Source organism: Cibotium barometz, chromosome 24 (genome assembly GCF_041138505.1).
Source record: "Cibotium barometz isolate CiBa-2024 chromosome 24, ASM4113850v1, whole genome shotgun sequence".
Classification (NCBI taxonomy): Eukaryota; Viridiplantae; Streptophyta; class Polypodiopsida; order Cyatheales; family Cibotiaceae; genus Cibotium; species Cibotium barometz.
In genome coordinates, this window is record NC_141069.1 from 28,612,619 (window position 1) to 28,664,997 (window position 52,379).

Sequence of the window (52,379 nt, forward strand, 5' to 3'; positions counted from 1 at the left end):
ACGTATGTGACTGCTGATAATTAGAATCCATTAGGGCATCCATTCAAGCCATAAGATTATATCTCACATATTGATTCTCATGCAATGCTGCAACCTGATGGGACAACCAATTAATAGCTATCTCAATGTTAGGGCAAGAACCGTCCTCTTGAACTAGTTGATTCAAATCAACCAATAACGATTCTAGGTTCCGCAACTTCTCCCTAAAATATGATGCATTATGAATCCCATACTAGCAAGCAAGCTTTTGAATATTGATCATACAACTCTCCCAAGCTGACACCCCAACAGAGATTACATGGCCTTGAAAGTTTTGTAACACCTGCAACATAAACTAATGGAAAGCAGTATGCTCCAAGAAAGCCTGGTTAACCTTAAGAATAGCCTTTCCCAATAATGGCCTATAAGCATCCACCCACAGAATGGCTATACATCTCCAATACCAAAGGAAAATGATCTGACAAAATATGATTATATTCCACCTGCATGGACAATTTCTCTAGAGCAGAAACAAATCATGTTGGTAAATATACATTCGGTCCAGAGACGAGCTCTTGTACCCATGTACTGTTGAGAGGCATATGTAAATCCTCTCTCATACGGGTGTAGCCATGACCACATATCTTGATTCAAAACTTGATTAGCAAACACATTCCAGCTAGCCTCTCTGGCCCATCCATAATAGAGTGGGGCGTAGAAGCATGCTCTGGTGATTCACATACATTAAAATCGCCCACCACAAAGCCAGGCTTAGCGTTGCATAAAAACAATAAATTGTGCCATAACTAACGAGTTGTGCAACACCATTAGGCACCTACAGTCCCACAAGCCATAATATTTCATCCATAAACTCCATTTCCACAACAATGAACCGCCCTCGGACATCCTGCAAGCATAACCAATGATGGCTTAAATTGAGATTTCATTGCAATCATGACCCCTGATTGTGTAGTAGGGTGCCCACTATAAAACACACGAAATTCCTTGTAATCATATACTTGTCCAGCCATGGAATGTTGTTTATGCTCCACAGCACAAAACATATCCCATTGACCTTGAAACACAGCACGCCACATGCGATAATTCTTGGATTGTGAACACACACCTTTTCCATTCCAAAGAGCAATCTTTATAAACCATCAAAACAGAAAGCCAATCAATGAGAGGTACCACCATTGGCCTCTCTTTCCTTAAAATATTGCAAAGGATCTTCAATGTCTTCTCTCTCCAGCTGTTCCCATACTCTTCGTCGCCCCAGCAAAACATCCACGCGTTCCTTCTCACCTAAAGTACGAGCATCACTAGTTGATGTATTATGTCTCCACTTGACATCTCGATACTTCTTGTCCCAGGCCGAGACGATAGCCCCTTTTTTATCAAATAGGAGAGGAAGATTTACTGATTTTCTTTCGTAGCTCGAGGTCTTAGATTATACTGAGAGTATGATACCCTACCTTGGTTATCTTTCTCTCGAGTCCATCTTGTGGCACCAAGACGAAATGATGAAGTGGCACCATGACCAACACCCACATTTTGATTACCACTAGAAGTAGTTGCCTGGCGTGCGCCTCTCTTCCGCACTACAAGCCAAGGTCTATCTTCTGTATTTGCCAAAACTTGTTTACCTTTATCTACAACTTGATCACTTTGTTTTGGTACTTGTTTTCCCTTCTCTATATTCAAACTAGATGGCAAAACAAGAGCTAATGTATCCTTATGAGTTGGACCCTGGGACACATTCGGTTGTGGCTGAGCATTCACCTCCTCTGGACACTCTGAAATGAAGTGACCCATATCCCCACAATGAAAGCAATGGCCTGCAAACGATCACCACTTTAATTCGAAATACAAAGGGTAAAATCCATCAACACATAACCTCAATTGTCGAGGTTGGGGCTTCCCAGTATCCCACAACATGAAAACCTTGTTTTTATTCTTGGATGACATACTAGGCTCCACCAGCACCTCCCCAATAGTACACATGGCCAACGGTAACAATTCCCACATAGTTGATGGAAATTCTACAACCTCCATCCAAATAGGGCATGCTTGGTGCAACATATCTCTATACTCTGCCCCAGGGCGCCAAGGTACAACATGCACCAACTATCCATCTAGAAATAACGAGACTTTCTGTTTAACCAAAATCTCGAACTTCTTTGGATGAGAATAAGACCTCATAGGATCCTTTGGATGAGAATAAGACCTCATAGGATCCTTTGGGACCGTCAAAGATCTACTCCACAAAATTTCCATCTAATAAATCATGTAACCAATTTGTAATCCTGTTGAAGAATGGAATTCATCCAGTAAAAAAGAAAATTGCATCCTTGTTATGAAAGGATTCCACTTGTGCCACAAACCGCCATGTTTCCACTTAGGCATCTACCACTTCCTCTATTGAAACTTTGGTAGCCCTAACATGATTGGCCATCACATATGGTTGCAAAATCTGATTAGTTTGTGCAACTCGAAAGTTAAAACCCACATCATGGTTCTCTTACTAAGGTGCATCAAGAAGCAAGGTATCCTGAAGCATCCGACCAGCCTTCTCTTACTAAGGTGCATCAAGAAGCAAGGTATCCTGAAGCATCCGACCAGCCTTCTTCCCTCCATATTCACCTTCAATCAATCTCCGCCTTTTAGCCTAATCTTTAGACTTTGGCTCTGGCCCTCTACCCTCAAACTTCTATGCATCTTCTATTGAGACATGTGCCTCTATAAAATCCATATCTGTGATTCCCTAACTCATTTCCACTGCTCAACACCGAAAATTAATGCTTCCACCAGAAGAAGGAGAAGAGTTATGTTTCAGCCTTGCAAACAAAGAGGAGGAGATCTACTGCTTGGATGGAAAAATTTTCTGGTACGAATGGCTCTGAAAGGGGGGTTCTGAAAGGGGGGTAAAACCACAGCACAGCTACTGGAACCACTTCAGGCTCACCCACAGAGAAATTGGGGCAAACACAAACACCGTGCAGGTTGAAAATTTGCACGCGGTCGCAATCATGAATTTTCCACAACCCAGATGGAAAATCTATCTGCACAAATAGCTCCGAAAGGGGGGTAAAACCTTAGCACAGCCAACGCGGCTAGTGGAACCTGTTCAAGCTCACCCACAGAGAAATTCTCTCTCTCTCTCTCTCTCTCTCTCTCTCTCTCTCTCTCTCTCTTACATGGGCACTATCACACATATAAAAACATACATACCCTTTAACCTTAGTAGTATCTTACATACCCTCTCATCCATAAATCTCCACCTCACTTTGGGTTGCATCATCAAACGACACGATGTTACGAGAATATATTATAAGCCCTCTTTAAAATATTATTCTACCCTTTTAGACAATTTGAGGACATTTGGATTGTCTTTGCATCATGTCGAATTATGTTAATATTGTGGGTGATGCCATTACACATATTAATACATTTAGTATACATTAACGTATGTTTAGGACCTCCAATGTTTGTTTGGCAAGGTGATTCATGGGGACATATATGTGATGATGGTTTGTATGCCTATGAAATATATGTTAGATTTACCAAATCATTTATTGGATATTTTAGTAAGGAGGACTTGGAAGATTGAGGTGGATACACATAAATTATTTTTTTTGAAAGGTATTCACAATTTTGAACAAGCTTTGTAAATATGTGCAAGCTTGTGCACACCTCTTTATTTATTTTTATAGACTTTGGGATAGATATTTTGTAAAGCATTTTTCAAGAAGTTAAGAGATTATCTTAGCCTTGCCAAAGAGTGTTTCGTTGGGTCTTACCTTAGAGTAGAAAACTACAACTTCCCTACGTGGGTACGTTAGCTCATTGGTTGCATCCTCACTCTGTTGTCACACATGCTATTGTTATTGGTGCCAAGAGTGATCATTGTGTTAAATCATGAGCTAGTGTATTATTGGTGTATGTGTTCATGCTTATTTTATACATGAACACCATTTACAGTGTCAAACAGAAGATTTTTTTTAAGTGTTGTTTTAATTGGTTTAGTTTATGCCGTATTTTAGATTTAGCCAGGTATTGTAATTGTATGAATGATGCATATCACCATGTGTATATTGGCTTGTATTTATTTACAAGTTCTCAACAAGTTTATATTTTTAAAACAAAGACCCAATTTTGGATGTTCAAGCCTATTATATTGGCTCCAAGGTTCAAATTTGTAAATATAATATTTAAATACCCACGTGAGGGAGATGGAGCCACTCACTTAGGAGGGTGGGGGGAGGGGCAACCAATACTATTGTCTTGTTCTTTACTTTGAGTAAATATTTTATTTATAATTTGGATTTGTGTTTTTATCCATAATTATTATTTTATCTAACTCCAATGATTGTTACTTTTTTATGCATAACTATTATTTATTCCAACCCCACTTTTTTATGCATAGCTGTTATTCCTTCCAACCCCAATGATGTTTCATTAATGTTATTCTCTTTACCACAATTATCCATTTATGGAAAGTTGGGTAATGCCTTATTTGAACTAACATTTTTAACAAGATGACTTGACTCCCTTGCATCCTTTTTGCATTTTGTTTTCCCACAGTGAGATGTGATTTCTCTAGTCATTAATTTTGCATGTGCAAAGAAAATAGTGAAAAATAAGTGCAAGAACAATGTCATTTTGTTTGTATATCAATATGATCTCCATTTGTTTTTATTTCTCCAAAAGCCTCTAAATTGCAAAGAATTATTTTAAAGACCTAATTGTGAAGTTTGGATCTAATTTTCATAATCCCAATTACCTAATGCATTTGGACCATGTCCATGTGTAATCATACTTATAAGTGATAAAGGTATGGAATATGCTCGAGCAACAACCTTTGGCTTGCTTATCTTATTTTGATCCATCTTGTCATGAATAGTACAACTTATCATCATGAATAATACAAAGATATTCATCTAGTCTTAAACATGACAATAACCTATTGCTATAGTATACACTTTGACAAGCATGTTGGATTTTGCATGATTCTTTTCCTCTTTCAAATATTTGAGTCTTTCTAAAAGAACTTTTATAGAATGCATTTTTTCTTGAATGGATGTGCATATGCCACATCTTAAGAAGCCATTTTTTGTAATTTGAATGCATTCCATATAAGATCTACATTTGCCACCATATCATTCTCACCTACATTTTATCCCTTGAATGCATTACATCTAAAATGTGATTTTGCCATATCATTTTCAAGTGCATTTGATCGTGCATTCTAATCAAAACCTAGCCTTGTTGGAAAACTTTCTTCTTGTATTAGTCAAAATCCAATTTGTACATTCACTATGGCCCATTGATAGAAATGGTTTTATTCTAGTTTCATGCACCATTTAGGGAATTTTCCAATGGGTCTAAGCATGCTACGATGTATATACTATATCAACAAAGAGTATTGTTATATTTCCCCACATATACACCAAAACATCTGAACAAATGGGTCTTTTTTTAGTTTATGAAATATCTCACATTTAGTTTATGCTAACTATTACTGCCAATGTCATTAATGATAACATTCACTGGTTGAGAATATTTGAGTTTCTAAATCTCATGTAATGGATTTGCAAGACCAATGATTGACACAACCCTTTTTAAATTGAAATGGTTTTGTAAGACCAATGATTGCCACAACCTTTTTCAAATTGCAATGGATTTGTAAGACCAATGATTGCCACAACCCTTTTCAAATCGCAATAGACTTGTAAGACAAATGATTACCGTAACCCTTTCTAAATTGAGTGTTTATCCTCCCCAACTTCCTATTGCATCCCCTTTTATAAAATCCTCTTCCTTTCATTCCTCCTTTTCCTCAAATCCTCTTCCTTTCATTCCTCCTTTTTTCCTCAAGTCCTGTTCCTTTAATTTCTCTATTATTTCTACCATTGATATTAGAGTTTTGCCTCTTATATGAAAGAATAGGTTCTTATCTTATTGTGGATTTTTTATGTGGTTCATATTAAAGTTAAAATATTATTTCATTTTTTAAGGGCATATTTTTAATCCTTTATATGAAGAAGACTAACATGCTACAAGATGGCCTTGCTTTATTCTATCATTTCTTTTGTCTAATGATTTGTTATTTTTCATTCAAAGAAGTTTGTATTATTCAACTTGTTCTTAGTTTTATTTACCTTGTTCTTAGTTTCATCTTATTTTCTTAACCTACATTACTTTTAATAGTACTATTATTTATAATACTATTGGCAATATTATTTATAGTACTCTTAATAGTATTATTTATAGTCTTATTGATGTAACTATTAATAGCATTAATAATATAACTACTGATAGTATTGTGTTTATGTTAATGTTCAATTAATTATATATAATATGGCATAGTAAAGTACATAGGCATCTGAGTTACAAAATTGATCTAATAAAATGAAATTTACAAGTTTAGGGTACCATGGCATAGTAGAGTACATAGGCATCTAATTTACAGAACTAGCCTACCCTTCCTCTAGGAAAATAGGATTTTAAAGTATTTCATGAGTGCAAAACCATAAAAGATGCCTAGCTTAACATAGCGGATGATTACTACGTGGGGACAAGTGAGAAGAAGCACAATAGAAGGGGCTACCACTTTGCAACTTTGAAGATGGAGTGGAGGCACAAGTTATATATTGTCCACACTTTTGAAGTTGGATCTATGGGTTGCACCATACAAGCATGACATGTTCCGTGGATTGTAAAACAACGTCATACTTAGCATAGGGATAGTCAAACCCATATCCATGAACAATTTCAAGATATAAAAAATGACTTTTATGTAGCTATAGGCTTTGAACCACGATGAATATGATTCGAATTACATATATTTACTCTTTATTGACGTGGTTCTATAAGCATGAGAAAGAAACCATGTGTTTCTCATGTTAAAAATAAGGAAACTTGCTATGCTACGTTGCAGGTGATTTGTTGGAATGATTGAAAAAAAGGATTCAACCGGAGATTTTGACGATTATGATCAGTGACACAGTGGTTTTATTAAAAGATTATTTTTAGAAGATGCTGATTCTGTGAAAAAGGCAATTTCATATTGGTTCGATTTAAATGGTGAGCTTTCGCGGTACGGTGGATGAGGGACCAAGGAAGCGGCCTATGAGTGAAGCGCTAGGTCACCTGCGAAGGATCCTAGAGGGTGCTGACCATACGATGCTCGGCAGGCTCTGGGTCACCGACGATACCCACACGTGCATCGTGAAAGATATTGGAACAAGGAGTAAGAGTTGTTTTCTGAATTCGGGCATGGATCTGGTTGATTGACCTTGCTGGTCCTCAACGGATGAGTCCATGGCTCTTTTATATGGATCCGTTTCGGTTGATCTTGCTGATCTTCAACGGAGATTCCATTTTGATATGTGTATATATTGCCGGTTACTATGAGCTAGGAACTATCGAAAAGGCCCTTGAGTGGACAGGTGGTGAGCATTCTGGTTGCCAATGACTCCATAGGTATACCAATGAAGGAATGATTGAAAAAAAGGATTCAACCGGAGATTTTGACGATTATGATCAGTGACACAGTGGTTTCATTAAAAGATTATTTTTAGAAGATGCTGATTCTGTGAAAAAGGCAATTTCATATCGGTTTGATTTAAATGGTGAGCTTCCGGTACGGTGGATGAGGGACCAAGGAAGCGGCCTATGAGTGAAGCGCTAGGTAACCTGCGAAGGATCCTAGAGGGTGCTGACCATACGATGCTTGGGCTCTGGGTCGCCGACAATACCCACACGTGCATCGTGAAAGATATTGGAACAAGGAGTAAGAGTTGTTTTCTGAATTCGGGCATGGATTTGGTTGATTGACCTTGCTGGTCCTCAACGGATGAGTCCATGGCTCTTTTATATGGATCCGTTTTGGTTGATCTTGCTGATCTTCAACGAAGATTTCATTTTGATATGTGAATATATTGCCGGTTACTATGAGCTAGGAACTATGGAAAAGGCCCTTGAGTGGACAGGTGGTGAGCATTCTGGTTGCCAATGATTCCATAGGTATACCAATGAAGGAATGATTGAAAAAAAGGCATTGAGTGGATAGTTTGACATGAGACTTGGGTGAATTAAGATATTTTCTTGGGATTGAAGTGATCAAAGACCATGCAGGTACATGGTTAGTGCAACGCCAATATGCATTGGATATGTTGGCAAAATATGGGATGACAAGGTGTAAGCCAATGAGTACTCCTTTGGAGTAGAATGTGAAGTTGCGGGCTGATTTTGGTGAAGAGTTGGATGATCCATCTATGTATAGAAAGATGGTTGGAAGCCTTATTACATGACTATCACACGCCCGGATCTCAGTTATGTTGTGGGGCTAGTAAGCCAATTTGTGCAGAGCCCCAAAAAACCTCATTTGGATGCAATGAGACGCATTATGCGATATGTAAAGACCACTACACATTATGGTCTTCTTTATGAGCATGGTAAAGGCTTGGATATACATGGCTACACAGATACAGATTGGGCAGGTGGCTCGTATGACAGGAGGTCTACTAGTGGTTATGCCTTTACATTTGGAAGTGCAGTGGTGAGTTGGAGTAGCAAGAAGCAACTTACTGTTGCTTTATCTAGTACTACAGAGGCTGAATACATGGGTGCAGCCCCATTGCTACATGTGAAGGAGTATGGTTAAAGAGTCTCTTGGCTGATTTGGGTGAGCCTATTGTTGATGGCAAGGTTGTCATTCATTGTGACAACATGAGCAGCATACAGTTGGCCAAGAATCTAGTTTTTCATGGGCAAACCAAACACATAGAGGTCCACTATCATTTTGTGAGAGAGAAAGTGCTGGATGGTACAATGGATTTACAGTATGTGAAGACTGAAGAGCAAGTGGCCGACATCTTTACAAAGCCACTTAGCAGGGAGAAGTTTGAGTACTTTCGTACTATGTTGGGAGTACGTGGGATGAGCTTGAGGGGGAGTGTTGAGAGCTTTGATAGCAGCCCAAGCTCATCTACATCTTCATCTATGGCAGTACATCATGAGCTTGAGAGGGGCTGTTGAGATTCAAGCTCGATGTCAGCTTGTGCCAGCTGCACCATGTGCTGGCATGTTAGGTAGGAACATGTGTGAGACATAAATGACCGCGTCTAGCTGGTCATAGTGTGTGGACATTAGCTAGGGTTAGTAGTGTGTGGACACAACACATAGTGTGAGTTGTGTATTATGGATTATGGCTTTATGCATTGTGTGAGAAGGGAGATTGCTTTCCTCTATGGTTAGGGTTTGCAATATACATTAGGGTTTGCTCCTGTGCGTGTGTCTCCTCTCCCTCTACCTATTTTTCATCAATAAGATGAAAATAGGATATGATAAGATGTGATGTAATGAGAATAGATGTGGATGTATATGTGGAAGAATGGATGTGGATGTGTATGTGGAAGAATGGATATGGATGTGTATGTGGAAGTACGAATATGGATGTGTATGTGGAAGAATGGATGTGGATGTGGATATGTATATATAGATGTGGATGTGTATGTGTATGTGGATATGTATATATAGATGTGGATGTGGATGTGTATGTGGAAGAATGGATGTGGATGTGTATGTGGAAGAATGGATATGGATGTGTATGTGGAAGTATGAATGTGGATGTGGAAGAATGGATGTGGAAGAATGGATGTGGATGAATGGATGTGGATGTGTATGTGGAAGAATGGATATGGATGTGTATGTGGAAGTATGAATGTGGATGTGGAAGAATGGATGTGGATGTGTATGTATGGATGTGGATGTGTATGTGGAAGAATGGATATGGATGTGTATGTGGAAGTATGAATGTGGATGTGTATGTGGAAGAATGGATGTGGATGTGTACGTGGAAGAATGGATGTGTATGTGGAAGTATGAATGTGGATGTGTATGTGGAAGAATGGATGTGGATGTGTATGTATGGATGTGGATGTGTATGTGGAAGAATGGATATGGATGTGTATGTGGAAGTATGAATGTGGATGTGTATGTGGATGTGTATGTATGGATATGGATATGGATGTGTATGTGGATGTGTATGTATGGATATGGATGTGTATGTGAGAGAATGGATGTGTATGTGAGAGAATGGATGTGGATGTGTATGTGAAAGGAGGTGATGTCGATGTGAGTGAATGGATGAGATGTAATGTGATGTAAATCTGGATGTGAGTGAATGAGATGTGATGTCATATGGATCAGATGTAAATAAATGATATGGGATGTGAATGGATGAGACGTGATGTGATGTGAATCGGGATAAGAATGAATGAGATGAGATGTGAAATGAATGTGACGAGGTGTGATGTAAAATGAAATAGATGTGAATGAATGAGGTGTGATGGGATGGGAATATGGGTTAATGCGAGTGGATGAGATGTGATGAGGGTAAATGAGAAAAGATGTGATGAGATAAAAAATGATGTGATTGGATGAGAATAGGAATACATATGAATTGGATATGGATTAAGTAATGTGGACAGATGTGAAATAATGTGAAAGACGAGAGTTCATTATAGAAACTCTATTTATGACCTGTTTTTAAATGATTGTTTTATGTCAATAATGCTGGGGAAGCATTTTGACCGTCTTGAGAATGAGGTTGTGGAGACCTAACTGATAAAGTTGCAACAGCTAACGGAGAGTCATCGGAGGACGTCTCGCGTAGCAAGGTTGGCCGAGGTCTTGACGATTTAAATGGTGAGATTCCGGTATGGTGAATGAGGGACCAAGGAAGCGGCCTATAAGTGAATCGCTAGGTCACCTGCGAAGGATCCTAGAGGGTGCTGTGACCATACGGTGCTCGGGCTCTGGGTCGCCAAAGATACCCACACGTGCGTCGGGAAAGATATTGGATCAAGGAGTAAGAGTTGTTTTCTGAATTTGGGCATGGATCTGGTTGATTGACCTTGCTAGTCTTCAACGGATGAGTCTAGCTCTTTTATATGGATCCATTGGTTGATCTTGCTGATCTTCAATGGAGATTCCATTTTTGATATATGAATATATTGTCGGTTACTATGAGCTAGGAACTATCGAAAAGGCCCTTGAGTGGACAGGTGGTGAGCATTCTGGTTGCCAATGATGCCATAGATACACCAATGAAGGAATGATTAGAAATAAGGATTCAACTGGAGATTTTGAGGATTATGATCAATGACACTATGGTTTCATTAAATGATTGTTTTAAAGATAGCTAAATTTGTGAAAAAGACAATTTCATATTGGGTGTGTAAGTGGTGTGATTGGCATTAAATTTGCATGAATATCCGGCTAGGGGGCCTGGGAACTCTTTTCCCTGGTACCCGGGACAAAACCTAACCAAATTCGTAATTCGATCCCATCACTACAGTGGTTGGGCAGTTGGCTAACCCATGGGACTAGATGGGGTTAGGCTGGACTGATGGATCCGTAAAATGAGATTCAATTCTGTTAGTACGATAGATGAAGTAAATCCCGGATAGTAATTGTTCTATGGAAAAAGAATCAACGGCTGTGCCTCTCAATGGGAAAAAAAGCGTTGGTTTCTATGATCTAAGTGCAAGTTTCTTCCTTGATCTGACCAAGTGACTCACAGTTTCAGTCGGATCAGTTTGGTCAGTAATGACAATGACTACGTTAGAGTACAAATATCCTGGAGGAATCACCCGTACTTTCCGGTTGTAGGGGAAAGTTTTTCCGGGTTTGGTTTTTGAAGAACCAAAGGATTAGTCTCTTGTCTGGATATCCGTGGGTGAGGCCCCGAGTGAGGGATCCTGCCCCGTGCAAGAAGTGCTACTTCCACTGCTAGCATCCCCGAACCTGTTGCGCGGAGGGGGCAGGGATCTTTCAACATCTGTAACCTTGTCAATGGATTGTTTATAAGTTAAAGTTTAAAGAGGAGTGTGTGCGTATCTATATTCGAAAAGCAAAAGTTAAGAAAGGCATTCAATTATGGGTGGGTGAGTAATTGTATGGTTCTACCAATTCCAGTGCTTGGGTGGTGGCTAACCCAATAGGCTGGAATCAGTAGAGTTTTAATAATGTAATTGAATAATAGGAATATGCTTAGAACTCGAGTAGTTAAAAAAATAAGCTTGAAGACTTCTCAAATGAATAGATCAACAGCTATGCCTGATTCTAGTAGGAAAAAAGCGTTGATTACTTCAAGTTAAGTCTATAATAGTTTTGCTTCTATGTGGTTTAATCAGGTAAAGGTTAGGTTAGTCTCTTGACCCCATTAGAAAATTTGTTATTGAAAGGAGCCAAGATGCTTTATGTATATATCAAAAACTTTTGATAATAAATGACGTTTTGCAAAAGATTCTAAATTGTTTTTATGGTTGTGAATATTGGTTAAAAAGTTTATCAGAGTGAATCTTGTTTTTAAGAATTATGATGGAATAATTATTGTTTAAGAAATAAATCTCAAAAATTAAATAATCATAAGTCTGATGACGAAATTAAGTTGACAAAAATCTCATTTTATCAGAATCATGAGGCACACGGCCCGTGCTAGGCAGCTGGATCCTCTTACCAATGATGAAGAGTTAGATCCAGACGTTCGTAAAGCCCTGCACCAATCCCAACCTGGTCTTTTTAAGGGTAAAGGGGAACAATTAGGAGAAACAGTGGAAAAATGGATCGAGGCAATGGAAGAGTACTTTGATGTAACTGGTTACAATGAGAGGAGCAATGGAAGAGTACTTTGATGTAACTGGTTACAATGAGAGAAGCAAGATGGCTCTCGCTAGATTAAAAATTGTGGAAACGGCCAGGGTCACATGGAGGAACCATTGTGAGACAAACCGTCTCGACCGAAATACCCAGACCTGGTCAGATCTTAAAGCTTACCTCAGAAAGAGGTTCTGTCCTGTGGGCTTCCTGGAAACCAAAATGAATGAGTTCTTGGAATTGAAGCAGGATAGCTGAACAATTGAAGAATACCATCAGGCATTTGCCCTTCTCCTCAAATATTCTCCACTTTTGGATGAAGAACAGCTGATTTCCAGATTCATTCGAGGAATGAACGAGCCATTAGACACTTAAGTGAAAAATGCCAAACGAGTTTGAATGGAGGAAGCTGTCAGAATGGCAAAGGACTTTACCAAGGCATTTGTTGTCAAGGTCCCGCCAAAGCCCACCCTCAAACTTTAAAACGTTCCAAACCCCGAGAAGTGCTTCAAACTTTCCACCTGCAAAGAGACAGCAAGGCCCAAGGCAAAATTAAGATGCTGATAGATTCGAAAGTGAAGGAAGACCCTTCCCTCAGAACACTTTCTCAGGAGCCCCACCTTTTTCAAGGACTTAGAGGGAGGAGCTTAGAAGTGAGAACAGATGTTTTGGATGTCAGGGTTTCGGTCACCATCTTAAAGACTGCCCGACTCCTGCCATGTGAAGAAGGCAGGGAAGTCAAGGACCTAGAATGCAGAGACCAGCCCCTTCATATCAGTCAAAATAGGGTCCATCTCGTCAAAATTAGGGCCCGTCTTGTCAAAATTGTTGAAATATGCAAGTGAATAGGGTGTGTGTGGGAACAAGCCTTTGGTTAGAGGCTGTAAAAGAGAATGTGTAAATGTGAGAGAACCTGTGAAAAGGTCAAAAAAATCTACTGGGAGAGAATAAAGGGTAGCATGAGAAGATTTAGGAAGTGTGGAGATATTATGGGAAAAGTGAAGAGGTGGAGAGAATCAAGCAAGAGAGGTGGAGTGAATCAAGGAGAAATCAGTGGGATTTGATGCTTGGATGTAAACTCTATAAATTGAGGCATTAGCCTAATGAGCATTTGCTTGTTTTTGATTATCCATGCCTACATTAAGCTATTTATTAATTGCTCACTAATTACATCTTAATTATTTGCTAATCACATTAAGATATTTATTAATTGCTCACTAATTACATCTTAATTATTTGCTAATCACATTGTTAATGATGTTGATTCTAGTATTTGATCCACCATAGCTCATCACATTGCTCTAATTTCAACATGGTATCAGAGCCATGCCTAGAATCCATCAATTTGTGAGCCATTATCTTGCTAATTATTTTGCTAATTAGGATTAGTAAAAAATTATAAATTTTCCCTCTTTTTCAAGTCTCTGACATTGATTGGTATTGATATTAATACATCGTCCTCCAAAGAACCACATATACCGACGTCGCTCTACAAGATCCAGAAAGTAAAGACCCTCAAAATGACGTGCGAGTCTCACTCTGCTTACTCGGGTCGTAGAGCGGAGTTGATGAGATGCTCGAATGCAAAGGCTAACATATCTTGACTCTGGGAGAGTCCAAGAATGCCAGACAGATTTGGGGTATCCATCTAAAAATTCAATTCAATTTATGAGTTTTTAATTTATGAATTCATTTCAAACAAGTGAAAACATTTTTTTAGCGGATTTATTTTAGAAATTTAGGCAGTTTCTGCTGCTGTTTCGTAAATTTACAACAACGCTCTGATACCAACTATGAGATCCCTCTGCGCACTGGATTCCTGGATGGTAGCAGCGGAAGTAGCTTCCTCTTGTGTGGGGTAGGGTTTCTCACTCGGGGCCTCGCCCCAAATGTCCGGTCAACACGAGACTGAGCTGGTGGTTATTCCGAAAACCGAAACTAAGAAAATTTTCCATGCCCGAAAAATAGGGAAAATTCCACTATTTTTATTTTCTTAGCAAATTTTTTTCTAACGAGGTCAAGATACTGAACTAACCTTCATCTGATTAAACCAGATAGAAGGGAAACTATTACAGACTTAACTTGAAGGAATCAACACTTTTTTCTTAATTGAATCAGGCACAGCCGTTGAATCAACACTTTTTTCTTAATTGAATCAGGCACAGCCGTTGATCTATTCATTAGAGAAGTCTTAAGGCTTTTAATTAACTACTCGAGTTCTAAGCGTATTCCTATTGATCAATTTTATTATTAAAACTCTACTGATTCTAGCCTAACCCCATCCGGCCCATGGGTTAGCCACCGCCCAACCACTTGAATTGGTAGAACCAGACAAGTACTCACCCACCCATAATTGAATGCCTTTCTTAACTTTTGCTTTAGAATAAAGATATGCACACACTCCTCTTTAAACTTTAACTTATAAAACAATCCATTGACAAACAATTATTGGTTACAGATGTCATAGCTCAAAATTTCCATCTAATCCTTGTTTCTCACAAAAAACAGTATCACTATGGACTCTCCGTTGAGACCAAATGAAATTTCTCCAGATTCTGCAAAAGTCCAAGCAGTCATAGATTAGCCTGAACCAAAGACAGTGAAAGAAGTCAGAGGATTCTTGGGATTAACTGGTTGGTATAGAATTTTTATACCTAAGTATGCTCTCATAGCTTCCCCCCTGACTAATATTCTTAAAAAGAATACCCCGTTTCAATGGTCTTCCACCACAGGTGTCAGAGCGCTATTGATAAGCTGAAGACTGCCTTGGTAACCAATCCCATTCTGAAGTTACCAAATTTCTCTCTACCCTTTCAGGTAACTGATGCCAGTGGTTTTGCCCTGGGAGGTGCGCTCATACAAGAAGGTCATGCAGTGGCCTATGAATACTGAAAACTCAGAACGCATGAGAGAAATTATACTGTTCACGATCTGGAGCTACTTTCAGTAGTCTATGCCCTAAAGTTGTGGAGACATTACCTCTACTGGTCAGCAACAATGAGATCCAGTTAACAGATTACAATAAACATTGGTCCTTCATACAATATCTTCCACGACATACGCATGGGTGTCCTAAGCACCGCGAGCCCGTGCAACCCTCTAGGATTCTCCTGAGGTGTCCTGACACTTCACTCTCTCAGGACCGCTTCGTCAGTCCTCGCCCATCGTATCGGAAGCACACCATTTTTTACCATACCGAGGCTGGTCCAAGACTTGGGTAGGTTTTTGCCACGTGAGCTGTCCTTTGAACACTCCCTGCTAACTGTTGCAACCGAACTTCCCTTAGAAAAACACATATACCAAATGCTCCCTCCAGCATTCTGGCGTAAGACAGTCCTTTAAGAAAACAGGGTTTCTATGCAAGTTTTCAGTTTTGATTTTCGTTTGAATACAATGAGTATATCTTAAATCCAAGACTTTCCGATCGCATGTCTGAACTCCAAACAGAATTCCTCGAATTCTGTAACCTTGATCCTCAGATCAAAATCAAAGGGTCTCAACTTAGTTTCAGATTCGGTGTGGGTGATTTAAGTATATTTTCCTGAACCGATCGCATCGTCTTTCCTTGAAACTGACGAAGAGTTTGGTCTTGGTCAAAGTCTGATTCTGGGTTTGAATCTGGTAAGCTTCTTCCTGAACTACCTTTCTGGAAAAAGGAGTGATATTTCAATTACTAATTTTTCAAAATTTCATTCATTGAATATTCACTTAACTGATTTTTAAAAACTAATCACGAATTCCTATGAGGAATAAATTAATCAATTTATCTAAATTTCTGACTTCGATAGGTTTTTTGAATTTTCTCATTACCATCCGAGTGAATATGAAACGATAAAATTTTTCCTCAGAGAGTATTTACTATTCATTTATCAATTATTCATAGAAATTAAACATAGAATTAAAGAGAACCCTAATTTTGATATAAAAATCATTTATGCATCAATTTATGCATAAAATCAATTTTGATGAAAGTAACACTTTTATAATTTAAAAAAATCTTTTATTCATCACTTTATATGCATAAAAATCAATATTGATGAAAGTAACACTTTTATGATAAAAAAAATTCTTTATGCATCACTTTATGCATAAAAATCAATTTTGATGAAAGTAACACTTTTATAATAAAAATATTTCCAAATATGCATCTTTCTATATGCATAGAATTTAAATCTAATGAAAATCACACTTTTATAATAAAAAAATATCCAATATGCATCTTTCTGTGCATAGAATTCAAATCTAATGAAAATCACACTTTTATAATTAAAAAATATCCAATATGCATCTTTGTACGCATAGAATTCAAATCTAATGAAGAAAATCACACTTCTATAGTAAAAAAATATTCAATATGCATCTTTCTATGCATAGAATTTAAATCTAAATTGATTTTCATGAGTTTCTTTGCTTTGCCAAACTCTCAAATTTTTTTTTCGTGAGTGGTTTGCTTTGCCTAACTCTCACAATCGATTTTTGTGAGTCGTTTGCTACAAAGCTATGCCCAGCTTTGATATACCAATGAAAGGAAGGGACATCTAGGTTAGCCTAATTAGCCTTGGATTAGGGAAAGCTTGAGAGATTAGCACTAAGAATGTGGAAAGTAAAGTGTAATGAGTATCAAAAGGTCAATATGCCACAAAAGGTACAATACTCTTAGAGCACATGCCTTTATAAGTCCCCAAGACCCAAGTGCCCTAATCCCACATGTAAATGACCCTAAGCCCATGTGCCTAGGCCCATCCCATGTGCATGTGTATCCTAAGAATACTTTGTTATGGTTTTAAAACATTGTCATATGTGAAAAATAGAAAATAATCACATATGGTAAAGTAAAAACACCACATGTAAAAGTTTTTAAGTTAAATAATAGCATGTGGAAAAAAATAAACTTTCACTTACACATGGAAAAAGTTACACGTAGAAATAAATATTCCCTTAAAGAAAAGCACAAGTGTTAAAGTGGATGCCACACGAATATCTTCTCTTTCTCCTTTATTTTTTTATTGTGTTATATCATATAGGTTATTGAAGGATCAAATTCTACCAGAAGACAATGAGATTCCATCGGACCGTTCACAAGAAAAATCAATGTTACGCTCCATAGGGATGGACTACAACACACACCATGCTTGTCCAAAGAATTGTATTCTCTTTTGGCCTCAGAGAACAATGGATATGGCATTTTGAGAGAAGATTAATAAAATTTGCATCCTGAACTCACGTGCTATGGAAAAATGGATTGAGAGGTAAAATTTTGCATCCTGAACTCACGTGCTATGGAGAAATGGATCAAGAGGTATAATCTAACCAAAGAGCTAAAGAGACCAAGATTTTTTGAATTTTAGAAAGAGTCAAAACAACCCAAGCATTGCCATACCCAGATTCACTCACTCAACTTCTAGAATTTCCTTATAGTAGATGGCCTCAGCAAACCATATGACAAGCAAAACATAATGGCGAGGTTATAAGAGCGAGAGACGAGAAGGAGGAGCTTGCATATGGTTGTGATTACCATGTAAGTGAGTTTGTATGAGGTTTTTATATGGTTGTGATTACAATGTAAGTGAGTTTATATGAGGTTTTTATATGTACACAAGAAATCATAAGACATAGTCTTGTATAAGTTTTCGTATTTCATGATCTTCTTTTGCTTTAAGTACCACAACTTTGGTGCACTTTGGTCATGCATTCGTCACTTTTGAGTGGAGAAAATAGATAAGAAGAGAAAAACATTTAATTGTAGTGTCGAGGCCAATTTCATGCAAGAATGTTGTTCAAGTGCAAGTGACCTTAATATACAAGACATTATGAAGGTTAGGTTTATAATATTTTTTATGTTCATTTTTTATGTAAAGTTATTCAAGGTAGTGACTCAAGGACCATAAGCAACCATGCACAGAGATAAGAGAAGATTTGTTCAAGTAGACTCCACAAAGATATGGACAGACCAAAGGGACACATTTGTGCTACAAGAGCATTGTGAGCAGGTCATCTTCAAGGTAGACCCAAGAGATCATAGGTGGTTGTTTGTAATCCAAATTGATCCACGTAGTAAACAAATATTTGAAGATATAAAATATCAAATGATGTAGAGGTTAAGGAACCCACTCAAGAAAAACGAGAAGCAAATGTTGATCTAGTTGAACAACTAGAAGAAGGATCAAATGAAGATCAACTAGAACTTGAACTAGAATCAAACACAATGCCTAATCCGGAATTTGAAGAAGAAATAGAAGAATAACTTTTAACACAACCACCTCTAATGTTAGAAATAGAAGAGGACAATGAACTACCTTCTACTCGTATAGCAAATGAGGCTCTCCCCATTGACGAAGATGTAGATGGAGAGGTCTTTCTAGAAATAGATGTATTTGGAGCCATGGATCTAGCTAAGGATGAGAGAATTGATGATGAGCTATAACTTGGTACCTTTAATGGAAGCTTTAGCATACACGCCATAATTTCTTATAAATAGTGCTACATATATTCTTGTATTTGGGATCATTAGTGCAAGCTTTGGTAGACAAATATTGTCATATTAGTTTCTTATAAATATTACTACATACCTTTGTATTTGTTTGAAAGGTAACTAAAAATTTTGTTGATAAGGAATATGGGAACTAAAAACACTTGAAATTTTCTCAAAAAGCACACCAAGCGAAAAAAAAATCAATGCATTTTCTCGACACCAGTAAACGACGTTATCCCATACGCACATTTTGATATTTTTTCTGACTAAAACATAGACTGTTATTTTGACGATGATTTCAACACTTATTTCGATGATGCAAGTACCGTCGAAGGCTAAAGATCTTGTAGTAGTGGTTTATCGAGTTACAAACTTTGAAGATGTTATCCCTTTGAGTTTCTTTTTGTTGCAACCAACCCCAAACATAAGAGCCAAATCTCCTTTCTTAAGTTCCTTTTTCCCGACCTTATGGTCAAAATAAATTTTTGACAGAGATTTTCTACCATGAATCCATATGAGGCTTTCAATCCAATATTATCTAATAGATTTATAAAGCTTTTAATAATTTCATTCTCAATCTGTCATCATCGTTCACTAACTTAAATTCTTAGGCTATTCCATAAGCATCACTTCATCTAATCCAATTGTAAGAATATGGCACAGTGGAAAAAGATACAGTAAGAGAAAGTACACCAGACAATGAAATAGAGAGAATGGAGAGAATTTTAAAATTTTGATTATACCAAACAAGAGATAGGTACAATATGATGGTTTTGTCCACCCATGCACTCTAGTGATGTAGACAGAATCTAGATAGAGGGCGTACTGAGAGTATACGGAATATATGCTCACAAGCATTGGATACCTTTGCTTGTGCCAACTATGTCCATTTATAGTGCTGCCAGGTAGTTCAGTGGTGGGGGGACGCGCCCAAGATGTGGGTGGCTACGTTGCATTGACGCGGCTCACTGCTCGCGTATTCATAACGCGTACCAACCGATCACCATTGTGTATGTGCACATTATATGTGCATATACTAGGAGGCTAACCCACCCTAGGCATGTGAGCATGGGAGCGTGGGAACATGCTCTAGTGGGGCAAGGGTTAGGTCTAACCTTGGGTTGAGGTTAGGGTTAGGAAACCAAGGGTCACACATGGAAATGGAGAGTCAAGAGTCACTTGAGTGCTCTCCTATATATAATAGGGGCATGGGGCGCTCTCAAGGGATGTTCTCTTCTGTAGAACATTGTATCTACTCTCTTGCCATTTCATGCTAGAGCTATGTGCTACTGGATTAAAGTCATATCTCTTGGTGGTATGGGACACGAAGGTTAGGTATGTGGTACTTCATTGTATTGATGTGTGCAGCCTTGGGCTCGGGGTTGGTTGGGTTGATGATTATATGCCAGGTTTATGCATAGTGATTAGCTAGAGAGATCTTTAGGGTTTTAACAATGATATTAGAGAGGTCTCTAGTTAATTTTTGATAGTTTTTCTCCTATTAATTTTCTCGCATTATCCTATTTTTAAGCATTTTTAAGTTTTAAATTATAACATTTACTAAGTGAAAAAATTTATTTTTTGGTTTGTTTTGGTGGCCTATGCATTGGTAATGTTAATATGGTGGTTGGAACGCGGTGCTTCTCGACTTGGATAGATGTATCGACACTGCGGGGAAATTCCCTGAGTGGAAATGCTATTTTTACCTATTTTTATGGTTAAAATAAGCATTTTATGGATTTGTTTTAACCAAAATACCGTGCATGCTATTGTGAGTATTTTTGGTAGAAAGGATTCCCTAAATTTCTACATTTTTAAGGAAATTTTCCTAATTATTTAGGAAATTTTAAGAGCATTTTTATGGTAAAAAAGACATTTTAATGCATTTTTGCAGGTTTCCCACGGGAATTTTATCAAATTTTTGCTAAATTTCAATAGGGGTAGCATGTTGATGCATCGGGTTCTCTCCCAAGTGCGCAGCATTTTTTCCATCTCTCTAATCTAAATTCTCCTTCATTTTCTCTCTCCCGCGTGTGAACTCTTAGGTGGGAAGATTGATTAATGCTAATTATAATTAGAGATTAATGATGATTAGTGTATAATGAAAATTATGCCATAATATTCTTGTTTAACAGAGAAGAGATGAGAGAGATACTGAAGAAGGGAGTTGAGTTGGAGAAGAAGGAGAAGAGGGTAGTGGAAGCTTCCCTCCTTCTCCCTCTCACGATCAGCGCACAAAGGGGGGGAGGTTTTTTTTTCCATGGCAGCAAGCACACAACAGCCCCCCCCCCATGATTCTTTAAAAAAATTTTAATATAAAACCGGAAAACTTTTTTTTTAACCTCATTGTCAGAAGTCGTTTTCACTCTCCTTGCTCTCTTGATTTGGATTAGCATTAGCATTGTTTTATAGCTTCATTAGTGCTACTTAGCACTAAGCATTAGACCCTTCACATTAAACCCTTCACATTGGACCTTTGTGTTAGGCTTAGGTTTTAGCATGGAGTCACACGAGGAGGGCCACGAGGAGGGCCGCTCATCTATTGTGGATCTCATCGCGGATATAGACCGCGAGTTAGCGGCTGTCCGTAGGAGTGCTAGAGACACACCATCTACATTACATATCGTGGTAGACTTGGAGGCGATGCTTTCGTCCCTTCGTAGCCTTCACGATATTGTTTATGTAGATGAGTGGATAGCCCACCATCGCACTGCTCCTGTGTCACATGGCTTGACATATCGTCAGGTCTGTGATCTTGCTCCGATTAGGGATGGAGCCTACTTAGATCTTTTCCTCGATAGTCGTGGGATGAGGCCTGGGACAGGCAAGCCACTTACTATTTCGCGGTGTTCGCATCCTCGTATTACGGCACATATCTATAGTCGCCAGATTCCCATATACTTCGCAAAGCAATTATATGCGGAGTTTGTCTTAGGGGAGGAGGTGGATTACACTAGCCATCGGCCGGGTGGTGGTGCTAGCCAAGGTTGTCTCCAGGACCAGGGTAGGCGGCCTCCACCAACCCTTCGTGTAGCTCCTACTACAGATCCTTCATTTGTGCCTATGTCAACAGTAGAGGCTCTTGGCACCCAGGTTGGCATCGACGTACAGAGTACCAGGAGAGCATCCAGCACGTGGTGCGCCTGTTCTCACGATCGATACCGACGACAGATGTCGAGGTATTTACATATTTATTACTTCTTAAGTTTTTTTAGTCATTTATTTACATGTTTATATGTACTTTTCTATATTTATTTACATGTTTATATGTACTTTTCTATATTTTTACATGAGCGGCATGGTTGATTGTGTCACGTAGGGTCCCACACCTACCACTGAGAGACTCACTCAGGAGTTGGTAGAGGTGAGAGCAGAGATTGACCACCTTAGAGCTGCATTACAGACGGCAGAGGCAGCTTCTACTGCAGAGGCACAACATCTGAGAGAGTCCGACATCTAGCAGGTAGGTTTCTCTTGCACCACGTAAAAGAGTTATAATTAAGGTCCTAAGTTATAAATTTCTTTAAGTAATACCTAATGAGAGAGACTAATCAATTACTTTTATGCTTTACTTTTTTGCGTAGGCTCGGACCGAGGTAGAGAGCTCTAGAGCTGAGGCATAGCATCACCAGATTATGGAGCGGATTGCCCAGCATAGGGCAGAGCAGTTGATGCTGCATGTTCGAGAGTTTCGCAGATCCTCAGACGTGACAATGCCTTACCTACCTTTATATCCACGGCTTGTTTTACAGAGGTTTTTCGACGACCTCTCCCTCAGGATGCACCACCCTTCCTACGTGATGCGTGCTGCGCTTTATGTATCGGAGGACATTGATACTACTGGATATGCCCTGGGATGTGGACATTTTTTCCATTTGTCTTGCATCACCCAGGAGCTAGTACGGTTCTCAGCATGCCCCTCTTGCCGTGCACGCATCGACCTAGAGACATACAGAGTTTTGGGCATTGATGATCTTCACCGAGGCCTCGTTCGAGTAGATGCTAGGACTGGCAGGCCTATTGATTTTACATCAGCTATTGACTTGGGACTCGACGCCTTCGATGATAGAGATCAGGAGCCTGAGGTGCCTCTAGAGATTGAGTGGAGCTCACATGAGTTTGATGCATACCAGAGAGTCCTACATGAGAGCCAGATCACAGCATATGAGCGCGTGGGTGGTGCTGGTCCTAGTGGCACCTCGGGTGATGGTGCTAGCAACAATGCTGCTTCTCATGAGCAGCGTGTTCTTATAGCAGAGGAGCTTACACGAGCAGAGTGGCAGACACGTACCATTGCAGATTATAGATTTTGGGTTTACAGACAGAGACGTCTTGCATTAGCACGACGTAGAGAGAGAGAGGGCTATAGCAGCTTTTGGGACTCGTGAGCTCCCGAGTACACCGGCACCAGCTCACGATCCTGCCTTTGAGGCAGACCTCCCCGTAGACATTCGACGACCCCCGCAGCTGGCACAGCCTCCTCGTGTCGTGCACAGCAGCCTTGACGCACACGTCGACCGGCGGTTAGAGATGACGATTTTGATTGGGTTGCCGTTGAGAGTGACTAAACTAAGACTAGCTGGGTTAGCTCACTTACATTGTACTTAGATGGGCAGTGACTAACCTCAGACTAGCTGGGGTAGCTCATTTTCATTCTGATGTACTTATTTGATGTTTATATCATTATGAGTTTTTTCATTATTGAGTATCATTACATTTTAGTTGATGTTCTTGATTTTATTATATTTTTTAACACTTTGGCTATCATATTGTTTGTTGAAAATCTCCATGCCATCGTACCCAAACATGCTCCGATGGGGGGCAAACTTTGCAAGCATGTGGGGGGGGACCTACCCCCACATGCTTGCAAAGTTTGGTCACAATCAGAGCATGTTTGGATTGATAATTAGTGCCCAGTGCGGGTTTTTGAAGTCTCTTGGTGCTTAAGAGGCCATGGAAAATCCGGGCCTTCCCCATACCATCGTACCCAAACAGGCTCCGATGGGGACCAAACTTTGCAAGCATGTGGGGGGGACCAACCCCCACATGCTTACAAAGTTTGGTCACAATCGGAGCATGTTTGGATTGGTAATTAGCGCCCAGTGCAGGTTTTTGAAGTCTCTTGGTGCTTAAGAGGCCATGGAAAATCCGGACCTTCCCGATACCATCGTACCCAAACAGGCTTCGATGGGAACCAAACTTTGCAAGCATGTGGGGGGGACCCACCCCCACATGCTTGCAAAGTTTGGTCATAATCAGAGCATGTTTGGATTGGTAATTAGCACCCAGTGCGGGTTTTTGAAGTCTCTTGGTGCTTAAGAGGCCATGGAAAATCCGGGCCTTCCCCATACCATCGTACCCAAACATACTTCGATGGGGACCAAACTTTGCAAGCATGTGGGGGGTCCCACCCCCCACATGCTTGCAAAGTTTGGTCACAATCGGAGCATGTTTGGATTGGTAATTAGCACCCAGTGTGGGTTTTTCAAGTCTCTTGGTGCTTAAGAGGCCATGGAGAATCCAGGCCTTCCCCATACCATCGTACCCAAACATGCTCCGATGGGGACCAAAACTTGCAAGCATGTGGGGGGGACCCACCCCCATATGCTTGCAAAGTTTGGTCACAATCAGAGTATGTTTGGATTGGTAATTAGCACCCAATGCGGATTTTTCAAGTCTCTTGGTGCTTAAGAGGCCATGGAAAATCCGGGCCTTCCCCATACCATCGTACCCAAACATGCTATGATGGGGACCAAACTTTGCAAGCATGTGGAGGAGACCCACCCCCACATACTTGTAAATTTTGGTCTCCATCGGAGCATGTTTGGGTAAGATGGTATGGGGAAGGCCCGGATTTTCCATGGCCTCTTAAGCACCAAGAGACTTCAAAAACCCGGACTGGGCACTAATTACCAATCCAAACATGCTCTGATTGTGACCAAACTTTGCAAGCATGTGGGGGTAGGTCCTCCCCACATGCTTGCAAAGTTTGGTCCCCATCGGAGCATGTTTGGGTACGATGGTATAGGGAAGGCCCGGATTTTCCATGGCCTCTTAAGCACCAAGAGACTTGAAAAATCCGCACTGGGCGCTAATTACCAATCCAAACATGCTCCAATTGTGACCAAACTTTTCAAGCATGTGGGGGTGGGCCCTCCCACATGCTTGCAAAGTTTGGTCCCCATCGGAGCATGTTTGGGTACGATGGTATGGGGAAGGCCCGAATTTTCCATGGCCTCTTAAGCACCAAGAGACTTGAAAAATCCGCACTGGGCACTAATTACCAATCCAAACATACTCCGATTGTGACCAAACTTTGCAAGCATGTGGGGGTGGGTCCCCCCCACATGCTTGCAAAGTTTGGTCCCCATCGGAGCATGTTTGGGTACGATGGTATAGGGAAGGCCCAGATTTTCCATGGCCTCTTAAGCACCAAGAGACTTGAAAAATCCACACTGGGCACTAATTACCAATCCAAACATGCTTCGATTGTGACCAAACTTTGCAAGCATGTGGGGGTGGGTCCCCCCCACATGCTTGCAAAGTTTGGTCCCCATCGGAGCATGTTTGGGTACGATGGTATGGGGAAGGCCCGGATTTTCCATGGCCTCTTAAGCACCAAGAGACTTGAAAAATCCACACTAGGCGCTAATTACCAATCCAAACATGCTCCGATTGTGACTAAACTTTGCATGCATGTGGGGGTGGGCAAAGTTTGGTTCCCATCGGGGCATGTTTGGGTACGATGGCATGGAGATTTTCAACAAACAATATGATAGCCAAAGTGTTAAAAAATTTAATAAAATCAAGAACATTAGCTAAAATGTAATGATACTCAATAATGAAAAAACTCATAATGATATAAACATCAAATAAGTACATCAGAATGAAAATGAGCTACCCCAGCTATTCTGAGATTAGTCACTCCCAAAAAATCTAAGTACAATGTAAGTGAGCTAACCCAGCTAGTCTGAGTTTAGTCACTATCAAGATAGAGATCTAGTCAATAGCACCCTCTCTAGCTCTCAACTGCTCTAGAATGCTATCATGGTCATCCACTCGAAGCCGAAAACGAGGGTGAGAACTGTGTTTTTGGCTCTGTACTCGATCAAGAGTGATAGCAACCACTAGATGAGAGAACTGAAATGCCTCTAACTCCCACTTCCAGCTGGAACTCAAGACTCCCCTGATGAAGTCGAATCTGCTGGTAGAACCGGCCTGCCACAATCATGCTATGGGCATCATAAGAAAATCCAAGATCATCCACTGTATCCTGGTCAAGGATGCACTTTGGCCTAGTGCAACTCATCAGATAGTAGTCTACTCCCTCGCTATTTCCCTCACTGGCAATAACAGCAAATACATCACCCTCCTGTAGCAAATCTGTCAGGTCATCATAACTGACCATGAACGCAGGACCTGTGTGCTCATTAGACAACACTGGATGTGAATGATGCTCGGGGGAGAGGAATGTCATTATCCATGCATCTGCCCATCCTCTTGAGGTACAATGTGACCAATCGCCATCCATACATGCTTCACAGAAGCATGCAAACCGTCGTGTGTAAATCGTGGGGGCCGCCATGCACGTGCTCCTAATGGAATGTAAGCCCAAGGTGCCAGGTACTGTGTCACAATCATGGGAGGCTCTACGGTCAATCATGCCACCATCCACATGCCAAAAAAATCTCCTGACAATCCAAGCATCACGTTTGGGATACAATGATGCTGCACTCCCACACAAATGTTGAGAGCACCACTCGACTACGTGCCCCGCATCTCTAAACCGCTGAGCATCCTGCCGCAGTTGATGACGCCTCAAGGCACGTTTCACACACGTGCCCGCACCATCATGCTCTCCCTTCCCGTGACCAGTCTCAAAGAATGACCAAATCACTGGGATACTAGACTACACATGCCACCTATAAATCCATAAAAGATAGTCTTAGTTATTGTTTTCTTTATGATGTTCTAGTGAATTTAGTTTAATTGTAAATGTAAGAAAACCATAAGTACTACCTGTAGAGCCAATAGAATTTTCGTGATGATTTGAACTGTGCGCCACAACCATCCGACCAAACCCATCGCTGGACACGTCTGATCCCACAATCTCCTAAAAAATCGTCATGAAGAAGACGAAAACAGTGTTGCACAAAATGTGCATCATGTGAACGATCATCACTGATATAGAAATGATACTCTCGAATAATGACACGGGTCTCGGGGGTACTCGCTATCCCATCTACAAGAGCCTCTGCATGTCGATAGCTAATGTGGACCATAATAGCAACCTGGTGAGGTAAGCAATACATACGTTTAGGACACAAAAAATCAAATAAGTAATGTAGCTCAAACACAAAACAAATATTACGAAATATAACCATTACCTGCTCTGAGAAGTAATACTCAGATTGTATCTCCTGAAAAGGTGTGAATGTGTAGTTCTCTGTAAAATCAATCATAGAGACGACCACACCAATAGGAAACTTTGCCAGGCATGCTCAGAACAACTGACGATCCTACTATGCCGTATATAGAGGCAGATCTGCCCCCTAAATGTGGCTGTGAAGTGACAACGTGGTGTATGTTTGTCCACGAGCTGCAACTTCCTGGACTGCACCACTCTGGAGCTGGTGTGTCACATACTCATAACGTTGCCATGCCACTATCTCTTGGTCACTTGCATCAAGATCTACCATCTGTAGATGTGCAAGTGAACCACATGATGTGCAATTTCTCTCCACACAAGGCATCCTATGGAACTGGTGGGCATCCTCCGTGCGTGCACACAAAAGAGAGTGGATGAAATCACGAGGACTACGAGGCAACTCTCTATGCCCACTAAGAGAACGGAACACATCATAAAAAAGTTTGAACTCAACATGGTACAACATGTGTCACGCTGACGTGAGTACCTCACAAACCAAGGCTTACACCCCTCAAATGACCTTTGCCCGAAGCCACAAACTGAGAATACAACTCAGTTTGGGTCATTTCAAGAAAGCAAGCACCGTGCTCAATGAACACTCCTCTTGTCACTCTCTTACAAAAAGCTTTCTTGAAAACTAGCGAGGCACGACAATTCTCCTCCCAAAAACTTTCTATCAAGGTTCTAGTGGTTTCATCTAGTAGGCGATCATGCCTAGCTACACGACCACTACTCGCCCACAAAGCACCAACCTCATTGGCATCTAAACTGTGTCATCTAATAGACCCAACTCTAAGTGCGTGTGGTGCTATGGAAAGGATGCGAGATGTGGCACTAACCTTACCCTTCATTTGGGAGCTACTTATGGCTACCACAATAGCCTGTCGAGCAGCCAAAGCGTCCGTAGAGTTCCTCTGTTAACTATATAGGAATGACGAACACTTTGTAGCACTGCCATGCCAGCTCTCCTCTCTCTTCGACCTCCAATGTAGGAAAACGCTCTGCAGTTGGCCATGTTGGGCAGATCAATCAAAGCATCAAGCACACATGCCTGTGATGAAGGCGTGAGGTCTTTGAAATAGGAATGGAAGATTGCATGGGCACGACGATGTGCCCCTGATTTTGATAGTTCTTTCCTATCTACACGAAGGGCGCCCAAAGGAGGGGGGATGGGTTCTTGTAGAAGAGAAGGGGACTCAGGAAGGGTGGGTTCATGTGGATTATCTAAACTAAGGGGTAGTGGGGGGGAAGAGGGCGAAAGGAGAGGAAGTGGAAGAGGAGGAGCAAGGCTTGGATCATCGCCAAAACGGAAGGTGTTGCTCGTTGACGTGCTCTCCACTCTCTCTTTCTCTCACGAGCTACCCTTCTCCTCTCCTCCTCTTGAACTTGGTGGACGGGGGGAAGTCTAGTCCTATCACGTTTCTGACTCCTACGACTTTGAGAACCCATTCTCAAGGAAGCTAAGAGAGAAAATATTATAAAGGCTCAATGATGGGATAGTACTAGAGATAAGTGTGGGATAGTACTAGAGATGTGTGATTATATAGGAAAAATAGGTTATCCACTTCAAATCTCATTGGATTTTCTATCTAAGATTGATTGGATAATTAAGATAAACATAAAGATAATTAAAGATAAACTATTATCCACTTAAAAATTAATATTATTAATAATATTTATTAACAAGTCTAAATATTTATCATTACTAGATATATAAATATATCTTTAAATATATCTTTTATTTTATAATTATATAACTGCTTTTTTTAATAAAGTATTTTTTTTCAAATTTTATTCAAAGATTTATTCTACATAAATTTTTTTTAAGAAATATTAAATTAAATTTTATTTTTTTAAATTAATAATATGAACTTTAATAATAATATTATTGATCTAATCCCAAAATATAATCCTTTAAAATTAGTGATTTTAAATTCTATTATTTAATAAGTTTTATATATTTTATTATTTAAAATTTTATATTCTATTTCTCTAAATTACTAAATTAACTTTTTTAAAAATATGTTTTTGAAAAAAGAGGGGAGGTGGGAAGGAGGTGCCACGTGTCACATGCGTGCATGACACGTGGCAATCTCTTGACATGTGGCACTATTATGGTTGATGTGGCAATTCCATGATGTGGCATGCCATGTCACCAAGTGCGAGGTGGCATGCAAAGGTGGCAAGATGATGTGGCATTAATGATGAGGTGGGGAGTCAACTAGGTTGACCATGTTGACATGGAGGGTGGAGATGGCAAGCTGAGATGGCAAGCTGCTTATGTGGATCCTCTCGAAGCTCATGTGGACATAAAGTGGCATGCATATATAAGATTTGTGCCTACCCAAGCCTCACACATGGAATGAAACCTAAGCTATGAAGTTTACCAAGCCTAGATTTCCAAACCTAACTAGGATTGGTTTTAGACTTGAAAAGGGGAGAGTGGACACAATATGGGAATTCTCACTTGGGAGGATTGAAAATGGACCTTCCCATACTCAAATTAAGCCAAAATTTTTTTAATAAATTCATGAAAACAAGAGTATTGATCCCTTGAGTTTTTAGATTGAAAGATTCAATATTTAATTTTCTAGAATTAAATTACAATTGATTTAATGGGCCTCTGACAGCCATAATAAATTTTCCAAAGTAAATCTACAAGAATCCAACCGTTAGATTTGTAATTTTACCTTATACCCACATTATACTAATCTTTCCCAATCTAATCATCACTAGATCCATACAATTTGAGCATTTTAAATGGTAGATGTGGTGGGAGGATAAAATAGTATGTTTTTTAACAATTCTAATACCTTTTAAATAATATAAAAAATAATAGAACACATCAAAAATTAATCGATAAATCAAGTTAAGCTCTACGTTATTTGTATTTTTGATATGCAAAGTGGGAACATCATATGAGTAATAATGTAAAAGTTATAGGCAATTTACTCACATTCACTGTACCTGTCTAAACCTACGACATGGCCTGTATACAAACTTGGTTCCCAAAGAAAAGGGGATTTGCAATTATTGGATATTCGATCAGATTATAGTTTTAGGTGCCCAACTTTGCACATGATGTTTCATTAGAAGACCTTGAAGTGAAACTCCTTGGCTAACTATGAGAGATTGGCTATTCTTCTTGAAAAAATGCCTATTTTCCAGCTAAAGCCAAGGGCGCCCACTACATGAAACTAGATAACCTCATCTTGCAACCACCCATAGCAAATGTGTATTCTAGTATTACACAAGAAAATTTAACTCCCAACGAGCTTCCTATACATCTTGATGTCAACCAAAGGTGAAGTGTCCTCAGAAGAAAGCCTAGAGTTTACCTCCATCGGTTTGTTTATTGGCTTGTAGTTTATCATACCAAATGCCTTCAAGATCTCTGTTGCATACTTCTGATGAGAAATGAAGATCTTGTCAAACTCATGCCAAACCTTGATCCCCAAACAATAATGCAAGAGCCCCAAGTCTATCATCTCAAACTTAGAGCCAAACCTTTCTCGTGTTTGTTGAATCAAGTCTATCAGTGATAATCAGGTCATCATAGAGAACAACTATCATGTATTTGCCATCCTTTCTGAGTACATACAAGTAAGTATTAGATGCACTTCTAGAAAAACTAATATTTTTGAAAAAAGTATCTATTCATTTTAGTACCATGCCCTTAGGGCTTGTTTCAGCCCGTATAAAGCCTTGTTCAACCTACAAACCTTATTTTTTGATTCGGGCAACTCAAACCCTAGCGGCTGAGGGACATACACCTCCTTCTTGAGATGTCCATTAAGAAAAGCTGATTTTTCATCCATTTGAAAAACTGGCCACTTCTCATTAGCGACTAAGGCAAGTACTGATCATTCGAGCTATTGGGGCAAAGACTTCAACCTGTGAAAAACCTTGTGCAACTAGCCTAGATTTGTATTTCTCCAATGAACCATCGGCCGGATTTATACTTAGCTTTCCACACCCACTTGGTGCCAATTACCTTTTGTTTTAGTGGCCAATCAACCAGCTCCCAAGTGTTGTTTTTGATGATGATGTCATACTCTGACTACATCACTGCCTTCCACTTTGGATCTGCCAAAGCTTCTTCTCCATTTGTAGGCTCCTTCACTAAATCCATTATCTCAGCCCCATCAAGGTCATATTGACAATGTGTTTAGAAGACCTTCTCTGATCCTCTATTCTCTTTGATCTACATAATCCATCTGTTGAAGTTTCTGCAACATCAGGTGGGTGGTTTTACGATCATCAAAGAGATACCTTACCCATGTAGGAAGTGGCTGTCCTTTAGGTGCAAGGGCAGGATGGTGTGATTTTTGAAAGTCTTCGTCATCCAAAAAATCCTCCTCCTTCAGTTTTCCAATGCTTGGGCTGGGAACACGATGGATTATTTCTCCGTTTGATGATAAAGTGGACAGATCCTTGTCCTCCACTGAATGTGGATGCTCCACAAACACTACATCTCAGCTGACCATTATCTTCTTAGCCTTTGGATCAAATAGTCAATATGCCTTTGACTCTCTACTATATCCAAGGAGAATACATTTCTTGCTTTTGGCAATAAAACAAGCTTAGTTCTATTTGCATCTGGTCCTACCGAGAGTGATGGCATACTTATCTAGCCAGCTCACTCACTAGCGGTTTCACATTGACCGTTGTACATACACTACTTATGTTGTAGCTTCTTTTATGCTACTAGACCTTTTGTACTACTTATGTCTTTTTGGTGAAGAAGAAGAAGAAGATTTCAGCCTCCTTCCTTGTGTGCTCTCTTCTAGGGTTTGTGTGTGTGTGTGCTTGCAAGAGCTCAAGCTCTACTTTCCTCTATCTCTTTACATCATCTTGAGCAGGGCAGTGAGAGCTTTCACCTGCACTTCTCCTTGCTCAAAACTCACCTATCATGCAAGAGGTATGGCCTCTTCAAGCTCATGTTTTTGCAAAGTGTGCATATGCTGCTATTTTTAGCAGAAAAGCTAGAGAGAGTGTGTGGGCATGCAAAAAGTGACCCTTTTCCATCCTTTTTGGCACTTTTTGGAGGTGCATTTTTGAGGAGAGGAGTGGGGAGCACTCCTACCCACCTTGCCCATGCCCACCCTGTGAGGGTCCCCCAACCCCTAGTAGAAAAGAGACATAGAGAAAGAAGTTGAGTCCCCCGGGCCCCATCCTAGCGGACAGTTAAAGCCCTAGTAGCCACTTACCACTGGGTAATCCGACGGATGACAAACCGACTCCTCTCCAGAAGCACGGAATACAAGTCGTCGAATACAAGTTGTCGACGCCCTGGCAAGCTCTACTTTGCAATTCTCGGAAGCCTGAGGATGTGCGTCAGCCTAAAGTTCATTAATTCCCCGTTGCTCAACTGTAAAGACAGGAACGCAAGGGAGATCTAGTCACGACAATGCTTTTTTCCCTCATTAATCCAAGAGCACAGCCATCGCTCGGTGACAGCTTCTCTAACGCTTTTTTTCCCGTTATTTCAGAGGCACAGCCATTAGATAAGGGTTCGATCAATGAATCAATCTAACGTTTACAAATATATAGGAAAGCTACTCGACTTATCGAGTCCACCCAGCCATAGAACGTGACCGTCGGGGTCACAGTCATCCCACTTTCCTTTGGAGGGAGAATAGCTATTAACTAATTACTACCACACTGTTGAACATATAAAGACAAGTTCCTTCACTTAATTCCGAATAGTGTTTCTTAATTCAGCCCTTCAGGCACACAATACAATGTAATACAGTGTAGAATATCTACAAACAATTCCTATTAAATTCATCAAAATCCTTACAACTTCTTATTTTCCCCGAGGGACCCCCACCTCTGAGATCTCGAGGTGTGATCTGACACTCGGCCGCCAAGGGACCTCCACCCCTCAGATCTCGGGCATGTGATCTACACTTGGTTCCTGCTGGAGGATCTAGAATCCAGCCTTCTCGGACTCCTCAGATCTCGGAGCGAGGTACAAAACTTGCGCCTTCCCGGCGTCCAAAACTTGGGGCTTCCACCCATTCCCTAGTTTTGCCCATCTGGCATGAACTAAAGCTTTTATTAGGATATCCCATACTTAACTTCAAGTTGCCATACAAACTTTGATTCCAATCTTTGGCAGCAGGCACACAACTTTAAGGTGCACAAACACATGCTTACGTGTTTCAGTCGTTCGTCACGACCATATTTTTGGCTAGTGTTATATTCCTTCCTAGGCTCGTAACTCGTATGCAATATGCAATGAAAAAAAGAAAGGTACATTCATAACTTAAAGTAATCTTTAACCTAGTCAACATTTGGTGGTGCATAAACAGGCACGACAGGTTGTGGTACGACTACCTCTTGCATGTTTTGTTGAATAGCGGGAATGAGTACCGCTTTCTCTTGCGTCGGTTCCGCTTGCATTTGGACTTGTGGTGGATCATTGGCAACTCCTCCTCTTCCGCCTCTTCTTCTGCTTCATGTAATTGGAGGCATGATGACGGCTAGAATGCCCGGAGAATGCTTCCACAAGTCAAACTAGTCAAAAACGCTATTTTGACCATAAATGGAAAAAACGTAAAGAATTTAACGCTTTTGTTCACTTATTTAGGTTAGATTCACAAATAAACTTTAGAAAAATAACCCCATGGAAAATCGGCTTTAAATTGTAAAAATTGGGCTTAAAAAGCACTAAAAAGCATGAAAAAAGCACTATATTTGCCCAAAAGTCACCGTTTTTGAGTCTAAAAATTTGTAAAAAAGATTAGAATGCTGAAAATACATAATTTTTCTGAAATTTAGAAGATTAATCTCGCTGAAATTAAACATGAATCAAAACAGAAATTTAATTAGGCAAAAAAAGCACTAATTAAGCTTAAAACAGCCCTAAAAACGCTGTTTTGGGATTTTAGATTAGGGAATTGATTAATTCTGATTAGAAAATCAGAATCTATGCAAAAATTCAGTAAATATAGGTCTTTGAAGTACTTAAATCAAATTTAAAAAACAAAAATTACACAAAATTAGCCAAATCGCATGATTAAACAAGTAATTAACAGCTTTTTTAATGAAAAATCAGCAAATTAGAGGTGATTAGATCATCCAAATCTCTGATTTAGATCATAAATTTCAGCGATTACATAACAAAATAATGATTAGAATTAAAGAAGATACAAAAACCGGTCTCCTACTGCTCCCGCATGCATGTAGATGACATAGATTAGCAAAATTGTGAAGAAGAAGATAGCTATGGCTTACCAAAAGCTTGAGGATGGTAGAGGATGATGTGAAGAGAGTCTCCACGTGTTGAGAGCGCCTTCAATTGAGTGAAAGAGTGCTCCCTTGGCCTTGTTTATACAGGCATGGATTAGAGAGAGAAAATGTGGCAGGAAAAGCTAGAGAGAGAGAAGATAAAAAATGCGCCAATTTGATGTAGAAGCTTTTTCCTTCACTTTTCTCCACTTTTGGGTGGCTTGGGCACCAAGTTAGCTCCTTTTTTGCACACTTTTCTCCTTTTTCCCCACTTTTTCCTAGCTTTCCTCTACTTTTCCACTTTCAACCCTGGCCACTCCTTTTTTCACCCTTTTCTCTAATTTATCCATCCTGTAATTAATTAATTCAACCTTATCCTTCCACCAATTTTTGTCCAAGCCTATTTAAATTGGCCGGTTATATTTAAATGAAGTCTGAACGGCTTTAATTAAAACAACCTTTGACCTTAGACTTGAATAAATTTCACGTTAAAAATCCCTAAAACACTCAAACGGACTCGAAATTGAGTCAAATAAATTGCTCGTGAATGCACACAATGTCCTTCATTTTCTTCTTGACCTTGTGACGGAAAAATCCATCGCGGTAATAAAGCTTTATACAAGGTGTACAAAAATTTCTTAATGTTCCAAATGTTGGTACATTTTATTCACCCCTACTTAAAAGATTCAAGATGTCCTCATCTCGCAAATAATTCAGGATAATACTTGAGTAGAGATGCCTCAAATAGATGTAATTGAATCCCCAATCCTGTATCATCTTAAGTTGTCGCATAAATGGACGTCCTAAGATAATATCATAATTAGGACTCTTTCCAAAATCAACGATGGCAAATGTGTGTTCGTACTCAACCCCACATGAGCTCACCACGACTTTCTCTAGCAGACCTATTGATTTTTCAATGTATCCATCTACTAACTGCAATTTCATGTGCGTTTTTCTTATGGCAGGCTTGCCCCATGATTCCCATATTCTTTTCGTTGCAATGGCCACTCCAGCCCCACTATCTAGGATAACGAGCGTTTGTTGCCCTTTGAACTCTATAGGAATTGTTGTGTTGCTGTCCTCTCCCTCACAGTAGTCTCCTACCTTGTTTAGAGGTACAAGTTTGAAGTTTCTTTTTCTTTGGTTTTCATCTATAGTGGGTATCTGTTCAGAGATAGGCAGTTCCACTCCTAGCTTCTTCAACTGTAGCCCTAATTCTTTCCAAAGTTCAGGCCTAACCCTTAACACGTCTGCCAAGGGCAGTGTGCATCGGATTGGTACCGACATTAGAGCAGTTAGATTTTTATATCCAACTTTGGCGAAGAATTTAGCTTTTGAGATGGAATCTTATGTACCTCCGACGCTGCTTCGTAGTCACCTTGATAGCTAGGAAGAGTTTTTAAGGTTCTAGCCTTGCTATCTTCTGCTTTTTCCGACTCCCCATCATAATTGTCAGAGCGTAGCTCCAACTCCAACGTTTTTTGATCAAAATCTATTTCTACTAGGGGAGGTTTGATGCTTTCGGTTGTCTTGTTTTGTGCGTTTTTGACCGTATCCCATAGTTTATTACCCCACTCCTCGTCTACTTCCGGCACGTTGGAGTTTGGTATCAATTTTGGTTTGTTTTGCTTCTCATTGTGAGTGCGTGTCTGGAGAGAATGTTTCGCCCTATTGCTCAATGCTCTCCATTTCCAATGTTTTCTCGTCGTTGATGTTTTGTGGTTCAGGGGTCTCTATTTGTTTAGGCTTCTCCCTTTCTTCTGCTAGTTGTTTTGTGTGACCCTCAATGGCTTGTAGAGTCTCGATCAGGCGTTTGTAGATTTCCAACTGCCTGGTCTCTAAGGCTGCGTCCGGATAATTTCTCCATCTATCCTCCATGGTTTCGAGCAGTTTTAGCCTTGCCTCGTATGCCTTTAAGAGAGCATCCACGGGTTCATGGATTTTGTCTACTAAGACTGACCCTGCGCGGATAGTTCCCTTGCTGGCTCTGTCGCTACATTGGGTGTGTCTTTTTGCGATTTTTCTGGTTGTGGTTCTAGATTTTGGTGTGTGGTCTCATGGGGAGCTTGCTGTTCTTTTTCTGCTCGCCTTTTCTTGCTTACAGCCCTCCTTGCCCTCCTTTCTTTCCAAGTCTCTTTCAATTTTTTCGTGTTTTCACTAGGAGTAGCTTCAGTTTTAATCCCTTCATCTACTACCTGTTTCTTTTTGTCGGCAGTTGCTCGTGCTTGTGCTCTTGTTATGGCTTGCAACAGTACTACAACGTCAGATTCTGATGAGCTAGGAGTTCCTGTTGAAGGTATCCTCTCGATGAAATTGAGAGTCGCCTTGCCTTTCTTGTCAGGGTGTATCGGACAATCCTGTACTAAATGTTTGACTCCACAATCATTGCAGAATCTCAACAAAGGTTGAAGTCCCGTCGTTTGAGGCTTATCTTTCCTTGGATAGGGGCAGTCTCGAACCCAATGATTTTCCCCACAATTATAGCATGACCCTGGAGGAGCGGCTGGAAATGGTCCAGACTTGTATGGTCTAGGTCCTTGAGGCCCTGTTGGTCTGGCCATTCCGTTGGTGATAAACCATAAAGTATTATGATCCATTTGGTATTGCCCCTCTGGAATGAATGTTTGTGTTTCGTGTGGGTATATTGAGATTGAGGCTTGCTGGCTTAGCTGCTCATTTTCTTCCTCACCGTAGTAGTTAACTGGAATCAAAGTCCCATCATGATGCTCGTCCTCTAGTTGTACGTATCTAACTACTGCCGCTCCTGGCAATGGTGGCTGATGTCCTAAGACAGGCTGCGCACGATCCATACCTGGGAGTGGGTAGTTTTGATGTCTTACCTGTGGTGCGTATCCTTGCCCTTGAGGGTGAGGCTGAGGAGGCTGTTGAGCCATCCCCTGCTCTCTCAAGTACCGGATTCTATGGTAGCACTCTACTATTTCATGGTTGGTCCATTTGTTTTCAAAATCACACCATTTATCTGTGCGTGATGTCCTGTAAGGTTGTGGGTTCTGCCTAGGAAGACATTGGGATGTTGGATGGTCCCCTCCGCAAACCTCACATCTTACTGGCTTTTGTGGTGGTTTGAAGACCTGGTTCATTCTTTTCATTATAAGCTCTACCATGGCTTCTGTTTCATTCATCTTATTCCTGCCCGTGTCGCTTGAGCTGGCTGTGCTCTGGCTCTTAGTGCCGGATATAGGCTTATCCTTCCCATAGATGTCACAGTTGTCATCTAAATCTATTGCATCATGGATGCATTCCTTCAGAGTCTTATGTTTTTTGGCATATAAATCCGTGTGAAGTTTCTTGTCTCTTAATCCTTCCAAGAAGATAGAGACAGCCTTCTCTGCTGTTGGTAACTCTCGTTCTGGACATCTTGCGATGTATTGTTTTAGCCTATTTGTGCAGTCTCTAACTGACTCCTTCTCTTCTTGTTTGAAGTCAGTAATTAGGGAATTGATGCTGTGCTTTATTCCAGTTTTAGTAAATGCCCCTATGAAATCTATTTTGAGGCTTTCAATGTCGTAGTAGGTGCTTGTGTCAAGGGCTTGAAACCAAGACAAAGCCTTCCCTTCTAATGTGAGCCCAAAGCCCTCTTTTAGGACAAGAAGATCTGTTACCTCTTCATCCCTAACTACCTGTCTGAATGATGCTAGGTGATTGTAAGGATCACCTGATCCGTTGTATTTCTTTACCCATTTTTGAAAGTGCGATGGTCGTGTTTTACTTCTCATGGGTGCACCCGTTACTCCGGATGGCCTAAAGCCCGTGGTTGTCAAGGGTGTATGTACTGAAGATGTTGGTGGTGGTCGGGGTGGCACTCTCATTGCCTGATGACCACTTGATCCGTATATGATTCCCGATCCCATTGGTCTAGGTCCAGGTTTTGCAAAAGACACTCTTTGCGTGCTTGCCCCACTGGTCGGTGCGCGGTGAATGAAGGTGTGTTCAAGCCAGGCGTATAGGTAGGTCCAGGGTCACCATACACAAAGTTGGATGTGCTTGGTATATCGTTCCTGATTCTAACTATAAGCAAACCTTGAAATGTTAAATCCATCACTTCATTGGCAAGTTTCAGGTCCCATTCTAGATTATACTTATCCAAGAACACTACCTCTTTGTAGGCTCCCGGATTGGTATCTACAAACACGTACAGCACTTTGTCCTCAGTGATGGTATGGTCAGGTTGGCTATTCCTTAAGTAAAAGAATTCAGTCCCTGACTCTACTCGTTTGTACAAGACCTTGGTTGGGTCATCTATGAGGACTCTTCGAACCCAAGTCGAATCGATTGGTCGTAGCCCTGGTCTATTGGTTACTGGGAGATTTTCCTCGATCAGTCTTTCTTCCCTTGGAATGACATTCCCAAGTCGATCTACATTCTCTGGATGCTCTATCAGCAGATACATAACACCATCCTGTCCCATGTATCGGTCTCCTTGAAAATTTACCCATGGTGCTGGGTCAACGTCAGAGGGGTGATCCTCGACCTTAACCGCAAAGCGTTGGATAAAATCCTTGTAGATCTTAGCACCACGTGCATTTTCCATATGGAAACGCAAGTTTCCATCGTATTCCAATTCTATTCCAATGGGTTGGGATTGATAGGATGATGTAGTGTCCATGCTAGATTTTGAGACGTAATCTGGAAGAATTTCCTCTGCTTGGTGTGCCTCCAAGCCTGGAGTCCTTGCCATGCTTTCCTCAGTGGATATTCTACTTAAGTTTTTTCGTGAAATGGGGTTTCCTGACCTATAGAAAGCTCCTGACCTAAGGTGCATAGAGCAATACTGCAATATCGGAAACTCAAAAGGTGATCTTAAAAGAGATTGACCTGCCGGTACGCTTGAAGTGGATGCTCCAATTGCATCGGCGCATGACCTATGTCCTGATTCCTGCCACGGAATACAGGCAAAAATTATCAAACCTCTCAATTGATGGCCTTTTCAAGTTCTGACCTAATAGCTATGCTCAAAAAATATGCTCTGAGAATTTTAAAATTGACTGGGCTCAATTCTGAGCTCTCTAGCTAGATGCCCCAAACCCACGTTTCTAATGATTTTTGACTGTTTCTGGCACTTTTTTGCATTATTTTAGCAAGTTTCTTGTGTCTACAGGCTTCCCCTAACTTTGTACTATATAGCTAAGGCTGGTCAAGTTCTCCTGGAGTCCTAATTAGCTATGCTTAGAGTGTTACCGTCAGTTTGGACTAGACTGTTGACTTGCAGGTAAGAGATTTAAGAGTCCAATTGACCTCAAACTTTGCAGGGACACTGTACAAGGTTGCAGGTTCTCTTTAGAAGTGAAAAAATGCAAAAATCTGTCAGTGGCCTTGGAAGCGCGTTTCTAAGGCACTTGACCTTTCTGATGTTTTGAGTTGAGCTGTGTGTTGGCTTGGGTCTGTAGGTTTCCAATATGTAATTTTGACTTGTGTTGAGCCTTTCAATTGGCTGGGAATGCAGATTTATGTGGAATTTGACAAAGTATGATCAAATCTTGATATTCCTAAAGAATTTTTGGATCAAATTTTAGTTCTATTGCTTACATAACATGTAGAAACTCTTAAGAACTCAACCCTCCAGTTCTAAGCCAATTTGGAGTTATGTGCCTTGGAAATGCATTTCTAAGGCACAGAAGATTTTTTTCACTTTTGACCTTTCCAGAGTGTTGGTCCTTGTTCCTAGGTTCCAAAAATGCTAATGGCCACTGAATGGTGATTTTATTTCAACTCAAAATTCAAATCTAGTAATTTCAGAGTCTGAAATTCAGTAGATTGCTTGTAATTTGAAATTTATGAGTCCATTTCCTGAAGTAAAGACATGCACCTGATGTACTAAGCACCAGATACACAATCTTGCAGAAATTTGTTCAAAATGTGCAAGTGGCCTTGGAAACGCGTTTCCCAGGCAAGTGCCTTAGAAACGCGTTTCTCAGGCACTTTTGTGAAACTTGATTTCAGGCCTTTGCAGATGGTAGCCTTTGGTCTCTAGTGTCCCAACATGTCTTTAGGAATTCAGTTAGCCCTGGTTTCAGTGGTCAAATGTCAAATTTTGTGCAAAATTTGTTCTTCTGCGTTTTCTGCTCCAAATTTCAGATTTTGTGCTCAAACACATACAAAATGCAATCTAAAGTCAATTCCAAGCATGGATAGGTGATGTACAGGCTCTAGAGAAGATGTGGCATAAATAAGGGTCAGTTTTGAGCATGTGCCTTGGAAACGCGTTTCCAAGGATAGAGCCTGAAAATGCACAATTTTTTGAAATTGATTGGTGCAGGTCGTAGAGCCTTCTTTTAGCTTTCCAATGACCTATAGAACAATCAATTTAGATAAGATTTGCCTATTCAAACATATGAATGAAGTTTATGCAGTTTCTTCTGTTTATGACAATTTCATGCATTTGATGACCAATCAATGGGATATATGGGATATCTACTTAAGGCTACTCCGTCTAGATCCATTTCTGAAAATGGTGGAGAAACATTGTTATCCGACCAATTTTCTTCAGCGTGTTTCCTCACTTGATCCCACATGTCCTCAGCTAAAATTTCATCAGCTTCAGGAATGCTTTCCCCGATCGCACTTCTAGGTAGCTCATCTTCATAATACTCAGGCAATGCAGTTGAATGCATGCTCTCTTCTCGTTCCTTGCTTGAAGCTACTTCGTGGATCGTTTCCAAGTTTGGTTTCATAGACGCTTTTCCTCGTCTTATAGCCGGTGGTGGCCCTTCTAGCATCGTTTGTGTATCCCTAATCAGCTGTTGATGTAAGGCTAACCTTACCTTCTCCTCTCGTGGGTTAGGATACTCTTGTAGCTTTTTTGGAATCTCTGTCAAAGACGTAATTCGGCTATTGTATGCATCCAATGCAGCTTGCAAATGCTCATGCACTTTGTCTATGATAACTGATCCTCCTTCACTTGACTCGGTACTCGCTTGTGCAGTGTTCTTGTTTTCCCTTGGTTCATTTTTCCCATTTGGACTCTCGTTTGATTTTTTGCCGCTCTCATCGGACTCTTCAGACTCTCTTTTCTTCTTTTTTCCCTCTTTAGATCCTCTCTGTCTCGACGACGTCTTTTTGGAGTCTTTTTGTCACTGTCCTTTTTAGACTGTGTTTGCGTGTTTTGGTCTCTGAGGCTCTGTGCTCTCGTGACTACATTCAATGATGGTCTTTCTTCCTCTTCACTCGAGTTGGTTGGTGATGGGATTACCTCTATGTTGTTTAGACTTGTTCTCGGCATCTGCTTTACTAGTTCTTCTCTTCTTATCGGATAGTCTCTAGGCAAATGCTCTACACAGCATCCTTCACAATACCTCTCAATCGGTGGTAGCCTAGGTCTTTGTGATGGTTGGGGATCGTTTGGACAATCCTTAGCATAATGGTTACCTTGACACTTGAAACACTTGACTGCCGAAGGAACAACGTTTCTAGCATACTGAGGTTGCATTCTCGGTACAGGCCCAACTAGCATCATAGCATTGTTATCTACATAGGCTCCTTCATTGTGATTGTTCATACTAGGGAACTCATTGGTCATAGGCACCCATTCTGGCTCATGCTCTACATAGTAGGAATTGTTTGCTACGAACTCTCGTCCTGTCTCTTGATGCTCACTTTCTACATATCTCACAGGAACTGTGCCTAGAGCTGGTGGTTGTGTTCCTAGTACTGGTCTAGCTTGATCTACAGGTTGTGAATAGCCTTGTCTAGCTTGAGCGTATGCTGCTAATCCCGCTTCCCTCTCTCGTGCAAGTCTAGCTATGTGTATGCAATCTTGGGTCTCATGTGTAAGATTCCATTTGCACACTTGGCACCATTTTCTTTGCACTTGAGAACTAGGTCCTGGCATGTTAGATGTAGGCATAGGATTCCAGTTTTGTCTCATCGGCAGTCTGTACGTTTGTCCCAATCTTTGCAAGACTGTGCCCACAATTTGATCCGTAGTGATTTCTGTACTAGAGGTAGTCTCTGCATTTGTCATTCTCCTAGGTAGACACACCCCGGTCCTAGTAGACTCACTAGTTGTGTCCTCATCGTCATCAAAGTTGTCATCGAGATCCATGGCATCTTTACAACATTCTATGAAGGACTGATGTTTCATAGCATAGAGATGCTTGTACAACGTTTTATCCTTAAGACCTTCCAAGAATATGGAAACAAGTTTTGATTGGCTCGACTTTTTGTCTATTGGGCATCTCGCAATGTATTGCTTCAAACGGTTTACACAATCCCTTACGGTCTCATGTTCCTTTTGTTTGAAACCTTGAATCTTAGATTCAGGCTTATGCTTGACTCCCATCTTTGAAAAAGAAGCAATGAAGTCCTTTTCCAAAACAATCGTAGAGATTTTACATTATGGCTCAAGTGCTTGGAACCATGTCAAAGCCTTGCTTTCTAATGTCAACCCAAATCCCTCTACTTGCGTATGGACATCTCTAACTTGTTCAGCATGAACAGCTTGTCTAAATGCAGCTACGTGATCGTGGGGATCACTTGTGCCGTCATACTTCTTCACCATTTTTTGCAACGACGATGGTCTTGTCTTTCTGGATCCTTCCTCTATAGGTCTTCTAGGCGGTCTCTCTTCTAGCGGATGTTCCCTTTGCCATGCATCTCTCTCCCTAAGAGGTGGTCTATGTTCTACTTCCCCTGGGTTCACAAATGTTTGGTCTCTAGCCTCTCGCCATGGCGGCATAGGTGTAGGTCCTCTTCTTGTGGTCCAATCTGAGAAGGAAGGAGCTGCTTGATGCTGTGGATGAACAAAAGTAGGTACTCTTGTATCCTCATCAAAAGCAACTTCCCCTGGTCTAGTCGTATGCGTAGGATGGGTTTCAAGAAAGAGTTTCCTTCCCTTCCATGTAAGTTCTCTCCACTCAAGAGTCCTATAATGATTCCCAAATTTGTCTATGATTCTACTCTCATGTCCCGTTTGACGTTCAAGCGTTAAAGTGTGTTGGACTATAAAGTGCAAATGTGACAGTTTTGTGGTAGCATAATAGACATCTTCAGAATCATAAAAAACTTCTTGCAATGGGTTATCTTGGAACACTTTAGTCACTCTTATTTCCTTTTCAACTTTCCATTCAGAAAACAATTCATCCAAATGTTGGTTTAGATGGGAAGTATGCGTACCTGGATCATTCATGCGGTTGGATCTTCCATCGCGCTCTCGTAACGAATCCGCCATTTGCTCAAATGTTGGGACTTTGTTGGTTTGGAGTACTCCCAAGGCATCCACAAGTTCAGGATACTTGGTAACCACATACCTTGCTCCGTCTGTACCCATGTATTGACCCCCTTGGTAGTTAACCATAGGCGTTTCTTGAAATGGGGTTCTATATTCAGCAGATTTGAACGTATAACGACCCAAAGGATCCTTATAAATCTCTGCTCCATATACATTAGTGTACACAAACATGAGAGCTATTTCATATTCAAGCTCATCTGCAAGTTCATTAAATGGGTTCATTGGCATTTTTCCCTTAAGTTCCCAATTTGAATGCATATCCCTAGACATCTCTACGTCATTGTCCATGTTTGCCTCTGAAAATTGAATAGATTCTGAGTACGGTGTCAGAAGATGAACACTCTAGAATGCTATCAAGGTTCCCCACTACTGAGCGCGTACCGCTCCCTTGTGTGGATATCTTTGAGGCAATGTCCGCGTTTATTGGTCCAATTTGACGACCGAATCTTAAGTTCATATGTCTTTTTAGTGCAAGTTGGTTATTTACAGTCCTTGGTTCCTTTCTCTTATGGTTGCTCTTCTTAGCATCAACTTGGTTTTGCTGTAAATTTGGGCATTAGTTTGGTACTATGGGGACTTGCTTTGGCACTTAGGAGCGATTGGCCGAAGCCCACTTCAAGTGACAAAAATACTCACTCCCGCGTTCCTGGACAAAATTCGGTAGCACCTCCCTTGCTAAGGGTTGATATGCCCGTCTAGGCGGCTTTGCGTAGCAAAGTATGTAGGCAAGTGCCTCTTCTGGCAAAGCCAGGAACCAATATGTTTGGCGGTATAAACCCCGTGCCCGGTCTCAAAGCAAGCTCTGGCCAAAATTTGAATCCAATGGAGGCCTCCTGCACCTGCAACCTGCAAAATAAGTACAATCCTAACAAGATTTGGCACTATGAGGCTCACTCTAAGTTGCTGAGTAGTGGAAATTTCTAGACACCCTTCCGAAAACCTCGTTGGACGGAGGTCTAAACGACCTTTTTTGGAAAACCAACTTACTCCGTAGCCATAGGTAGGGAGTAAGTTGCTTTCATGGAAAATCGTAGAGCCGCTCACGCCCTCGATGATAAAAAAACTTTTGAATTCCGATACCGGATGCAAAAGTTATGCAAGTTTTAGTACAATCCAAAAAACACAGAAGTTTTTTGCACTATTTCAATTAAACAGCACAAAATCTTTCCAAGCTCTTTTCAGTCATAACTTTCACATACAATGTCCAAAAAAATATTTCAAGATATCAAAATGTTCAGCTCATCAGCCAGTTCAACCTGCAATTGTCAGACTTCCCTGTGGTTACCCCGTCGACCGCCCCGTCGACATCTCAGAATAAGGTCAAATTTGTACCAAAGCTAGCTCATGCAATGCCCAGCAACTGTACCAGATCAAAATTTTCAAAAAAAATTTCCTCTGTCTGCTAGGTCACTCCGTCGGCAGTAGAGCAGTGTCGACGGGGTAACCCGAGAAAAATAGGGTGACCTGTTATGGGCTGCAGTTGGTTTACTTTTTGTAATGGGTGCCCAATATGCTCAAAATCATCTTAAATGATGTTTTGCTTGCAGTTTTGCACCAAAAACGGAAGCGGAAGCTCAATAGCTTAGCGTGCATCAACTAGCTATCTCGACGGTGCCGTTCCTTGCCGCTTGAGTTTAGGGTGGTCCTCGACGACCGAAGTCGATTGTACCCGATACGCTCACTCGGGAGTACTAGGACACGGACAAGATCATACTAATTGAGACAACTAAGGGGAACTTTACCCTATCCCGCATTGACACTAACACACATGCTTGACATCATTCAATATATCCTTTTGCACTTTGGGTTTTTATTCTAAGTGCATATGCATATGCCTAATGAGCTAGTCTTATCTTTTCCTAGATGCTTGTATGCACAATGCTTCTTTTTATGCTTATGCAAGTGATGCAATGCTTTCCTAAGCTATGCAACAAAATGAAGGCTTTCTATTGCATGCACTAACTACAACTTTGCAAAACAAACATACATGAAATCAAACAAAATGACATAAAGCAAGAAAGATGAAACAACATTACATGACATACTAGCATGAAAATAACAAATTGCAAATGACAAATGCAATGAAAACATAACATCAAAACATCAACAAGGACATTAAAAAAAATAGAAGATAGTAGTGAAATAAAAAACAGAAGGTTTTTTTTGGTGGGCAAATCCTTACCCTTTTCTTTTTCTTCAAAAACCTAAATCTAAGCTAAAGAAAATGATTAATTAGTGGTGGCAAGCAAGCTTCTCAACCGGTTTTGAGTCTTCTCCCTGGCAGCGGCGCCAATGGAGAGATGGAAATCTCTTTACACTTGTAGCAAGAGAGTATCAACCGTTATGAACTCGATCCATAGGGATTTGCATCCCTTTATCGAAGCTCGGAGATTAACCTGTACCGGTGCACGGAAGCTTATCCAATGATTGGAGAAAAGCCTTTGCACACACACCACTAATGACCACTTCACTCAACCACACACACACATTCACTCATGGATTCTCAACATTCCTCTCATTCTACTAAGCTAGGAGCATGCAAAGGTAGGAAGGGGAAAACAAAAGAGTACTAAATAGGTGGACCGTGGTAGTCTTTCCATCGATAATCCATGAAGGTCAAACCATGTAATCAATTGGGCGTACCAGCAAGCCTCATCCCAATTCATTGTGTATTGTCAAGAAGACTCTAATGCTAAACTAGCATGTCTATGACTAGGTAGGTCCCATAAACTATGCAAGAAGGAAAGAAATCTTGTGAGAGCCTCTACCATGATCAGTGTTGCCCCATCTCTGCTCAAACAACCTAATGTGGTACCAACTTACTGCGAATCAATCTCGCGAGCATTGCGACAAGAGGACTCTCCATCGGTCTCCATCCATCGTACTTGTTGCACCACTAGTAAGCATTATAGTCAAAATAACCTACCTTCGTAAGGTTAAAGAAATTTGAACTTACGAATTAGAAGAGTGAAAGCTAAGGTAGATGTTGGGATATCCACACACTCCAAAAATATATCCCATGAAGAATAATGGCTAGTATCCAAATGAACGAAAATCAAAAGATTTGCATACCCGTGAAAAATATACCTTCAAAAGGTCACAAAATTTTGAACTTATGAATTAGAAGAATGATGAGGCTAAAGAAATTAATGCAGTCAGTGAGGATTCTGAAGACGGTGATGTTCTTCTTACCTCAAGGTTGGATGGTGCACATCTGGTTGCTACTAGGGATTACGATCACGTAATAACGTTTAGGTGATCAAGTGAATATCATTTGATATTCACATGGTCCTATAGCATTAATAACGTTAGTATTCACGTTGACCTGTCAAAACTGGCCAAGCCTGTAACCCCGCCGGGGTTTTTCATTTTCCCGGCGTTCCCGCCGGGGTATTGCAATAGCCCGGCGGGCCCGCCGGGGTTTATGCAAACCCCTTAGGGGTATGTTTATATAAAAAAACTGATGTCTGCCGCGTCACTTTCACTTTACCAGCTTTGACTTTTGGCAAGGGCATCCTTTTTGGGTGTAAAAATTTCCTGAAGTTCAAAGCTGAGAGTATCTTAGTGAATGATTGAGTGGCCCTTACTGGACCGTATCTCACTCTTAACTAGGGTGCTTAAAATTAAGAGTTTTATTTGTGTTCTTGGCTAATTCGTCCTTTTTTGGATAAAAATTATCCTTGAACTCAAATAATCAAAGTTATAAATTACCTAGTTGTCACTTCAATGTCTACTATAGTCCTTTTGTTGGGCTTAAATGGTAGCCATTGAATTTGCGATATTACGTTGCATGGTGCATTCTTTTATTGCTTTCTCTCTTTATTATTTTTCAATAAAATGCAATTAGAAAGTACCTCTCTCGCTTTACGTCGGTATAAGCGTCGATATTCGTCGGAAGAAATGTTTGTATAACAAGAGGAAGAGGCTCATAGAGCTTCTTCAAACTCATGAACTTAGTAAGAGTACAAAAGGAAAGGTACCGGCTTTTGTAGTGCTTAATTCACCGCCAAGATAATTTTTGAGTTATTATATTGTCAAGAAATGAGAGATACGCATACACACACACACAATGAATAGTATATAGAGTTTATGTATCTAATGTTTAGTGCATAGGACTTGAGTTATCTATGAAAGGTTGGGCTTGTGCATTGCAATATGGTAAGTGGGACTGGGATTTATTATCTTTGTTGTCGCACCTGCTTTGCGGGGTATGGAGTACACCATTGGGAACTATGGTCTTAATAATGGAGTCTTGTTAGACTTGCCTACGTCTTAACCATTATTGAGCTATTAGTAAGATCAACAGGAACTAGCCCGTGTCAACTTAGCAATGTTAAACCCACTCCACTACTCTTTGCAATTAACAAGATTCTAAACCAAGGGTGTGGATACTCGAGTATGTAGCCATTACACACAGGCTTTAGGCATTAGCATTAGTATAAGCATCATGCATGAGCCATTGATTTGGGAGTATACCAGTAAGCCTTCTGCCATATACATTCAAATTTTCTTGGCCTCGTAGATATACTTTGCTTGGAGTTAAAGACTTTGAGATCAACATATATGCCTATGAGCATGTCAAAGTAGAAGGATGCAGCACTGACACATTCGAGTCCGTTGAAACTTTGAGTGTGTATGGCAGAAAACTTATTGGTACACAATATAATTAATGGCTTAAGCATATTGCTTATGCTAACGCGTGAGTCTAATGTCTATGCGTACTGCAACACAATTCTATTGACCACAGTGATGGTGATTAAAGTACTACAAAAGCTAGTATCTTTCCTTTCGTACTGTTGAATTCATGAGTTAGAAGGAGCTCTATGAGCCTGTTTCTCTTGCTATACTCATTTAAGTACTCCACTCTTTCATCAATCGGATCCGTGCTCGAGCCTACTCAACCAACAAAGAGAAAGATGTGGCTCACAGAAAATTGATATGATGTCTTCATTCCCTACTTTATATAAACATGTTTGTAAGGACTATAGATTGAGTAAAATGTAGTGTCCTTTCTTTTTAAAGTATGGATTAATGAGATGTGAATGCAAATTGTGGCTAATATATAATGATGTTTGTGTCTCATGAAAATGGCATCCTTTGCTAATGATCTTTATTTCTTGAACAACATAATGTCATCCTACATAATGTCATCCTTTGCTAATGTCCTAAGAGCAACATAAATATACATAGAATGATACCCGCCGGGGAAAATAAAAACCCCGCCGGGCCCGCCGGGCTTTATCAATTTCTTGCCGGGCCCACCGGGGTATCACATTTTCCCGGCGGGGTTTTGTGGGTTACCAGGTTGCACCCTAACCGGCACAAGAGTGATTACTTTTTTTGTGATTATGTTAATAACATATTCACGCTTAGTGATCACACAAAAATTTGGGTGATCACGTGAATATTCAATCCCTGGTTGCTACAGATGATCTTGTTATGCATGACTGGATTTGGGATTCAGGAGCGTCATTTCATGTTACTCCTCATAAGGAGTGGTTTACTACCTATGATGCATCTCGTAAGGGTGGAGTTTGTCTTGGAAATGACTATGCATGTGAGATTGTTGGAGTTGGTGATGTGCAGCTCAAGTTTCAGCATGGTTCTACCTTCACACTCAAGAATGTGAGACATGTGCCAAAGCTCACCAAGAGCTTGATTAGTGTAGGATAGTTGGATGATGCAGGCTTTAGCTGTGTATTTGGTGATAGTTCCTGGAAAATCACCAAAGGTTCTCTTGTTGTAGCACGTGGTTCAAAGTCTGGTACTTTGTATATGCTACCCGGGGGCTTCATCTTTAAAAACTATTGCATATCACATGCATTCAAGAGGTAATAAAAAACCCCCTCTACTTACATGTCATAAGCTAATAAAATGACCCCTCTTTCTTAATAATCTTACAACTTTTTTTCAAAATTGGATAAACTACCCCCTCCTATATGTGTAAACCTATAACTTCTTGAAATTGAAAACACCCCTCCTATTGAACGCACGTGCTACACTTACATATTTATAGGTGAAGGCCCTGGGATATGCTACATGTGTCCACTGTCAAAAACCATGTAATCTGTGTAACCGAGCAAACAAGTGTTTCTTTGTGGCATCTTCACAAAAGGTAAAGTATGATAGAGGTAAACAAGCGGGGTTATTACAACCTTTATCCATTCTAGAAGCACCTTGGGAAAGTATTTCCATGGATTTTATCTTTGGTTTACCAAAATCAATTCATTGTAATACGGGTATATGGACGATAGTTGACAGGTTTAGTAAACAAGCCCATTTTATACCTGTCAAAAAGACTATCAAACCGCATCATATGGCTACCTTGTTTATCTCCCAGATCTTCAAGTATCATGGCTTGCCCAAATCTATAGTCTTAGATAGAGACCCTCGCATGACGAGTCTCTTCTGGAAAGGACTATTTGAGAACATGGGAACAAGGCTAGATTTCTCCTCCGCCTATCACCCACAAACGGATGGGCAAAGTGAGATAGTTAATTCCACGATATTGGATCTACTAAAGAACTATGTTAACGAAGTAGATCAAAGGAATCAGTGGGAAAAGTATCTACCCTTAGTAGAGTATGCATACAATAACACGGTGCATACCTCTACAGGAAAGTCTCCTTTTGAGATAGTGGAAGGTCGGTCAAAAGTTCCTCCTATTTTGAGGATGCGCCAAAAGATCTTCGCTGCTCTGCAGACGAATATGTGCGTGATCTTCAAGATTCTTTTCAGAAGATAAAAGACGCCATACAAGAATCGCAGCAAAAGCAAAAGAGAGCGGCTGACAAGCATAGAAGGTTCCTTGCATTCAAGGAAGATGACTGGGTCTTGCTAAAGTTTTCCAAAGCCCGTTTACGGCATACCACGGGAAAAGATTGGCAAGGAATGCACTCAGGTCATCAAAAGTACTATGCTAAGCTTGCACGCCGTTACTATGGACCCTTTCAAATTCAGGAACGCATCAATGAAACGGCTTATAGGCTAAGGTTGCCATCTTCTTGGCACATACATAATGCCTTCCATGTGAGCCTACTTAAACCTTTCAAAGGAACACCTCATACGGAGCCTCTTGAAGAAGAACCCCCTGAATTTGATGAACTTGAAGAGCTTTTGCAACCGGAAGCTATTCTACGACATGAGGATAAAATCCTATGCAATGGTAAGGTACTACGTAAGTATTTGATTAAATTCAAAAACTATGCTTTTGATGATGCTAAGTGGATGAGGGAGCCTCAGCTCAAAGATTCAATGGCTTTGGTCCATGAATACAATGCAAGTCATCCAATGAGTACCTCTCAAGACATTGATGTATAAACCATGGTAATAAAGCAAATGTTTTGAGTTTCTCTCTTGTCTTTATTATGGCCAATGTTTTTAATGTGCATGCAAATGTTTAAATGATACACAACGCTTGCGGTGGATACGTCCCTCAAGCACCGAATAGATTGGCACTCTATTGCGGGAAGGTGTTAAGGCCTATGTTATGTTGTTAACAAAAGACATGCATGCTTGCGGCAGACTGTGTGGTCTCTCAAGCATCGGCTAGATTCGCAATCTAGTGCGAAATGATGCTATGTCTTATGTATGTTTTACATGCTTGCGTCGGCTAGGTCCTCCAAGCACCCATGTGTGGAATGGTGTAATTCGCTTTAAATGTGGATCCAAACGCAAATGTTTATGTACCCAAATTCCTTAAATAAACGCATAGTCGAGGACGACTATGATTTAAGGGCGGGGTAATGTCATAAAAATTCAATTTTTATGAGCTTCACAGGATTTTCTCTCTCTAAAAAGTAGCTATCTAGAGAGAGAAAGCAAAGGGAAGCATAGGCTAAATGCAAGAAGTTGCATTAAGGTTTATTTTGACTATAGAATATGTTAGTCAGAAGAAATAAGCCTTTAAAAGTATAAAAAGGCACATTCTCTCTCTAGAATTAAGGGCGGGGTAATGTCTAAAAATTCAATTTTTATGAGCTTCACAAGATTTTCTCTCTCTAAAAAGTAGCTATCTAGAGAGAGAAAGCAAAGGGAAGCATAGGCTAAATGCAAGAAGTTGCATTAAGGTTTATTTTGACTATAGAATATGTTAGTCAAAAGAAATAAGCCTTTAAAAGTGCAAAAAGACACATTCTCTCTCTAGAATTCTAGAGAGAGTGTGTAATGGGCGAGCATGGCCAACATGCTAAGATTTGCAAAAAGGTTTATTGTGACTATGGAAGATGTTAGTCAAAAGAATAAACCTTTACAAGTGCAAAAAACGGATATTCTCTCACTAGAATTCTAGAGAGAGAATGTATTAAACTGATAAAACAGGATATGCAAGGAGTGCATTCAGGCAATGT

General features: G+C 40.4%; 2 protein-coding genes across 10 annotated transcripts; one reads left to right on the forward strand and one right to left on the reverse strand.

Annotated features, from left to right (window-relative positions):
• Positions 1-12,399: 12,399 nt before the first annotated feature.
• On the reverse strand, positions 12,400-34,926 carry LOC147625120 (uncharacterized). 9 transcript variants are annotated; one of them, XR_015268924.1, is made up of 4 exons: positions 34,788-34,926; positions 33,888-34,052; positions 13,080-13,166; positions 12,400-12,972 (listed from the first exon to the last, which is right to left on the reverse strand). XR_015268924.1 is itself a non-coding variant. In XM_086818391.1 (4 exons), exons 2-4 carry the CDS (start codon positions 33,951-33,953, stop codon positions 27,027-27,029), a joined length of 351 nt encoding a protein of 116 aa, XP_086674517.1. In that variant the 5' UTR covers positions 33,954-34,052; positions 34,788-34,926; the 3' UTR covers positions 25,953-27,026. The 9 variants fall into 9 exon arrangements, 4 of the variants coding, with proteins under 4 accessions (XP_086674517.1, XP_086674519.1, XP_086674521.1 ...); XR_015268923.1 differs by lacking the exons at positions 12,400-12,972; positions 13,080-13,166 and adding exons at positions 25,953-27,039; positions 27,137-27,408 and having other exon boundaries at positions 33,885-34,052; XM_086818391.1 differs by lacking the exons at positions 12,400-12,972; positions 13,080-13,166 and adding exons at positions 25,953-27,039; positions 27,137-27,408.
• On the forward strand, positions 21,834-23,922 carry LOC147625121 (uncharacterized). The gene is made up of 2 exons (XM_086818388.1): positions 21,834-22,580; positions 22,702-23,922. Exon 2 carries the CDS (start codon positions 22,753-22,755, stop codon positions 23,503-23,505), a length of 753 nt encoding a protein of 250 aa, XP_086674514.1. The 5' UTR covers positions 21,834-22,580; positions 22,702-22,752; the 3' UTR covers positions 23,506-23,922.
• Positions 34,927-52,379: the final 17,453 nt, after the last annotated feature.

Excerpts from the sequence above, each read along its gene's own strand:
- LOC147625121 (XM_086818388.1), top strand. The coding sequence starts at position 22,753 with ATGGAGCGGATTGCCCAGCATAGGGCAGAGCAGTTGATGCTGCATGTT.
- LOC147625120 (XM_086818391.1), bottom strand. The coding sequence starts at position 33,953 with ATGCAAGCGGAACCGACGCAAGAGAAAGCGGTACTCATTCCCGCTATT. Across the intron at positions 27,409-33,887 it reads TTCAACAAAACATGCAAGAG|GTTGCTATTATGGTCCACAT; the intron begins GTAGTCGTACCA and ends TTACCTCACCAG.